At 40.2% G+C, this 72,089-nt stretch overlaps 1 protein-coding gene across 2 annotated transcripts; it reads left to right on the top strand.

Annotated features, from left to right (window-relative positions):
- Positions 1 to 19,564: 19,564 nt before the first annotated feature.
- Positions 19,565 to 51,698, top strand: PAPOLG (poly(A) polymerase gamma). 2 transcript variants are annotated; one of them, XM_043917935.1, is made up of 22 exons: positions 19,565 to 19,811; positions 21,764 to 21,925; positions 23,397 to 23,448; positions 29,312 to 29,393; positions 29,626 to 29,735; positions 31,566 to 31,619; positions 33,441 to 33,552; positions 35,719 to 35,808; positions 36,447 to 36,585; positions 37,120 to 37,192; positions 37,951 to 38,071; positions 38,412 to 38,496; positions 38,889 to 38,942; positions 40,694 to 40,813; positions 41,329 to 41,438; positions 43,556 to 43,677; positions 43,915 to 44,090; positions 44,500 to 44,588; positions 44,669 to 44,886; positions 45,449 to 45,514; positions 45,688 to 45,744; positions 47,382 to 51,698. In XM_043917935.1, the coding sequence occupies exons 1-22, from the start codon at positions 19,795 to 19,797 to the stop codon at positions 47,478 to 47,480; spliced, it is 2,208 nt and encodes a 735-aa protein (XP_043773870.1). In that variant the 5' UTR covers positions 19,565 to 19,794; the 3' UTR covers positions 47,481 to 51,698. The 2 variants fall into 2 exon arrangements, with proteins under 2 accessions (XP_043773870.1, XP_043773869.1); XM_043917934.1 differs by having other exon boundaries at positions 23,397 to 23,463.
- The last annotated feature ends 20,391 nt before the right edge of the window (positions 51,699 to 72,089 follow it).

The following is a 72,089-nucleotide window of genomic DNA, read 5'->3' as shown; positions in this document are numbered from 1 at the left end:
AGCAGGCAAATTTGACCTTAGAGTACAGAATGAAGCAGGTCAAAGGGTAACAGAGTTTTGCCAGGAGAGCACACTGGTCATAGCAAACATCCTCTTCCAACAACACAAGGGAAGACTCTACACATGGACATCACCAGATTGTCAACACCAAAATCAGATTGATTATATTCTTTGCAGCCAAAGATGGAGAAGCTCTATACAATCAGCAAAAACAAGACCAGGAGCTGACTGTGGCTCAGATCATGAACTCCTTATTGCCAAATTCAGACTTAAATTGAAGAAAGTAGGGAAAACTACTAGACCATTCAGGTATAATCTAAATCAAATCCCTTATGATTATACAGTGGAAGTGAGTGCCTGGAGAACTATGGACCGAGGTTCCTGACATTGTACAGGAGGCAGTGATCAAGACCATCCCCAAGAAAAAGAAATGCAAAAAGGCAAAATGGTTGTCTGAGGAGGCCTTACAAATATCTATGAAAAGAAGAGAAGCAAAAGTCAAAGGAGAAAAGGAAAGATATACCCACTTGAATGCAGAGTTCCACAGCATAGCAAGCAGAGATAAGAAGGCCTTCCTCGGTCATCAGTGCAAAGAAATAGAGGGAAACAATAGAATGAGAAAGACTAGAGATCTCTTCAAAAACATCAGAGATACCAAGGGAACTTTTCATGCAAAGATGGGCACTATCTCTATATTAAAGTAAATCTATCCATTTTCCTTACTGTCAAGAACAATGCATACTCAGTGGCACTGTGCTTACAAATCTCCATTACAATGTATCAGGCTGGAGGACGATTTCTTTGATATGAAGCCTCTTTTAAAAGAGCATCTTCCAGGCCTTGCTTGTTTTTACACCCACCCAGAAGCACATTGAAGAAAACCTGCAGTGGAATGGAGTTTGTTTTCCTCAGTTCAGAAGACAGAATTTAGAATTATAATAGCAACTACTTTTCCTTTTTTTTTTTTCCTTTGTCTTGTCACGTGACTTTCAGGCTCTCAGTTCCCCAACCAAGGATTGAACCGTGGCCACAGCAGTGAAAGCCTGGAATCCTAACCCCTAAATCATCAGGGAACTCCCAATCTCCTAAAGAATTTACTCCCAATTCAGAATTTTCACCATCCCAACAGATAAAGACTAATTTGATTCACTATCTATGAAAAATAGGCATAGCAACATCCTTTTTAAAATTCTTGGGTCTGTTAAAAATGCCAGGGATTCATTCAGCAAGAAAATCCTATGAAAATTCATTACAAAGGTTCTTTTTCCCCCTCGCCTTTTGTGGAATCCAGAGTGGCAGCAGCAATTCCTGGTAGGACTGTCTTTTCCTGCACCATAACCCATATTGGACAAGGAAACTGTATATCTGAATGATTCAGGAAATCAAAGTAATAAAACTGCCAGCAACAATGCAGCCAAGTGATTAGAAGAAGGCTGGTTGAAAATTGAAACACCCTTTTACTCATTAATCTCCAACTGCTAAAGACAAACAAAAAGCAAAATTAACATGATTGTAAACTAAGCACTTGCGTCCTGTGGCTACCGTGTTGGCCTGCTGAGAGGGAACGAGCTGATCAAAGCTAGTGCGTCCATGGAGAACTGCAGGATGAATGCTGCTTGGGGGAGCACACAGCTGGGATCCATTACCGGGCCTGTTTCAGGAACAGGTGAATACCGTAATTAATCTTGGCTTCAATTTGGAGGGAAGCGGGGAACCTACCTGCCCTGTCCACTGAGTTTATATGTTAATCCCTCCAGCTCTGGGAAAAAGTTTTTAAATTGGTGTAAAGACTTCTTCTGCCCTTCCGAGAGTATAGAGAGAAGAAACAGTTGGGGTGGGTTGCTGAGATCCCTAACTTCAGATGGTTAAGACACCTTCCAGGAAAGCTGTTGATTGCTACCATCCTTGGTTTGATGCATCTAAGCACACAGAGCCAAGGCTCTTCCAATGAGGCTCGCAGGGTTTTAATGCAAGAAAATACTTGAAGATGCAGGGGGCCTCACCCCACAAACAGAAACCAGGAAATTCAGGTACTTGGAAACGGAGTTGCTCTCAGGGCAAACATCAAACCAATGGGTTCTTGAATTGCCTAAAGCCTGTCCAGGACTTTATATATTATTCTAGATAAAGAAAAATGAATAGGCACCTGCCTTGCCCCTTCTATGCACCAGATTCTTTCTTTTTAATGCAATAAATTGTACAAACAAAATATCTGCATCAACAATAGAAATTTCACAGTAAAAACACAGGGCTTGCACTAAAATTCAGTGCAAAATGAACTGGGTAGCAAAATAAAACCAGTGCGCAGATGCAATCCTTCTTCTTTGAGACAACAAATTAGGATGTAAGCAAAAGATGCTGGACGGTGCCCTCTGACACCCCTAATATGGGGCAGTAGAGACCGCTCTGTCACAGAGAACTGAAGAAAAGCCAGTTGAGAGGCCTGTTAGGAACTGTAATACATGGGTGCCCCTCCTTCAACATGGCCTCTGTGGTAATAGGCTAAGGTCCCACTGAGACACAAACTAGTTCGGCAAGCATAAAAACTTGAAAAGTAGGGTCCTTTTCCCAGAGACACTACATATGTGGATAGAAACGTAGCTTCACTGTGACTGCCTCGCCCATTCCACTCTCTCCTCCCACACAATTCAATAATAAAATATTACTACAATTCTGAAATGTCATTGTTGCCAGCTTTTTTTTCCTTTTTATTTCATCTGGATCTGATGTCCTACTATTAAAATTTTGTTTGGGATCTGCTTGATTCAGGCTGTTATAACAAGATACCATAGACTTGCTGTCTTAAACCAGAGAAATTTTTATCATAGTCCTGAAAGCTGAGAAGTACAAGATCAGGGTGCCAGCAGATTTGGTGTCTGGTGACGTTAGGAGAAACACTGAAACCGCCCACCCTGACCAGTCCCATTTACAAGAGTTATTTTATGACAGGAGGTCCTGGTAAGGAACATGGAACTAACACGCCATCACCAACCAGAATTCCAGAAAGGTCAAAAGGAGACACTAGCCCATATGTCCTACCAACATGCCAGAATCCTACTTGCTGATATCCATCTTGGCTGACTGATGCGTGTGCCACCAGGAAGGACTCTGAATCAGAATGATTAGTAAATGACAACTCAGAAACTAATCCTATTACCGTAAAATCTGCAAGCCACCTGGCAGAGTAGCCCTCCTGGGTTCCCTTCAGTTCAGTTCGGTTCAGTCAGTCATGTCCAACTCTTTGCAACCCCATGGACTGTAGCATGCCAGGCTTCCCTGTCCTTCACCATCTCCCCGAGCCTGCTCAAACTCATGTGCGTTGAGTCGGTGATGCCATCCAATCATCTCATCCTCTGTCATCCCCTTCTCCTCCTGCCTTCAATCTTTCCCAGCATCAAGGTCTTTTCCAATGAGTCAGTTCTTTGCATCTGGTGGCCAAAGTATTGGAGTTTCAGCTTCAGCATCAGTCTTTCCAATGAATATTCAGGACTGATTTCCTTTAGGATGGACTGGTTGGATCTCCTTGCAGTCCAAGGCACTCTCAAGAGTCTTCTCCAACACCACAGTTCAAAATCATCAATTCTTCAGTGCTCAGCTTTCTTTATGGTCCAACTCTCACATCCATACATGACTCTCCTTACATAACATAGCAAAGCTCTAAGATGGTGGAGTAGAAGGACATGTGCTCATCTTCTCCTATAAGAACTCCAAAACTGCAACTCACTGCTAAACAACCATCGACAGGAGAATGTTTGTCCAAGGGCAAAGGAGAAGCCCCAGCAAGACAGTAGAAGGGACAGAATCATGTTTAGAATTAAACCCCACACTTGCCAGAGATGCTAAGTTAAGTGCTAAGTGAAGTCGCTCAGTCATGTTCAACTCTTTGAGACCCCATGGACTGTAGCCTACCAGGCTTCTCCATCCATGGGATTTTCCAGGCAAGAATACTGGAGTGGGTTGCCATTTCCTTCTCCAGGAGATCTTCCCGACCCAGGGATTGAACCCTGGTCTCCCACATTGTAGGCAGGCACTTTACCGTCTGAGCCACCAGGGAAGTCATCACTAGGAGACACTAGAGATGCTAGGAGGGCTCAAACAAAATCTTGTGTGCACCAGGACCCAGAGACCCCTGGGTTCCCTTACCCTCCTGCTTTCTGCCCCACCCTTCCCCAGGGGTGGGGGGGGGGTGTCCTTTCCCCAGTAAAGTCTCTTTGTCAGCACATGTGTCTCCTCTGACAATTCATTTCTGAGTGTTAGCCCACTCTCAAGCCCTAGAAGGGATCCCCTTTCCTACAACAGTGAGAGCCCTCTTACTAGTTTGCAGATGTCAATCTTCTCATTGTATACTCATAAAGCAGAGAGCAAAAAGAGAAGCAAGCTTTTTCCTGTTTCTTCTAAGGGTACTAATCCCATCATGAGGGCTCTACCCACAAGATCTAGTTGCCTCCTAAAGGTTCCATTTTCAGATAGCATTACAATGGGGATTAAAGTTTTAACATACAAATTGAGGAGTGTGTTCAACTCTGCAACCAATGGACTCTAGCCTGCCAGGCTTTTCTGCCCATGGAATTTTCCAGGGAAGAATCCTGGAGTGGGTTGTCATTTCTTACTCCAATGTAAGTAAGAGGCACATGCAATCAGAACCCATATCAATTTCCAACAGCATCCAACACCTATTTTTTCAAAATTAATTGAGCAAGACTGGACATGAATGCATGGATAACAAATTTCACCATATATTTTATTTTTGTTGTTCAAGGTAGGGAGGGAGTCTGTGCATCTTTCACCTATCATGCTACAGGCCTTGAGGTGAATTCCACATGGTCATTCACCTTGAGTTAAGGACCACTCTTTAATGGGGAAACATACACTGAGGGTCAGGAAGAGAAGATGGCATGGCCTCAGGTCTTCCCATTATCCTAGAGAGAGAGATGCTGTGGCTGTGTGCTGTTGCATTCCAGTAGAGGGACATGTACCCTGAGATGATACTTTCTTGGAGTAAAATTGTGAGAAATCAGCCTTGTCCAAATGTGGAAGCAGAGACTGGAGCCAGTGTGTCTGTGTTTAGGTGCCAGCTGCCCAATACCTGGGGATTTCAGGGGTCCTTAGGAAGTTGCAACCCCTTTTGTTAGGGGTAGAAAGTTACCCTGGGAAGCTAAGTTTGGGCACAGCCCATCCTGCTGGCAGAAGGGGAGACTCTTATCCCTCCTGGCATGACACACAAGGCATCAGGGCTAGCTTTCACAGACATTTTAGGATGCTCCTACTTGAGGCACCATACTCATCTATTCATTTTTTAAGAAGTGCTAGTCATAACCTGCTAATGGCCAATGTGAACAATACTGAGCTACAACAATCTGCTAAGTAAAGGAAATGTTTAGAGTTACTAAAGACTCTCAGAGCAGGTTTCAGCGGCATACCTGTATTATATTCGGACACATCAGAATATTAAGTTATAGAAAGAAGGTGATTTTGAAAATGAATAACCAACAAAGACCTATTGTATAGCACATGGAACTCTACTCAATGTTATGTGCCAGCCTGGACGGGAAGGGGATTTGAGGGAGAGTGGATACGTGTGTATTTATGCCTGAGCCTCTGCAATGTTCACCTGAAACAACCACAACATTGTTAATCGGCTAAGTGTCAGTTAGTGTCGGTCACTCAGTGAACAGGGAAAAGGTCAGTAGCTCAGTGAACAGTGAAAACGTCAGTCTTTCAGTCGTGTCTGACTCTTTGCACCCCCATGGACTGTAGCCTGCCAGGTCTTCTACCTATGAAATTCTCCAGGCAAGAATACGGACTGGGTAGCCATTCCCTTCTCCAGGGGATCTTCCCGATCCAGGGATCAAACTGGGTCTCCTGCATTGCAGGCATTCTGCTCAGTCATGTATAACTCTTTGCAACCCCAAGCAGATTCTTGACCATCTGAGCCACCAGGCAAACACTAACCAGCTATACCCTAATACAAAATAAAATCTTTTAAGTTTGAAAAAAAAGAAGGCAAATGGAGATAGTCTATCAATTGGGGCAAAAAGATGAAGACATAATAAGATAAAGGAAGATATGCTAAATAATACTTTGAAGTAAATTAATTCAACAAATATTTATTGAACACCTGTGCTAAGTTCTGAGGATAAGCTGATGAACAATGCAGATATAGTCCTGACTTGTCCTACAGACAAGTAAAGTGAAGTGAAGTGAAGTGAAGTTGCTCAGTCATGTCTGACTCTTTATGACCCCATGGACTGTAGCCTGCCAGGTTCCTCCATCCATGGGATTTTCCAGGCAAGAATATTGGAGTGGGCTGCCATTTCCTTCCCCAGAGGATCTTTCTGACCCAGGGATCGAACCCAAGTCTCCTGCATTACAGGCATACTCTTTTACCATCTGAGCCACCAGGGAATCCCACAGATGAGTAAACAGCCCAGTATATCTTAAAAAGCTAAAATATTAATTTTTAAAGTTTTTTTCCTGAAATACTTGTACTAACACTTAAAACTCTCTCAAGGTGAAATCGTATTTACCTGAATGAACTGAAAAAAACCTGACAGATAAACAGAAGCAATAACAAATTTCAAAGTAAAAGTAAATTTTATGTAATCTTTAAAAATGATTCAGAAAATTTTTGAATGTTTATTTTGTGCTCAACTTGTTTAAGGAAAAGCCTGTCTTGTTGTTGTTCAGTCACTAAGTTGTGTCCAATGCTTTGCAACTCCATGGACTGCAGCACACCAGGCTTTCCCTCACTATCTCCCAGAATTTGCTCAAACTCATGTCCATTGAGTCAGTGATACCATTCAACCATCTTATCCTCTGTCACCATCATCTCCTCCTGCCTTAAATCTTTCCCAATATCAGGGTCTTTTCCAGTGAGTCAGCTCTTCACATCAGGTGGCCAGACTTTTGGAGTTTGAGCTTCAGCATCAGTCCTTCCAATGAATAATCAGGGTTGATTTCCTTTAGGATTGACTGGTTTGATCTCCTTGACAAGGGGACTCTCAAGGGTCTTCTCTAGCACTGTAGTTCAAAAGCATCAGTTCTTGGGGGTCTCAGCCTTCTTGATAGTCCAATTCTCACACCCATACATGACTGCTGGAAAATCCATAGCTTTGACTATATGGACTTCTGTCAGCAAAGTGATGTCTCTACTTTTTAATATGCTGTCTAGGTTGGTCATAGCTTTTCTTCCAAGGAGCAAGCATCTTTTTAATTTCATGGCTGCAGTCACTGTCCACAGTTACAGTGGAGTCCAAGAAAATAAAATCTGCCACTTTTCTCCCTTCTATTTGCCATGAAGTGATGTGACTGGATGTTACTAGTTTTTTGAATGTTGAGTTTTAGATTTTCATACAAAAGACTATTTGGGGAGAATTTTAAGATTTAAAAATGAGAATCTTAAAAAAAAAAAAAAATGAGAATCTTACAAGTATCCAAGACTCTTCAGGTAACAATAAAGCAACATTCACCAAGCTTCCAAGGACATGTTGTTATTTAACAGAAGGGCATTTTTCAAATATGCCAGAATTAATGAAATGTAGCCACTCTATGAATAAGCTATTTCAAGACACATTCTAGAGCAAGAGATGATCAAAAGAAAAAATTCAAACATAAGGAAGTTGCAGTTGGAAGAGACTGGCAATAAGTACTGAAAACATTTCATTTGTAGGGATGAGGCTTGGTAACTGGTGTAAATACACGTATACCAAGAAAAATAGAGACGAAAAATATGAATAAACAAGCCCCAAAGAAATACAAATGGCTGGTAAAATATGAAAGATGATCACCTTCACCACTGATCAGAGAGATGCAAGTTAAAACCATAAAGAAATGCCACTTTCCATGGATAAACAACAATGTCCTAGTGTATAGCACAGAAAATTATATTAACCATATATAAACCATAATGGAAAAAAATATAAAAAGAGAATGCATATATGTATATAACCAAGTCACTTTGCTATACAGCAGAAATTGGCACAACACTGTAAATCAATTATACTTCAATTTTTTTAATTTAATAAAAAGAAATACCACTATCCAACCTATTATATTAACTTAAAAGAACACTTTTTTAATACTAACAGAAAAACCAGCTTGACAGAGGAAACTACAGGCCAAAGTTGGGACAATTTTAGTATCAAAAGAACAATGACTGTAATTAACTGAAAAACACTGACTATGCAAGAAACCTTGAGTTCATGTGATACTCAGGAAAAATAAAGCAAGAGAAATAAAACAAGCAAGCAAGCAAAGCAAATAAATTTTGCAAGTAACAGTTACACCAAGTTCTTTCTCTGAAAGGGACAGGAATATTTTTCCTTTGCAATAGTAATTACATCTCAGTGTACCTAATATTCCTAGTTGATGAGGAAAAGCACTTCTTTCAAGAAAAATGTCAGTTATAAAAGTAGACAGAATTGGAAAATCACAATTTACAATTCCTAAGGACACAATTAAGCCAAGAATTATCAACAGATGCTAAAATCACCAGGTAAAATGTTGGATAGTCACCTGGTGGCAAAATTATCACCTCATAGATCATTAGCTGGTTCCAAGGTGATAGTCACTAAAAACACCCTGTGATCAATCTCAACATCACCAACAATGGAATGACTTCCATTATTCCAATGGAATAACTTCCAGAACTTCATTATGTGACTCCTAGTTACATCATTATGTGATACAGTGTTTAACCTGAATTTAACTAAGCCTTTAGATTCAACTTGCAATAACAGAAAATTATCACGGTTATTGTTAAATGATAATTTTAAAAAATCTAGAAATTAGGGCATTCTAGGGAACAACTGACCTGGTCTTTCCAAGTGGGTGTCATAGAAAAATAAAAAGCTGGAGGGAAGACTTCCTAGTGATCTAGTGGTTAAGAATTCATGTGCTAATGCAGGGGAAGTGGGTTCAATCCCTGGATAGGGAACTAAGATCCCACATGTCTCAGGGAACTAAGATCCCACATGCCTGACACAGTCAAATGAATGTTTCATTGTGTTTTTTTTTAAGTTGGGGGATATGAGAAAGATAAAGAAGGACAGGAAAAGGAGTGTCTGTTCTAGATTAAAGTACACTTCAGAAACCCAACAACCAAATGCAATCAGAGTTCCTGATTGGATTCTAATATGAACAAAGTTGCTGCAAAGACATTTTGGGGCCAAGTGGGGGAAACTTAGGTGCGTGGATATTAACTGTGGTTCTGTAGGGAAGAATTCTTATTTAGATATGCATATAAAAACAGTTAGGAGTGGGGGGTGGGGAGGGAATTGGAGGAAGGCAGTCGAAGGTACAAACTTCCAGTTACAAGATAACTAAGTACTAGAGAAGTAATGTACAACATAATAAATATAATGAACACTGCTACATGTTATATATGAAACTTGTTAAGAAAGTAAATCCTGAGTTCTCACCAAAAGAAAATTTTTTTTCTATTTTTTAAATTTGTTTATATATGAGATGATAGATGGTCAATAAACTTTTTCTAATAATCACTTCATAATATATGTAAATCAAATCATGCTGCACACCTTAAACTTACAGTGCTATTTATCAATTGTATTTCAACAAAACTGGAAGAAAAAATATTAGGAGTAAAATATTTAGGAGCCTATATTTACTTTAAAAAACTATTTAAAAAAGTGAAACATGACAAATGTTAAAATAATTATTAAATCTAAGTGATAAGTTTATGGTATTTGTTACTTATTCCTCTACTTTTCTGCACATTTATAATTTTCTTAATAAGAATAAAAAGTATTTTTAATATCTAGCATTTGTGAGAGTTTAACAAAATAGACCATCCCATACACATTATTTGGAGAAGGCAACGGCAATCCACTCCAATACTCTTGCCTGGAAAATCCCATGGATGGAAGAGCCTAGTAGGCTGCAGTCCATGGGGTCACAAAGAGTCAGATATGACTGAACAACTTCACTTTCACTTTTCACTTTCATGCATTGGAGAAGGAAATAGCAACCCACTCCAGTGTTCTTGCCTGGAGAATCCCAGGGATGGAGGAGCCTGGTGGGCTGCCGTCTATGGGGTCGCACAGAGTCAGACATGACTGAAGCAACTTAGCAGCACCAGTAGCATACACATTATTGGTTAGAGTGTAAATTGGTATAACATTCTTAGAGGACACTTTGGAACACATAAATTTTATTTATTTGTTACTGAAGTATAGATGTTTCACAATGTTGTATTCGTTTCAGGTGTACAACAAAGTGATTCAGTTATACATATATGTATAGATTTGATTATTTTTCTAGACTTTTTTCCTTTATAGGTTATTACAAGATATTGAGTATAGTTTCCTGTGCTATACAATAGGTCATTTTTTGCTATCTATTTTATATATAGTAATTTGTATCTGCTAATCCCAAACTCCTAATGTATCTCTTCCCCCTTTCCCCTTTGGTAACCATAAGTGTGTTTTCTATGTCTGTGAGTCTATTTCTGTTTTGTAAACAAGTTCATTTGTATAATTTTTTTTAGATTCCACATATAAGTGATATCATATTTGTCTTTACCTGATGAATTTTACTTTTTTTTTTTTCATTTATTTTTATTAGTTGGAGGCTAATTACTTCACAACATTGCAGTGGGTTTTGTCGTACATTGACATGAATCAGCCATGGAGTTACATGTATTCCCCATCCCGATCCCCCCTCCCACCTCCCTCTCCACCCGATTCCTCTGGGTCTTCCCAGTGCACCAGGCCCGAGCACTTGTCTCATGCGTCCCACCTGGGCTGGTGATCTGTTTCACTATAGATAATATACATGCTGTTCTCTCGAAACATCCCACCCTCGCCTTCTCCCACAGGGTCCAAAAGTCTGTTCTGTACAGCTGCGTCTCTTTTTCTGTTTTGCATATAGGGTTATCATTACCATCTTTCTAAATTCCATATATATGTGTTAGTATGCTGTAATGTTCTTTATCTTTCTGGCTTACTTCACTCTGTATAATGGGCTCCAGCTTCATCCATCTCATTAGAACTGATTCAAATGAATTCTTTTTAACAGCTGAGTAATATTCCATTGTGTATGTGTACCACAGCTTCCTTATCCATTCGTCTGCTGATGGGCATCTAGGTTGCTTCCATGTCCTGGCTATTATAAACAGTGCTGCAATGAACATTGGGGTGCACGTGTCTCTTTCAGATCTGGTTTCCTCAGTGTGTGTGCCCAGAAGTGGGATTGCTGGGTCATATGGCAGTTCTATTTCCAGTTTTTTAAGAAACCTCCACACTGTTCTCCATAATGGCTGTACTAGTTTGCATTCCCACCAACAGTGTAAGAGGGTTCCCTTTTCTCCACAGCCTCTCCAGCATTTATTGCTTGTAGACTTTTGGATAGCAGCCATCCTGACTGGCGTGTAATGGTACCTCATTGTTGTTTTGATTTGCATTTCTCTGATAATGAGTGATGTTGAGCATCTTTTCATGTGTTTGTTAGGAATTTTACTTTTAAATATACATACCTATTGACATGGTAATCCCATCTTTAAGAATTTACTAATGACTAGTGATACAAATATAGAGGGTATAGGTATAAGGATATTTATTACAAGCATTATTTATAATATAAACAAATTTGCAACAACAGTGAAGTGGTTAAATATATTCTGACAAACATTACATATTATTTATGACAAAGAAAGCCATATTACTGTTAAAAAGAACAAAGTAGGTGCATATTTACTATATTGGTTTACTAGGGCTTCCTTAAAAAAGTAACAGATTAGGTGGGAGGCTTAAAGAATAGAGATTTATTTTCTTGCAGTTCTGGAGGCTGGAAACCTGAGACAACTTGTCAACAAGGCCTCTTTCCTTGGCTTGTAAATGGCTATCTTTTCCTGTGCCTTCATGTGGTCTTTCCTCTGTATGATCTGTGTCCAAATTTTCTCTTCTTATAAGGACATCAGTCATATTGGAGTAGGGACCACACTAACAACCTTATTTAAACTTAACTTTGTCTTTAAACTCTATTTCCTGGACTTTCCTGGTGGTATGGTGGATAAGAATTTGCCTGCCAATGCAGGAAACAAGGGTTCAATCCCTGATCTAGGAAGATTCCACATGCTACGGGCTGACTAAATCCATGTGCCACACCTACTGAGCCTGCTCTTTAGGACCTGTGAGCTGCAACTACTGAGTCCATATGCTGCAACTTCTGAAGCCCATGCAACTAGAGGCTGTGCCCCACAGCCAGAAAAGCCATCGCAATGAGAAGCCCATGCACCACAAGGAAGAGAAGCCCCCACTCGCTGCAACTAGAGAAAAGCCATGCACAACAACAAAGACTCTGCACAACCAAAAATAAAAACAAACAAACAAGTAAAAACACCCTATCTCCCAACATAGTCACATCTTAGGTGCTGGAAACTAGAACTTCAACATATAAAATTTTGGGGACACAATTCAGTCTATAACATTAGTAACATAGATGTTCACGATTTTTTAGGTTAAAAAAATTGTTGAGCAGAACAGCACATGCGGTACAATCCCCCTTTTTTCAAACTTAAACAATAAAAACAAACCTCTGGTATATGCTTATATGCAGTTTGGGGTACATTGCAAACATTCTGGAAGGACAGATACCCAGCTGTTAAAAATGGTCCCTGGGGAATAAAACTTGAGTTAGGAATGGGAGAGAGAGACAGATTTTCACTCTCTTTCTCTCTCTTTTTTTTTTTTTTTTTTTTTTTTTTACAAACATGGGTTACATTTGTAATTGGAAATTTTTAGTTTAAAAAATAGAGATATAGGGTAGACCCCTGATGAAAGGAAAACATATCCTTTCTTGAAAGAAAGTGTCCTTATTGAAAAGAGGGTTGGGAACTGGCATTCAATCCAAGGTAGATTGACAAAGACAGGAAAATGGGAAGAAAAACAACTAAAACTGAAGTATTGTTCTGATATTGACTTTGATAATTACATAAAGGTTTAAAGCTATCTTTGAGGGGCTTCTCTGGTGGCTCAGTGGTAAAGAATCTGCCTGACAATGCAAGACACTCAAGTTCAATCCCTTACCCAGGAAGATCCCACATGCCAGAGAAACTTAGCTGGATTTTTCCACAGCTAAACAAGGCTCACCTGTGACCTGAACACTACACGTCTAGCACTTAGAAAACAGCTTTGAAAAAGTGTCCAGACAAAACTTATCACACAATTATACACAGCAGCTGTACTTGTAACAGCTAAAAATAAATAAATAAATAAAGCTATCTTTGAAACACTGTAGGATTTCATTGAACTAGTAGAATTAAAAGCAGAGTTTTCCTTTCTTCCAAAGTACTGCAGCAGATAAGAGCAAACAAAGCATTCTATAAGAGAAAAAAAAAGGAAAGAAGGAAAATAAGTACTTGAAAATAAAATACATAAACAAAGAGGAAAATTAAGAGATAAGAGTTTTGGTAATCGATGTGAATAAGAGTTAAATTTATTGACTCCTGTGTGCCTGGCTCTGAGCTAAGGACTCTCCCCTGTGAAGATGACAGAATCTGCCTGCAACTCTTTTCTGGCTGTTGTATTTGAAACAAAGCTGAGCCTTGAAGAGAACTCTATGCAGCCAGCAACAAATATCTTGGTTAGAAAACTTGAGGAAAGGAGATTTTCTGTATCCCAGCCTGGCAGGATTCCCTAAACTGTTGGGAAGATGTAGGAAGAGGTAGGAAGAATGAGCTCTGTGGTGCTTCTGGGATGAGACCACCGGCCCGTTGGACGGGCCTGAGACGAGAACTGGAGGCAGGAGAAACCCTTGAGGCACAGGTGCCAAAAGGACAGGAAGGTGTATTTACCACAATCCAGAGTTAGATGTATACAATCTGCCGTAACTCCCTGAATCCTTAAGTCTCAAGAAATGGGAAGAGAGAGACTCAGGATGCCCAAGACTGATTTTACCTGCCAGCTCAGAGGAATGAGGGGCTCAAGGTAAAAAATTCTGTCTTAGAAGATAAAGTGACATTTCTTGCATATCTGAACTTTTGGACAGAGATTCATACTGGCTATACATGCTCTTCTCATTTAATTCTCTTACAATCCTATTAACTTCATTTTACAGATGAGGAAAGGACTTTTTAAGGTTAATTTCTCTCCAGTCACAAAACTAGTAAGTAGCAAAACTAGAATTCAAATTTGGGTTTCCCTCACACTGAAACCAATGCTTGTTATTACTGTATGTTGCTTCAGATAGGTTTTGCCTTCTCTCTCCCACCTGCACCCAATGCCTACTCCCAAATCTTGCTCATTTAATTAAGCACATACTCTATTCCAAGAAGTCACTTTTGAGCATTCCTGCCCTCAAGTTTAGGCAGCCTGCTGTAGGCCTCCCTAAATCCCCTGACCCCATCTTATCACAGACCATACCACATTTGAATGATCTTGTGTAAGTGTCTTCTCCTTCAGGAGACTGTGAACTCTCCAGAGAGGAATGAAATAGTTCCTGTGCCTGACACATAGTTGACTATTTAGTTCTATAACACAAGAATATCACTTATATTTGATTATTTCCTCACTAAACTCTGAAATTCATATAACTAAAGAATACAGCTGGTTTTATGCATGATTAAATCACTGGAGTCTGACACAGAGTTTGGCACAGAGTCAGTTCAGTTCAGTCAATCAGCTCTGTCCAACTCTGCGATCCCATGGACTGCAGCACGCCAGGCTTCCCTGTTCATCACCAACTCCCAGAGCCTGCTCATACTCATGCCCATTGAGTCAGTGATGCCATCCAACCATCTCATCCTCTGTTGTCCCCTTCTCATCCCACCTTCAATCTTTACCAGCAGCAGGGTCTTTTCAAATGAGTCAGTTCTTCGCATTAGGTGGCCAAAGTATTGGAGTTTCAGCATCAGTCTTTCCAATGAATATTCAGGACTGATTTCCTTTAGGATGGACTGGTTGGGTCTTCTTGCTGTCCAAGGGACTCTCAAGAGTCTTCTCCAATACCACAGTTCAAAAGCATTGATTCTTCAGTGTTCAGCTTTCTTTATAGTCCAACACTCACATCCACATGTCACTACTGGAAAAACAATAGCTTTGACTAGACAGACCTTTGTTGGCAAAGTAATGTCTCTGCTTTTTAATATGCTGTGTGGGTTGGCCATAACTTTTCTTCCAAGGAGTACTTACTTTTAATCTCATGTCTTTTAATCTCATGGCGGCAGTCACCATCTGCAGTGATTTTGGAGCCCCCAAAAATAAAGTCTGTCACTGTTTCCACTGTTTCCCTCTATTTGCCATGAAGTGATGGGACCAGATGCCATGATCTTAGTTTTCTGAATGTTGAGCTTTAAGCCAGCATTTTCACTCTCCTCTTTCACTTTCATCAAGAGGCTCTTTAGTTCTTCTTCACTTTCTGCCATAAGTGTGGTGTCATCTGCATATCTGAGATTATTGATATTTCCCCCAGCAGTCTTGATTCCAGCTTGTGCTTCATTCAGTCCAGCATTTCCTTTTTCTTTAAGAGGGAAATAAAGTTGATTAGAGAGGGAGATGCTGTTAGACAAGTGGGCCAGCTCAAGGGAGAACCAACCTCAAATAGGGGTCCTTAGTTCACTGTTATCCTCAGGGTACAAGGAGTGGGATAGGGGTCTTACGGGTCATTTGCTGGTTGGATGAGGCACATATACTGGGTGGAGGGAAGAGTAAAGCAAACAGCTTGTCCCTGTGGGGCAGGAGGGGAGACAGGTTATACTGCTCAGGAAGACCTGAAGTCTGTTAATAGTTACAACATGGGGGAGAGAAGGACAGTAAGAGTCTGGTTTATCTGCTCCTGCATTCCAAGACCCTCCTTGGTTTCATCTGCTCTTTTGTCCTTGGGTCCTCTCTTTATTTTTAGGGCCAATTCTTTGGCCCCTATTGATACCTGCTCATGTCTAAGTATCTACCTATTCACCTTCTCAGACATGTGAGAACCCAGTCTCAAAGAAAAAGGGGCGATGACCACTCTGTCAGTCCAGCATTTCTCATGATGTACTCTGCATATAAGTTAAATAAGCAGGGTGACAAAATACAGCCTTGATGTACTCTTTTCCCGATATGGAACCAGTCTGTTGTTCCATATCCAGTTCTAACTGTTGCCTCTTGACCTGCATACATTTTTTTCAGGAGGCAAGTCAGGTGGTCTGCTATTCCCATCTCTTGAAGAATTTTCCACAGTTTGTGGTGATTGGCAACCCACTCCAGTATTCTTGCCTGGAAAATCCCATGGACGGAGGAGCCTGGTAGGCTACAGTCCATGCGGTTGCAAAGAGTCGGACTCAGCTGAGCGACTTCACTTTCACATGTCAAAGGTTTTGGCGTAGTCAATAAACCAGATGTAGATGTTTTTCTGGAACTCTCTTGCTTTTTCGATGATCCAGCAAATGTTGGCAATTTGATCTCTGGTTTCTCTGCCTTTTCTAAATCCAGCTTGAACATCTGGAGGTTCACAGCTGAGGCCTGGCTTGGAGAATTTTGAGCATTACTTTACTAGTGTGTGAGATGAGTGTATTGTACAGTAGTTTGAACATTCTTTGGCATTGCCTTTCTTTGGGATTGGAATGAGAACTGACCTTTTCCAGTCCTGTGTCCACTGCTGAATTTTCCAAATTTGCTGGCATACTGAGTGAAGCACTTTCATAGCATCATCTTTTAGGATTTGAAATAGCTCAACTGGAATTCCATCACCTCCACTAGCTTTGTTCATAGTGATGCTTCCTAAGGCCCACTTGACTTTGCATTCCAGGATGTCTAGCTTTAGGTGAGTGATCACACCATCGTGGTTATCTGGGTCATGAAGATCTTTTTTGTATAGTTCTTCTGTGTATTCTTGTCACCTCTTCTTAATATCTTCTGCTTCTGTTAGGTCCATACCATTTCTCGCCTTTTTTGTGCCCATCTTTGCATGAAATGTTCCCTTGGTATCTCTAATTTTCTTGAAGAGACCTCTAGTCTTTCCCATTCTATTGTTTTCCTTTATTTCTTTGCATCGATCACTGAGGAAGGCTTTCTTCTCTTTCCTTGCTATTCTTCAGAACTCTGCATTCAAATGGGTATATCTTTCCTTTTCTCCTTTGACTTTTGCTTCTCTTCTCAGCTATTTGTAAGGCCTCCTCAGAGAACCGTTTTGCCTTTTGCATTTCTTTTTCTTGGGGATGGTCTTGATCACTGCCTCCTATACAATGTCACAAAGCTCTGTCCATAGTTCTTCAGGCACTCTGTCTATCAGATCCCTTGAATCTATTTGTCACTTTCACTGTATAATTGTAAGGGATTTGATTTAGGTCATACCCGAATGGTCTAGTGGTTTTCCCTACTTTCTTCAATTTAAGTCTGAATTTGGCAATAAGGAGTTCATTATCTGAGCCACAGTCAGCGCCTGGACTTGTTCTTGCTGATTGTATAGAGCTTTTCCATCTTTGGCTGCAAAGAATATAATCAATCTGATTTTGGTGTTGACCATCTGGTGATATCCATGTGTAGAGTCTTCTCTTGTGTTGTTGGAAGAGGGTGTTTGTTATGACCAGTGTGTTCTCTTGGCAAAACTCTATTAGCCTTTGCCCGGCTTCATTTTGTACTCCAAGGTCAAATTTGCCTGTTACTCCAGGTATTTCTTGACTCCCACTTTTGCATTCCAGTCCCCTATAATGAAAAGGACATCTTTTTTGGGTGTTAGTTTTAGAAAGTCTTATGGGTCTTCATAGAACTGTTCAACTTCAGCTTCTCCAGCATTACTGGTTGGGGGATAGACTTGAATTACTGTGATATTGAATGGTTTGCCTTGGAAACGAACAGAGATCATTCTGTTGTTTTTGAGATTGCATCCAATTAGTGCATTTTGGACTCTTTTGTCGACTATGAGGGCTACTCCATTTCTTCTAAGGGATTCTTGCCCACAGTAGTAGATATAATGGTCATGTGAGTTAAATTCACCCATTCCAGTCCATTTTAGTTCACTGATTCCTAAAATGTTGATGTTTACTCTTGCCATCCCCTGTCTGACCACTTCCAATTTGCCTTGATTCATGGCCCTAACATTCCAGCTTCCTATGCAATATTGCTCTTTACAGCATTGGACTTTGCTTCCATCACCAGTCACATCCACAACTGAGTGATGTTTTTGTTTTGGCTATGTCTCTTCACTCTTTGCAGAGTTATTTCTCCACTGATCTCCAGTAGCATATTAGGCACCTACCAATCTGGGGAGTTCATTTTTCAGAGTCATAGCTTTTTGCCTTTTCATACTGTTCAAGGCAAGAATAGTGAAGTGGTTTGCTATTCCCTTCTCCAGTGGACCACGTTTTGTCAGAACTCTCCACCATGACCCATCTGTCTTGGGGTGGCACAGATTAGGTTTCCAATAAATATTTTTGAATAAATGAGTCTATCTTCTCTATCTATTGTTACATTCCAAGAAAAAGCAGCTTCTTAACATTCTTATTTAGTATTTTAAATTAACTTTTTAAAATTTGTCATCATTTTCCCATTTTCATCCTCATTCACTTGAAACATGATCTCCACTATCTGAACTCATGTGATTTTGATTCAGCCGTGTTTTTATCCCTCAGTGTTTTATCCTGTGTGTTTTAGCCGCTCAGTCGTCTCTCTTCCTGACCTCACGCACTGCAGCCTACCAGACTCCTCTGTTCATGGGATTCTCCAGGCAAGAATACTGGAGCAGGTTGCCATGTCCTCCTCCACAGGATCTTCCCAACCCAAAGACTGAACCCAGGTCTCCCTCGTTGCAGAAGGATTCTTTACCATCTGAGCCACCAGGGAAGCCCTACCTGATTGTTGTTGCCGCTGCTGCTAAGCCGCTTCAGTCGTGTCCGACTCTGTGCGAGCTCATAGACGGCAGCCCACCAGGCTCCTCCTTCCCTGGGATTCTCCAGGCAAGACCACTGGAGTGGGTTGCCATTTCCTTCTCCAACGCATGAAAGTGAAAAGTGAAAGTGAAGTTGTTCAGTCGTGTCAGACTCTTCTCGACCCCATAAACTGCAGCCTACCAGGCTCCTCCGTCCATGGGATTTTCCAGGCAAGAGTACTGGAGTGGGTGGCCATTGTCTTCTCCGACCTGATTGCTAGAAGGTCATAAATCAGGGGGAGGTACTTAGAGGTGAACAGTTAAGTCTCCAATTTACAAGCTCGCTGCACTCCCAGGTAATTATAAAGTCACACGTTCCTAGGTGTGCCCTCACGACATAATCGCCTCAAGGAATAGATTGATTAAATTACATATAACTGATTAAAATAACGGTGTTGTATAACGGAAGAGTTAAAGTAATATTTGCTAGGCAAGGTTGTGTAGTTTCTTTAAATATATGACATAGGCTTTCACAAGAAAACAAGGAATACATGTTCCAAGTTACCTTCCAAGCAGTTAGCCTGGAGAGACAGTCTCACGGACAATGGAGGGAACGAAGCACTCCTCCAGACCGGCGTTTGCAGCCCAAACCTGCGCCTCTGTGGGCGGGGCCACTGAGCCTACCGAGACCTAAAGCGAGAGGGGGCGGGGTCGAGGGCGGGCCCAGGCCCCCAGGGGCGGGGCCGCAGCGGCCGAGGGGCAGGCTGGGAAGCGGCGCCATATTGGCGTCGGCCGCGCTGTATTGTCATAAATAGAGCCGGTTTTGTGGTGTTTTCACTACTCGGTTGGATGCCTCGGCTGTAGTAAGTGAGAGAGTGAGCGTGCAAGCGAGATACAAGCAAGCGGAGGAAAGTGGACAGGAGGAGAAGGGAAGAGCAAAAACAGGACTCCAGAGCGAAAGACAACTCGCCGGTGAGGGAGACGCAGGAAGCGATGAAAGAGATGTCTGCGTAAGTGGTGGGGGGCGGCGGTTAGGGGTGAGGCAGAACTGGGTGGGCTGGGGTGGCCAGCCCGGACCCCGTTTCCGTTCCCTGCCTCTCGCGTCCTGTCCAGAGCTCTCGTGTAGTCTCCTTCCCCCCGACCGGTCGGCAAGGGCACCTCCCCTACACCCGGCGGCTCACCTGGCCAGACTCGGGGACTCTCGGAGTCACCATCGGTTCCCTGGCTGCCCTATCTCCGAGGACGCCCCCAGACTAGGTTGCGGCGGGAGAAAGGCCCGTGTGTCTGTGGGGAAAAATTGTCGGTCACTCTCCTGCCCCCAGCGCTGTCTGAGCCGGTCTCTGCTCCTGTCTGCATTGGCGCAAATACCATCCCCCTACTTCCCCCTCCTCCCTTCCTGACCGGCTGTCTTCAGGTCTTCTGGAGTGCATTCACTCCTATCCCAGCCCATGGGTTTCTCTTTTTAGTCAAGCTATGGTTTTCTTCACCCTTCCCTCATTTCCCCACCTATCCACAGTACATCTGCCAGTCTATACCTCCTGGTCATACTTTGATAAGTCAGGAACAGTGTCGGTGCTTGGCAAGATTTTGTTGTAACTTCTTACGTTTTGGTTTATTAGGAAATAATTTAAACATACAGAAAAATGCCAAGAATAACATAACAGCATCATTTACGTAGCCATCATCCATCTCCCAAAGCATAACGTTCCGTGTGTGTGTGTGTGTTTACACACATATCTTTAGTTAAAAGAAACCGAACATAATACATCTGAAGGAATTCTGTTACCTCCTCCTCTAGGCCCATTCACCTCCCTCCCTGGAGTTCCCCACAGTTCTGAATTTGATGCTTATGCGGCATATTTTTTTTAATGCTATTACTGCATACGTATATGTCCATAATCAGCATTGTTTTACTTGTTTTTAAACTTTATATGACTAGTACCCCACTTGTCATTCAACAGCTTCTTTAGTGCAACATATGTCTTTGAGATTTGTCCATGATAGTGTTTTTCAGCTCTAATTAATTCACACTAATACTGTATTGTGTTCCTTTGTAGGGATACATTCTGATTTAGTCCATTTCCTGTTAGTGATTATTTTAGGTTTTTTTCTAAGTTTTTTTTTTTTTTTTTTAATGTCACAGTGTGGTAGTGAACATTTTTGTACATGTCTCCTTGTGCACTTATCCTAGAATTTCTCCAGTGTGTTTACTTCTCCAGGGATTATGTCACTTGCTTTTGTTTTCCTGTCCAGATGAGAGAGGTTCAGAACCATGGATTTGGAATTTTAGTGCTAGTAGGGACCTTGATAGCCAGCATTTTCAGCACAGAGATAAGAAAGTGGGACTCAAGATCATAGTTGGTATCATAGACTTCATTTAGACAGTGAAGAGAACAATTAACTAGAGTCACAGAATGTTAGGACTATAAAATCTGATGGAAGCAACGGATGTTAATAGGTTTCTCAGGGACACACCTAGTGATTTCTTTTTAAAAGCTAGAGTATTTCATAAGGACCTTCTAATGAAATAATTTTGCTTTTTTCCTGGGGTTGGGGGTCATTGTTTTTTACTTAGAGCTTTCTTTGAAGTGGCTGACTGCTTTTCAAAGGTGGTACTTGACTTAAGTCTGCAGGGTATAGTCAAGGTGGCCCTGGCCCAGCTCCCATTCAGGCTCTTTGCATTTGAGCTGAGTGGTGTTGGCACAGTTGTCCTGATGCCAACACAGGCTGCTTTTGACTTGAAAAGACATCCTAACCATGAAAGCTTGAAGCAGAATGAATAGTCCTTCATCTCCATAAGCACAAAATATCCTTTTTTCCTTAAAAGGGGGGGGGGGGAGGACCAACCCAGTAGTACTGTGTAAACTGTTAAGGTAGCTAAATTAATGAGTGGATTGAAAGATTTAATGTATCAGTAAGTGAAACTTTAAATTTTTTCTGCTGTTTCATTTCTCTTGAACAGAAACACCGTGCTGGACAGCCAGCGTCAACAAAAGCATTATGGAATCACCTCTCCAATTAGCTTGGCATGTCCTAAAGAGATTGATCATATTTACACACAGAAATTAATTGATGCCATGAAACCATTTGGAGTGTTTGAAGATGAGGAAGAATTGAACCATAGGTATGTCGTTTAAAAATGCAAAGTATTTTACGGTACATTCTTTAATCATTACTTCTATAAACATATATTCATGTACCAGTGATGTCCCTGTGTAGGGATATAAAAATGACAAAATGAAGAGAAAACTTGGCCGTCCAAGAGCTTAGAGGAGGAAACTAACAATTAGCCAAGTAAGTAAAATAAACACAGTGTTACATATGACAATTGCCGGCTGAGAAAAATGAAGCCGTGAGTGAGGTTGTCAAGGAAGTCATCATTGACATTTGAGGGAAATTTTGAAAGTGAGGAAAGAGCTATGTGCATTTGATGGAAGAGCAGTCTAGGCAGAGGCTTGAGATAGGACCGTACCTGGTATATTTTAAAAATAATAGATAGCCAGGTAACCTAGGTATATGACACAGAGTGAACAAGAAGGGGAATGTGGGCTTAAAAAAAATGAGGTGGGAAGGAGCTTGGAGGGAAAGGTCATTTAGCACCTTGAAAGCCATTATAAAATAGGTTTTGGCTTTTACTCTGAGATGGGAAGCTGTTAGGGTTTTGAGTAGCAGATTGATATGATTGATTCATGTTTAACACAGTCATTCTGGCTGCTTTACTGAGGTAGTCTGTAGAGGGGTCAAAGTCAGAAGCAAGGAAACTAGTTAGGAGACTGTTCTAATAACACAAGGAAGAAATGGTGACTGGAACTAGGGGGATGGCAGTGGAGGTGATAAGAGATAGTAGAATTCTGGATGTCTTTTAAAGGTACATCTTCTGGATGTCTTGTTTAATAACTGGAATGGGGGGTGGGAGGGGCATCAAGGATGATGCCAAGATTTTTGGTCTCAGCATCTGGAAGGATAGGATTCCATTACCTGAGAAAAGCTGAGGGAGAAGCAAGTTTGGAGAGATCAGGAATTCAGTTTCTCATGTGTTAGCTTTGAGATGCCTGAACTTTTTTTTAATCTGGATTTGGATATGCCATCGGTTGCAAGTTTGTTTTAATATCAAATTGCTTTTATTAAGTTAAATTTTATAAAAAATTAGCCAGTAAATAATTTGCCTGTTTTTATTATCCAAAAACTTGTAACTGTCAATGAGAGTGCTGACTTCTACTATTACCACACTGAATTGATTTTATTCCATAGTAAGGCCAAGAAAGTTGACAGTTCAGTTGGCCTCTGCAGCCTTATTGAAGGTAATTTTGATTTTTTTTTAACTAGGCTTTTTGAATTTTGAAAAAATAGCTCAAAAACCAAAATACTATCATCACATTTATCGTCTCTTTGGAACTCTTAGGAACCTAAGAATGCCAAAGAGATGTGCCTTGTGTCAACAGATGTGATAGCATTAGCACGTGTATAATATGCTTTTACTCTAGCACCAACATAAAGGTACTGCCTATATGTTTAATTACTTTTTAAAATACTGTTTGTTTTTGGTGGGGGTTTTTTGTTTGTTTTCATCTGAAGCATGTTATTTTTTATTATAGGCTGGTTGTTCTTGGTAAACTGAACAATCTAGTAAAAGAATGGATTTCTGAGGTCAGTGAGAGTAAGGTAAGACTCTAAATTGAATTCATAGTTTCATTGTGTCCTGGTAACAAAATGCAGAGTTGAGAATAATCAAAAATAGATTAAACGTTTTTAGTACACTTAGAAATGAATTGTTCTAGACAGTTGAAGTGAAGAGAAAGTCACTTAGTCGTGTCCAGCCCCTTTCCACCCCAAGGAATTCTCCAGCCCAGAATACTGGAGTGGGTAGCCGTTCCCTTCTCCAGGGGATCTTCCCAACCCAGGGATCGAACCCAGGTCTCCTGCATTACAGGTGGATTCTTTACCGGCTGAGCCACCAGGGAAGCCCTCTAGATAGTTGAGTCCTAAATAAATGAGGATTTACCCCAGAGGTAGCCAGTGTCTGACTACATTTCCACATAAATGTCTTCCTTGACTCACATGTAGTAAACCAAACTTTAAATACTGAAATTTTAAAAGCCAGATTTCAGAATTCTTGTGAAATGCTAGGTATGGCAGCACTGGGCCTTTCTTTGGGCAAGGCCAGAAGAGGCTTGAATGGAATTGGGCTACTCCCGTCTGGTGCCTCATGGTCCCCATTACTCCCTGCTCTCTCAGACATAGCAACTGTCAGTTATCAGTTTCTGTTTCTTATGTGTATACTTGCCTCATTTGCGTACCTGCCTGGCCTATGAGACTTTGGAGTTTGCAAACCCTAATTTATGATTACACTGCTTTTTTCCCCTCCAGTAGCATAGCTTTTTTTCCTTCTAAAATCAATTACATATCTCTTGCTTTCTTAGAATCTTTTGAATATAATTGAATTCATTTGTTTGGGAATCTTCATTGGCTGTAGTAAAATGAGATAGGCCATGTTCAATTGGATAATACTGTTTGTCCCTTTACTAAATGGCTCAGACTATTGTGTTTTAAATTTTTAGTTTTTTTTTTTAATAGTTTTCCCATCTCTTTAACAGCTATCAGCTGAAAGTTAATGGCTCACAGCAGTAGTGTCTCTGTAAAATCCCTTTCTGCCCATTAATTTGCATCAGTTTAGAAATTACACACCTGTTAGAATTCTTTTACAACTTTTATTATTTCCTTTTGTAACCTTTGATATTTGTATAAAATTGGTTCTTTCAAGCAGTGGGCTCTGAATAAGGTTATGAGGGACTGTGCTAAGTCTGCAGTTATTGAGTTTAAATAAATGGTCTTTACACTATTGACTTTTGCTGCCAGATGACTATCTGGCTCATTTTTGAGCTCACAGCAGGGTTATCAATAGTTGAAATTTTCTGTTAGGTTGAATTCTGAGCAGGTGAAATGCTAGTCATGAGTAATTAAAAAAAAAAAATCATGCTTGTTTCTCTGCTACTAGCTGATCAACTCATTAATAAACTTATCTTATTTACTTGCACAACCTCAGGACAGAGCTCAGGCATTGAATGAATGTTGGGGAGCCTGTTGTCTCTGTCTATAATCAGCCCATAATTGCTGTGGGTATGCAAACCAGATACACAAATTGCTAGAATTGATTTAAAATCAGAGTAACAAGCTTTTTTACTTCTTGTGTTGTCTTTATGTCATCTAATGTGGTTATACAGAGGTCTTTGCTCTCATACATATTCTAGGATACATCAAGGGAAGTCAAGTGTTAACTATTCACAAAAAAGGGCTAGATACTTTATTGAGAGATGCACCTAACTAATTTTCTTACTGGGTGGTTTTTTTGCACCTAAAAGAAAAATTAGTAGAACCTGTTCCAAGGTCAAAGGTTTTTTAAATTTTTAAAAATTGCTTTTCCCTCATTTTATTCACATCAGTACTTTAATTTACAAATTTCACTAGCTGGTTTCCATTTAATTTCTAGGCATAAAACCACTGTTAAAAATTTGAGGCATTACCACTATTTGATTTTTTTTTTTAACAAAATACAATTATTTTTTTTTAATTTAATTGGTTTTAGCATCTTCCTTTGCATAGACACAGTGATTGGTCATTTTCAATACCATAATCCTCTGTCATTTATACCTATTTTATGTGGAAAATATCAAAAGGATTTGAGTTAGGTCAAATATCATTTTAATATTCTGTGCATAGTTAGAATATTTAAACAATCTAGAACTCCAAATCATTTTAGTTAAATACTGTGGTTTGTGGTGAAAATCTTTTACTGTTTATCACTTTCTCATAAATCATAAAAGAATCATGCTTTTCAAAGTGGGAAGTTAAACTCAACAGGGCTTCTCTATCCTTTTGTTTCATGTTCGTCATTAATAATTTTATTAACTCCTTTCTAGCTATAAAATTATTTGTGGTACTCTTGAAACATACCCATTAAACAGAAAGTGACAAACATAATATCCTGTTATACATATATTTTTAATCCAACTAATTAGCAGATACAACTCTTTGGAACTTGGACTAGGCATTTTGGGGAAATGCCTAGAAGTAATAGACATAGGTCTCACCTTCAAGGAATATAAATATAGTTGAAGTGATGGAATTAACATACAGGGAAGAAAAAAGAAATGTAGTATGAAAGAGCACATGGAGGGGAAAAGAGCTTCTTATAAGGAGGTGCGTAATCAAAGAAAGCTTCATGAGGAAGGTGGAACTTGAAGTGAACTTTGAAAAATAGATGGAATTGAGATAGCAGAAAGGACAGCAAGCCTTTGAGGCAAAAGTGAAAATATTAGTCACTCAATCATGTCTGACTCTTTGTGACCCCATGAACTGTATGTAACCCGCCCGATTCCTCTGTCCATGGAATTTTCCAGGCAAGAATACTGGAGTGGGTTGCCATTCCCTTCTCCAGGGGATCTTCCCAACCCAGGTCTCCTGCATTACAGGCAAATTCTTTACCAGCTGAGCCACCAAACCGTTGGCCCATTTGAGGCAAGGAAGATGGCAAATGCAATGGAAAGGAGACTAGGTTATGTAACACGTTGGTAGTTGGAGCTTCAGAAGGGAATATCAAGAGACAAGGCAAGAAAGATCCTTAAGAGCATACCATGGAAGTCCTTAGGATCCAAGGGTCAGTATCCAGAAAAGAATGCATTGGCAAGTTTCGAGCAAAAGAGTTATGTGATAGAGTTAAAAATATCAGCCAGTGAATTTTTTACAAAATGGGATTTAGGAATAAAGACTAATGGCAAGAGAGTAATTTATGATACTATTAAATAGCACAGAATGGAGGTGGGTGGGGAGGAAGTGATGTGTAAGGGATATAATTTAAGAATTAGTAATCCAGGAAGAACAATAATGGTTTATAGGTATGGGCAGTAAGGAAAATGAGGAACAGAAAAAGAGAACTCAGAAGGAGGGATACCTGGCTTATCATAGGATTTTTTTTTGTTAGGTTTCAGTCATGGTTTACTGAAGTGAATCAGAAAGTGTGAGTGAAAATATCTGATGGGCAGTTAGAATTGGCTCTAGAGAGAGGTGAAAAGTAGCATTGTAATTCTGATACAGCCCAAAATATGTAAAGTTGTTAGATTACCTCTCATGAGGAGATCATTTTAAGAATGACCCCACTTGCAGAAATATTATGGAGCTAGAATCAAGAAATTAAGCATATCTATCACAAGAACTAAAGGGGAGATGGAATTAGTCAACTGTGACAACTACAGAGCTGAAAGTGCATTAATTTAGTAGTTGAGGGTTCTACTGTTGAGAGTCACCAAGGAGTCAGAGACAGGCAGTTGAAGGGGACAAGTAAGGTCAAATGACAGAAAATATTTTTCTTAAGATAGGGATATATGCATCTGTCTGTGTGTGTGAGTGATGTATGCATCTGTGTGTCTGCTCAGTCGTGTCTGACTGTGACTGTATGGACTAGTGTGTCAGACTCCTCTGTACATGGGGTTTACCCAGCAAGAATACTGCAATGGATTACCACTTCCTCCTCCAGGGGATCTTCTTGACCCAGGGATCTTGTGTCTCCTGCACTGGCAGGCAGATTCTTTACCACTGTGCCACCAAAGAAGCCCATGTATGCATGTATACTGGACACAAATTTGTTTTGTCTGTCCTCTGAGAATACCTTCATTACTTCAGGCTACAATCAAATAAATTCTATAAATCTCAGCTCACTAAATTTGACAAATGTAGTATGTATCAGTAGCATTTAGGCAGTTTTTTTTTAAATTGAGGTATAGTTTATTTACAATATATAAATGTTAGGTGTACAACATAGTGGTTTGCAATTTTTAAAGGTATGCACCACTTAAAATTATTTTAAAATATGGCTGTGTTCCCTGTGCTGTACAGTATGTCCTTGTACTTTATTTTATACATAGTAGTTTGTACCTCTTAATCCTCTACCCCGTTGTGCCCCTCTCCCCACTGGTAACCACTATTAGTTCTCTGTATCTACAAGTCTGTTTCTTGCTGTTATATTCACTTGTTTTTTACATTCACATGTAAGTAATAACATACAACATTTGTGTTTCTCTGTCTGACTTACATAAGCATAATACCCTTGAAATCCATCCATGTTGTTGCAAATGGCAAAATTTTATTTTTTTATGACTGAGTACTATTACATTATACACACACATACACACACTACATCTTTATCCATTCTTCTGTTGATGGACATTTAGGTTGCTTCCATGTCTTGGCTACTATAAATAATGCTGCTAAGATCACGAGGGTAGTAGTTCAGTCTCTCAGTCTTGTTCGACTCTGCGACCCCATGGGCTGCAGCACGCCAGGCTTCCCTGTCCATCACCAGCTCCTGGAGCTTGCTCAAACTCATGACCATCGAGTCAGTGATGCTATCTAACCATCTCATCCCCTGCTGTCCCCTTCTCCTCCTGCCTTCAGTCTTTACCAGCATCAGGGTCTTTTCCAGTGAGTCAGTTCTTCGCTTCAGGTGGCCAAAGGATTGGAGCTTCAGCTTCAGCATCAGTATCAGTCCTTCCAATGAATAATCAGGACTGATTTCCTTTAGGATTGACTGCTTGGATTTCCTTGCAGTCCGAGGGAGTCTCAAGAGTCTTCTCCATCACCACAGTTCAAAAGCATCAATTCTTTGGTGCTCAGCTTTCTTTATGTCCCACTCTCACATCCATACATGACCATTGGAAAAACCACAGCCTTGACTAAACAGACCTTTGTCAACAAAGTGACGTCTCTACTTTTTAATATGCTGTCTAGGTTTGTCATAGTTTTTCTTCCAAGGAGCAAGACTCTTTTAATCATGGCTGCAGTCACCATCTGCAGTGATTTTGGAGCCCAAGAAAATACAGTCTATCACTGTTTCCATTGTTTCCCCATCTATTTGCCATGAAGTGATGGGACCAGATGCCATAATCTTCATTTTTTGAATGTTGAGTTTTAAGCCAGCGTTTTCACACTCCTCTTTCACTTTCAAGAGGCTCTTTAGTTCCTTTTCGTTTTCGGCCATTAGGGTGGTGTCATCTGCATATCTGAGGTTGTTGATATTTCTCACAGCAATCTTGATTCCGGCTTGTGATTCATCCAGCCCTGCACTTATAATATATTCTGCATAGGAGCTAAATAAGCAGGTGACAATATACAACCTTGACATACTCCTTTCCCAATTTATATATGTTACAATTTAGATATGTACCCAACATGAAGGTACATATCTTTTTGAATTAATGTTTTTATTTTCTTCCGATATATTCCCAGGAGTGTGATCCAGTAATTGCTGGATCATATGGCAGTTCTATTTTTAGTTTTTTTAAGGAAGCTTCCAATTGTTTTCTACAGTTATTGCACCAATATATTGATACATTCCCATAAATAGTCTGTAAGGATTACCTTTTCTTCACATCCTCGCCAGTGTTTATTAGAGCACTTAGGCAGTTTTAATGTGAGATAATTTGAATAATTAAATGCCTTTTATATTTTTTTATTTTAGAATCTTCCACCTTCTGTTGTGGCTACTGTTGGTGGAAAAATTTTTACTTTTGGCTCCTATAGACTTGGAGTACACACCAAAGGTAATTCCTTTTCTGTGTTTTACTGGTAAGAACTTTGAATAACACACTTATTTATTGTTTATAATTAGAAAATACAGGGGAAAAAAATTCCCATTATCTCATCACTCAGAGTTAATCAGTGTTAACATTTTCCTATACTCATTTTATATAGTTTCTTCTGTACATATGTTTTTGTTTACAAAAATGTAATACATACTCAATATATTGTTCTTAATAATACTTTGATTTGCAGGAGCTGACATTGATGCACTTTGTGTAGCCCCAAGACATGTGGAAAGATCTGATTTTTTTCAGTCTTTTTTTGAAAAGTTGAAACATCAAGATGGCATTAGAAACTTAAGAGTAAGTATCCTCTGTTATTTAATATTTTGTATTTGTTAACGAATAACAGCAAAAGCTAGGGCTTGTGATGATTGATATATTTAAGAAGTTGCTATCTCTTAAACTAATGGATGGTGATTTAAAACATGGGCTTTTTTAAAAATTGGAGGGTAATTGCTTAAAATGTTGTATTGGTTTCTGTCGTACAACTACGTGAATCCGCCGTAAGTATAGATATGTGTCCTCTCCCTCTTCAGCCTCCCTCCCTATCCCCTCCCATCCCTCTGGGTTGTCACAGCACCAGACTGAACTCCCTGTGTTATATAGCAGCTTGCCACACTAGCTGCTGTTTTACTCATGGTGGTGTATGTGTCAGTGTGACTGTCTCAGTTTGTTCCCCACCTCTTCCCCACTCTGTGTCCACCACAAGTCTGTTCTCTGTGTCTGCCCTGCAGATTGGCTCACCAGTACCATTTTTCTAGGTTCCATATTTGAGTTAACATAGGGTATTTGTTTCTGTTTTTCTGACTGACTTCACTCTGTATCAACAGGCTCTAGGTTATTCCACCTTAGTTCAGCTGACTCAGATTTGTTCCTTTTTAAGATTGAGTAATATTCCATTGTATATAAAAACATGAGCTTTTTAGTTATACAGACCTTGATTGAGTCTAAAATCTACCACATATTAAATAGTGGATTTTGGTCAAGTTACCTATTCTCTCTGAGTCTCAGTTTCCTTAGCTATAAAATGACAATCTAGTGATAACTTTCTTATAAAGTTTTTTGGAGGATTGATGAGATAATTTACATAAATCAGTTACTGTAATATCTGGTAAATGGTTGATGCCTATCAAATTGTGGCTGCTATTATGTGTAAGGTTCTATTAGTAACTCTTTATGTGTGTATATCTAGCTATTCATTCAGCAAATTAAATTTCAGCACCAGTGATTCATCCAATATGGCCTTAGTCCCCCAAATATAAGAGTGAACAAAACATAGTTTATGGGATGGAGGGATTGGGGGAACTAAACAAACGGTTTATTTATTTATCTGTTTATTATTTTTGCTGTGCTGGGTTTTCATTGCTGTTCATGGGCTTTCTCAGTTGTGGTGAGTTGGGGGGCTACTCGTCATTGCAGCCCTTGGCTTCTCACTGCAGTGGCTTATCTTGTTGCAGAGCACAGGCTCTAGGCACCTGGGCCCAGTAGTTGTGGGGCACAGGCTTTGTTGCTCCAAAGCATGTGGAATCTTCTCCAGCCAGGGGTCGAATATGTGTCCCCTGCATTGACAGGCAGATTCTTAACCACTGGACCACCAGGCAGGTCCAACAAACGGTTTTAATGTAATTTCAAGTGCTTAGATAAGGTGAAGCTCAGAGGATCTTGTTATTTGGGTTTTTGGGAATGGAGGAGGAGGTTAAGAATTCATTGGGTGGAAGGATTAGGAGGGCTCGAGAGAAACATTCCTACTAAATCCAAACTGTATAGGTTTTTTTGCTAAATTAGTCATGAGATCTGACACTTCAGTGCTCTTGGTAAATAATCAGTTTTCAATTTAAGTTCCAACAAATAGTAAATACCCAGATGATAGCATTTTTCCCTGCCAGTTTCTGATGAGTATTTTTAGGAGGATAATAACTTAGATAACTACTCTGATGGATATTTTGCATATCTTAGATAACACAGTCACAGAGTAGAAGTACTTGGTTATCTAGAATGAGAAACCAAGAAAATTTTCATATTTTCTACTGAGTTAGAAATTGGGAGAAAAAGAAATCACATTATTGGCATTTGAGAAGGACAGAGAAAAGATTACACCTTATTTGTTGTAATTGTTTTCTTCTTTTGCAGGCTGTAGAAGATGCCTTTGTGCCTGTTATAAAATTTGAATTTGACGGAATTGAAGTAAGTGTTATCTATTTTTCTGACTTTACAGTTGAACTATTTAACCTGTATGGGGTGTTTTTTTGGTACTGTTCTGTATTTTTTAAAAATCAGATTTACAAAGGCCTGTATTTTAAGGAATCAAATAGTCTAGTCATGGTGAATCCTTCCTCACTGTGGAAGATGAACCAACCTCCATCCCTGCCCCCATTATTTTTATACACATCTGTCTCATTCCTATAATTTCCTAAAATAATATTATTATAGTTTTAGTTAGAGCAGTATTCATTGTTTTTGTTATTATGATCTTATAAATACTGTTCAAAACTAAGCACAAAACGTACTAGGTTACCATTCTTTGCTATGTGACTTTTGTTTTCTCGAAGTTAATGTTTTGTGTCTTGTTTCCTTGATTTTTATACTTTTACTAATTCAAACTCAGTCTCTCCTGATTGTCTAAATCTCCATTAAATAAATTTGGATTTCTCAGGTGTTCTGTCACTAATATCTTGGAAAAATATCTCACTGATTCTTCTCATCTATTCAAATCTACTCTGATTGGCCTCCATGAGTGATACACAGCTGTTTTTCTGACTTCTCTCTTCACTGATCCTGGGATTTCCTTTTGCCTCTCTAGTTTTCTTTTCTCTTGACTTGCTCTCTTTTTAGAGGCACTCATCTACCAGTTTCCCTAAAAAGAGCACATATTTTTGAGATCTTGCATGTTTAAAAATGTCTTTATTCTGTTCTCACACCAAATTGATATGTTGGCTAAGTATAGTGGGAAATAATTTTTTTCTTAGGATTTTGAAGGCCTTGTTTGCTTCATTGTCATCTCGTTCCCATACTCTCTTGAGGAATGTGAAACCCATTTGATTCCTCATCCTTTGTATGTGACCTGTTTTGTCTTTTTGGCCACTGTGTGGTTTTCTTTTTTCCCCCTGGTCTTCATCATTGTAAAATTCATGGTAATACACTTTGTTTTCCTATGTATCTTTTCAAACAGATGTGCTAAGGCACTCTGTCCCTTCAATTTGGAAATACCTGTCCTTCAGCTCTTGGAAATTGTATTGAATTCTGTTGTGTTTCCTGCCTTTGTTTTCTGTCCTCCCGGAACTCCTCTAACATTTTTGAACCCCCAGGACTGCCTTTTTTTTTTTTTTCACTTTTTCCTTCCTACTTATAACTTCTTCATATTTTGTTCTGCTTTTTGGACTTGTCTCATCTTTTAAACTTTTCTCTTGTTTTTCATTTCTGCCATCATACTTTATTTTCTAAGAATACTTCTTTATTCTCTAAATGTTCTTTTTTATTTATTAATTTATTTACAGCTTCTTGTCCTTATTTCCTAGATACATTTTATCTGTGCTTTCTTAGATCTGCTCAGTCTGTTACATTTGTCCATCTGTTTTCCAGCTTTCATAGTTTTTGCTGTTCTCTTCTGCTGTGTTCTTTGATGTAGTGGGTTATGCCTTTAAAAACAATAACACTAGAACACAACAAAACAAAATTTTGCCAGTATTTTAGTGGGCTTTCAAGAGGAAATGAATGTAAATGTGTTGAATCTGCCATCTTTATCTAGAAATTTCACTCATATGGTTTTGATTTTTTTTTTTTTAAATGCTTGGCAAAATTAAAATGCTTTCCCTTCATTTGAAAACTGTTCTCCCAAAACTTTGCAGTGATTTTCCAATGTGGTGTTGCCTGCATAGGCCTTTGGAAATTTTGGTAGAACCACCAAACTAGTAATTAGAACTTTTTACATTTTTGAGATGGGAAAGACAGGGAGAATGGACTAGGAGAAAAAGTAATATTTCTCTCTTGCTTTTCTTTTTTCCAAAGATTGATTTAGTCTTTGCAAGATTGGCAATACAGACCATATCAGAAAATTTAGATCTAAGAGATGACTCTCGACTGAGAAGCCTTGATATCAGGTGTATTCGCAGCCTAAATGGTAAGCTTCTAAAAAGAAATTTCAGAAACCTGCTTGAAAACAGTTAGACAAATAGAGATCTTTTTGCAAAACTTTTATAAGAATTAGCCTAACTTAGTTTAAAATGATGTAATTTTTTTCATACAAGTAATCTGATCACATTTAACCATCATAAAACACAAATTTGAAATGTTTATAGAGGTGGTTCTCAGGTTTTTTGGTGTCAGGACCCCTTTACACTCTATAAACATTTTTTGAGGACCCCCCCCCCAAAATCTTCCATTTATGTGAATTATATTTATCAATATTTCATATTAGAAATAAAAAGTGAGAAATTTTTAAGATATTTACTTAGTCCATTTAAAAATAGCTATAATAAACCCATTTATAAGTGAATATAGATATATTTTTGTGTGAGAATGGCAGGTTTTTTGGCATTTTTGTGACTAATATTTTCTCATACCTGCTTTTAACTGTCAGCATCATAAAATTTTATTTTGATTGAAGCATAGGGAGAAAATCTGACTTCTTAAAGATATGTAATTGGAAAAGGGAGTATTTTAATAGCCTTTCACATAATTGTGGATATTTAATACTGCACCAAAACTTGACCAGTGACAGTTTGTTTTCTTTTTAACAGCTTTATTCAGGTATAATTATATACTATAAAATCCATCGTTTTTAAGTGTATAATTTAGCAGTCTTAGTATATTCACAGTTTTACACTACAGTAGAATTTTAGAACATTTTTTATCATTCTCGAATGATCCCTCATACCCATTTGCAGTTATTCCCCTTTTCAACCTCCAGTCACCAGCAACCATTTCTATCTCTGTAGATTTGCCTTTTCTGGATATTTCATATGAATGGGATCGTATAATATGTGGTCTTTTGTGTCTGGCTTCTTTCACTTTCCGTAATGTTTTTGAGGTTTATCCATGTTTGTAGCATACGTCAGTAATTTGTTCCCTTTTCTGATGAATTAAAAGTGATCTGTTGTTTTTTTTTTTTAAGTGATCTGTTTTACATATTGATTAGAATATAGAACCTGAAACTGTTATCAGTTAACTTTTGTACACTGTTACATTAAAATCTATTGGTGTGTCTGATTCTTTGAATGGATCTTTTAACCATGCATGAGTCTGTATTATCATGCCTTAGGTATGTGGAAAATACTGGCTCACAAAGTTATTTGGAGCTTCTAAATATTAACACACATTTTACTATAAAATAAATTTTAAAAAGCACATTCATCACTGTCACCACCAATCTCGTCAGAGAAGCCTAGGTCTTGGAAAGCTGTCAAGCTCATAGTAGCAAATGCTAGTTGTCCAAACTTCTGATTTTTACTTGAAAGCTCAAGTTTTATTGCAATAAATTTCATCATTTGGTTTTCTAAAAGTGAGGGGCTCATTTTGTTCATTTTTTATGAAATGTCTGCTAAATACCCAAAAATGAATAACCACTGTTGTCTGTCAATCATTCTTCCTACTAAAACTGATGTTCCCTGAAAAAAAGAACATAGCTTACCTTGAACACGTTCAGACATCACACAAGTTCCTCTCCTGTTTTCTAACTGCAAACTTGTGGTGAAGATAATATCGTCTACTAGTACACTTTGTTGGCACAGCTTTGATTCAGTGCTTAGATCCCAGCAGTTTTATCCAACACTGGTTTCACACCTTGAGTGCAAATTTAACATGGTGAAACAAGGAACGAATTAATGTTACAAAAATAGATTTGATCTAATAAGAGTCCCCAGGGCCCACACCTCGAGAACTACTGGTTTAGAGTATCTTCTTTAACTTAATCATTGTATTTTGCTATATTTCCAGAGAGCAGCAATAGATTGCAGTATTTGTGGATAAGGTTTGCATTAAAGCAGTAGTAGTTTTCTAACTTAGAGGCGTTTGACTAACAGTAAAGACAGATGTGGAAAAAAATAAAAATATATTTCAGATTCATCTCTTATTTTAATATTAGATTGTATTACCCATGTGCTATTTAATTCTTTATAAGCAAAGTGATTTCTGTTATATAAGGGCTAAATTTAAAGTACATGAAGAAATTAAACTTCATACTTTATTATCTTTGATATTTTTAGAATTTGAGAGTTGAAGTTAAAAGGCTGTTTGAATTAACTGGAACTTGTTGCATAATGAAAAATGAATGCTTTATGTTTTTCAGGATGTAGAGTTACTGATGAAATTTTGCATTTAGTGCCAAATAAAGAAACTTTCAGACTCACCCTAAGAGCAGTTAAACTGTGGGCAAAGCGTAAGTATTCAAGGTCTTTAATTTTACCTTGAGTTATAAAATTACAATTTTCAGTTGCTCATGGTAGACAGACACAGGAAACTACTGTGGGGGGACTGAGGTACAGTAGGTTTTGCAGGGGCTGTTTCTTTTTCAGATGTGATGCTTCTGGTGCTCTGATGAGTGACTCTTTTTTTCTTCCATAGGTAAAAACTAAAAGCCCCTGACTCTACATCTTAGGTTTCAGCCAGGGAGTTAGAATGAGTTAGAACTTGAAGAGTAAAATCCTTACTCATCTTCGAGTTCTCCTGGGCGGAACCATCTTAATCATCTTTATCTCCATCGTCAGCCGTCTAGTATATGATAGGTGTGCAGTAAATTTTTTAAAGGAAGAACCTACAGTGATAGTTTTAACATTTTCTTTTTACCTTACAGCACTCTGTATTGGAGGGCAAAGTAGGAGATAAGATGAGTGACTTAGAGTTACTAACAAGAGTGAGCCTGTCATGAAGGTCTGCTTGTTGATTTTAATGTTTCTATAATGGAAAAGAGTTCCAAGCAAATCTTAGGAGAGCAGTTAAACTTTAAGCTATTCCTTATACGTGAATGTCATGGATAGTAGGTCCTAACAATAATTAACAACTATATTAATTTTCTAGGACGTGGTATTTATTCCAACATGCTGGGATTCCTTGGTGGTGTCTCCTGGGCAATGCTGGTTGCAAGAACTTGCCAATTATATCCAAATGCAGCAGCTTCTACTTTAGTTCATAAGTTCTTCTTAGTTTTTTCCAAATGGTAAGTAGTCATATACGTATTTTTCTCTGCTTACTAACTTCTGCCTATGTGTATACTTATCTGGAAATTAAGAGTTATGCTTACAGTTTTTCTGTTGTCTTACATTCCTTTTTAAAAGTTATATTTTAAACATCAAATTTGAGGAAATGATGGGACATCAGATGGTGCTTTCTTCTAGGGGGTCTGTAAATGTGGGCCTTTAGCTAGTAAGAGTGGTCTTTGCTCTGCCAGTTACTAGCTCTATATAGGTTAAGATCTCGTCTGTAAAAGAGATAATAACCATAGCTGCTGCATGTATTTATTAGGAGTATTCTCAGTAAATGTTAGCTGTTGATGTTACTAAATTATCAGAGTTAAGTCTATGAAAGCAAATGAGAAGGAAAGAAAAAATTCAGGTTTAAATTGGTTAAAGTTAATGGGCAAAGCAGTATTCGCCCTTTCAGAGATCACTGCTTTAAAATCAGCAGCTTTTAACATTTCATGTAGTTCCTGAAGTGACATCTTACATGAGTTTTTTTTCCTATTTCATGTTAGGGAATGGCCAAATCCTGTGCTGCTGAAGCAACCAGAAGAAAGCAATTTGAATTTGCCAGTTTGGGATCCTCGGGTATGTAACTTATTAAAGCTTTCTAGGAAAAGGACACTTCTGTAAAGTGAAATCTAGTTAAGGATAATTCCTCTTGTTCCTGTTCATCTTCCTTCTGTGTAACTGTAGTCCTTTCCCTCCCTCTACGGTGTTTTTTGGTGCAGATGATTTGTGTCTCCAGTGCTGATCCAAATGTTAGGGCATTAAAAATCACCCGTATAAGATTTGATGAGTGGTTGTATCAACCAGGATGTCATAATCTATTGTTTAAAGCTGTCTTACAAGTAATTAGTTATTAATAATAAAATATTGACATATATAAAACATGCACTTCGCTGTGCAGTTTAAAGCAGATTCGTGGTCCCATGATAGCAGAACTCTCACCTTGCATTTTAGTTTGCTTTTAGAGTACTGATTCCTGAGTAACCAAGGGGAAGGTGTGGAAAGAGGAAAGAGGACAGAGGACCTTGGGACCAGATAATCCTCTTTGCACTTACTATTATATTTCCTTGGTTCTAAAAGACCATTGTTTATAAAGTGTACCATCAATTTAAAAGCTTTTCGAGGGAAAAATAAAATTTTGCAGAGTTTTTTTTTTAAGTTTGACTACCATACACATCTGACTTCAGAAATAAATGTAGTTGGGGAGGGGAAATGTTCTTAGAATTGAGGAAATGTAGTATTAAAATATATTTCATATTCTTCAGACTTTTGGGGAAATGAAGTGAGGACAACTGAAATAGGAGAATAGATCAATTATTCTGCTTCTAATTTCACAGGTAAATCCATCAGATAGGTATCATCTCATGCCCATAATCACCCCTGCCTACCCACAACAGAATTCTACGTATAATGTGTCCACATCAACTCGAACAGTAATGGTAGAAGAATTTAAACAAGGTAAACCTGTTAGCCCTGTTGCCCTATACATATTCCCACAAGTTTTGGTTGACAACAATTTTATTCTATTGCAGTTACGCCTATTATTTCTAAAAATTCTTTAAAATATGTATTTTTTCAGTAATTGGTTTTGCAAAGTATGTGATAATATTAAAAGGCCAAAAATGAAGCCACTCCAGTCTGGTTGAAATTGACTTTTGTGTTCTAAGAAAGAACATAATAAATTTATACTTTTTTTTTTTTTTTAACTTAGGGATTTGGTGGAGTTAGAGCTTTGAGGGAAGGGTAACAGGAGCTATGATGCTGAGTTTTCAGAATCTGTGTTTCTTTCTCTCTTTAGGTCTTGCAGTCACAGATGAAATTCTTCAGGGGAAATCAGACTGGTCCAAACTACTTGAGCCACCAAATTTTTTCCAAAAGTATAGGTATTTGAAATTTTGGATTGTGTGTGTGTGTGTATCAGGAAGAGGAATATTAAACTTACAAAGTTAATACATAATAGGTGACATTTGTCATTTGAATAGTTCAAGTGAGGTAGAGAATAGGTTAGCAGAAACCCTAGGTGATAAGAAAGTCTGTACTCTAGTAGTATCAACCCAGTATTTGTGGGGTTTTGGTTTTAGTGAATTGTTTTTAATTAGAGGGTCTAGAATTAATTTTGTGAAAATCAGAGCATGTTTCAATTTTCATAAATGTGTGCCTGTGTTAGCTTTTTTGTTCATTGGGAGGGAGAAAGAAAAAGTAATGATGGAAAGTCAGACTCTAACAATAATTTCTGGCTTTTTCCCCCCTGACTGTTGCTGAAAATTCTTCACAGACATTATATAGTATTGACTGCCAGTGCATCAACAGAAGAAAATCATCTAGAGTGGTAAGGCTACTCTCTGCCTACTATATAATGATAACATATTTATATGATGCTTTATCATTTCTAAAACACTTTCTTACTTTTCAATTATTAAATATTATAGTGACTGTTGTACTTGACCATGGAGTATCAGTGTTTCAGAAATGCCATCAAATTAATGTTTCAGAATTGAAACTGACATGAGATAAGGATATATGCACAGACTTTTGCTTTTTGTCACTTCTCAGAGTCAGATTTAAGCAAAATTGTGAGGCATTTGAATGATTCTCATACCTAGTATATAACCATAATGTGTATAGAGACACATATATATACACACATGCTCCAGTTATGACTGTTTTATGGCCCTAAAAGGCAGTATCTTAGATCAAGAGTGCATTAAACAGATGGGTCCTTCTTGAAAAAGAAAAGAGAGGAAACAATTCACTAAGTAACTTTTCATTTACTTAAATGGTATCCTAACAGGGTCTCTTAATACATTGGCCTGAATTTTTTTAATGAACACATAAAGCTAGATTTAGAAAATGCAGAGAAACCAGTGATCCAATTGCCAAATCATTTGGATCATAGAAAAAGCAAGGGAAGTCCACAAGAACGTCTACTTCTGCTTCATTGACCACGATAAAGCCTTTGACTGTTGTGTGGATCACACAAACTGGAAAATTCTGAAAGAGATGGGAATACCAGACCACCTTACCTGCCTCCTGAGAAACCTGTGTGCAGGTCAGGAAGCAACAGTTAGTACTGGACATGGAACAACAGACTGGTACAAAATTGGGAAAGAGAGTACATCAAGGCTGTATATTGTCATCTTGCTGATTTAATTTATATGCAGAATACATCGTAAGTGCTTGCCTGGATGAATCACAAGCCGGAATCAAGATTGCTGTGAGAAATATCAACAACCTCAGCTATGCAGATGATACCACCCTAACGGCAGAAAGCGAAGAGAAACTAAAGAGCCTCTTGATGAAAGTGAAAGAGGAGAGTGAAAAAGCTGGCCGAAAACTCACCGTTCAGAAAATGAAGATCATGGCATCTGGTCCTATCACTTCATGGCAAATAGATGGGGAAACAGTGGAAACAGTACAGTGATAGACTGTATTTTCTTGGGCTCCAAAATCACTGCAGCTGGTGACTGCAGCCATGATTAAAAGAGTCTTGCTCCTTGGAAGAAAAACTATGACAAACTTAGCATATTAAAAAGTAGAAAGGTCACTTTGCTGACAAAGGCTGTGGTTTTTCCAGTGGCTGTGTACGGATGTAAGAGTTGGACCATAAAGAAGGCTGAGCACCAAAGAATTGATGCTTTCAAAACTGTGGTGCTGGAGATGACTCTTGAGAATCCCTTGGATAGCAGGGAGATCCAAGCAGTCAATCCTAAAGGAAATCAGTCCTGAATATTTGCTGGAAGGACTGAAGCTGAAACTCCAATACTTTGGCCACCTGATGCAAAGAGCCGACTCATTGGAAAAGACCCAGATGCTGGAAAAGATTGAAGGCAGGAGGAAAAGGGGACAGCAGAGGATAAGGTGATTAGATGGCATACGGACTCAATGGATATGAGTTTGCTCAAACTCTGGTAGATAGTGAAGGACAGGGAAGCCTCGTGTGCTGCAGTCCATGGAGTCACAGAGTCAGACACGACTTAGCGACTGAACAACAAAATCATCATAGCTTATATGCTATTTGGTTTACTTGGATATAGCTTCCACATTTAACATTGAAAATTCTTGTCTGTGTTTTTATTTTAGGGTTGGGTTAGTAGAATCTAAAATACGTGTACTTGTGGGAAATTTGGAACGGAATGAATTTATTACTCTTGCCCATGTAAATCCCCAATCATTCCCAGGAAATAAGGAACATCATAAAGAGTAAGTTAATTATTTTTTAATGTTTTATTTCTTAAATAATGTTACCTGACATATGTATATTTAAGATCAGTTATAAGATTGCCATGTTACATAGCAGTTATTGCTGGAGGATGGAGAATGATAAATCGTGTACTTGAGCATAAGTGATCATGCATTAAAACTAAGTACATGTTGGGAATTCCGTGGTGGCTCAGTGGTTAGGACTCTGACTCTCACTGCCCAGGGCCCAGGTTCAATCCCTGGTCGGGGAACTGAAATCTCACAAGCCACATGACGAGGCCAAAAAAAAACAACCAAGTACATGCTATGTTGGTAGCCCACAGACCTCAGCAAAAAGGTCCATCACAGCCAATCTGCTTTATAATAACACAGGATAACTTAACAGTGTTTTTTAAGAATTTGGCCAAACCATTGAAATTTGTGTTTGTGCTTCCATAGAGACCAAGTTTTAATTACCAAATAGCATCTGTAAAATTATTAAAAATTAATGGAAATTCTTACATTTTATTTTATAGCAACAATTATGTATCAATGTGGTTCCTTGGAATAATTTTTCGGAGAGTAGAAAATGCAGAAAGTGTTAATATAGACTTGACATACGATATACAGTCGTTTACTGATACAGGTAAGACTTTGTCATCATAGAGCTGTGGCACTCAGCCTTGGCTGTAGTGCAGTATCCTCTGTCTAGGCTGGCTGTATTTTTATAAAGTTGCACAATTGGTTAAATGAACATGAAACATCTATATTATGAAACTATACGCTGCCCTTAAAAAAGTAAAGGCATGATGAAATAACTTACAAGATCTTGAGGGAGGAGGGAGGTGCAGACCAGTAGGTATAGTATAGTATCATTTATATAAATCAGTAAAGAAATGCATGCATTTTTGGTTAAAAATCATAGACTATCTCTGGAAGGATGTGTCAGTTCAGTTCATTTGCTTAGTCGTGTCCGACTCTTTGCGACCCCATGAATCACAGCACGCCAGGCCTCCCTGTCCATCACCAACTCCTGGAGTTTACTCAAACTCACGCCCATCAAGTCGGTGATGCCATCCAGCCATCTCATCCTCTGTCGTCCCCTTCTCCTTCTGCCCCCAACCACTCCCAGCATCAGGGTCTTTTCCAACGAGTCAACTGTTCACATGAGGTGGCCAAAGTACTGGAATTTCAGCTTCAGCATCAGTCCTTCCAATGAACACCCAGGACTGATCTCCTTTAGGATGGGCTGGTTGGATCTCCTGGCAGTCCAAGGGACTCTCAAGAGTCTTCTCCAACACCACAGTTCAAAAGCATCAATTTTTCGGCGCTCAGCTTTCTTCACAGTCCAACTCTCACATCCATACGTGACCACTGGAAAAACCATAGCCTTAGTTTTTTAATAAAAGAAACTGGCAGAAATGCTTTTAGTTCAAGGAACTAACTGGGTGTGTCTTACAGAGGCGGCCACTTCACTGTATACATATGAATCCTTTGAGTTTTGTACCATGTAAATATATTAACTTTTAAAACAAAAAGAAGACTAAAGAAACTCTGTAGGTGATTTTTAGTTTGTGCAGCCAGTGTTTATAACCAAAATTATAAAGATTACTTGTTTTTCGACTTTTATTTTACATGAAATAAATATCAGTCAATACAGGCTTGCTGAATATGTTTCAGAATCAGTGAAAAGAATCTTTCACATCTTCTAAGACCATCTCTGTGGAATATCTTAATATATTTGTTATAAATGTGGGGTTGTCTTAATGTGAAAACTACGTTTATACTATTAATATTCTTGGTTAGCTCATCTGAGTTTTTCTTTTGAACTAGCACTCATATTTATCATGAAAATGCAGGTTTCTCTGCATCACCTTACAACTACTGAATCATAGGCTCTGGGAGTGGAGCCAGAAGTCTGCACATTGAACATGCACTCCTGAGGGTTCTTTTATAAGCAATGTGGAATGAAAACATAGATATAAAATTTTCAATTCTAATTTGGACTCATTTTTTCCAAAAGGAAGGGGTTGGGAAGCTCTGTTTATTACAGGTTTATAAAATGTTCTCCATGTAGAGATATTGAGGCCCCAAGAGATTATATAATTTACATTTCCCAGTAGATACTGTGCAGAAGAAACCTCCCACCCCTCTCCAGTTAGCTTATCATATGAGTACTCACAGTTAACACACACTAAATAATTTATATAGTAGTTAATAAAACTGACTTTCTTACAAGGAGTGGGAATCTGGGGCTATGTGTATTTCAGTACTGGCAGGGCATTCAAGGCTGTTGAGTCTTGTTTACCTACCTGCATGATAAGGATGTACTTCTTGATGGTTTCTCATGTCTAACAGTCTATGACTCGTGTAGTAAAAGAAGCTTCATGGAGGAGGAGAGCTTGAATTGCATCTTGTATATATGGTATTAGGATTAGCTCAGATTTGGGCTGGTAGTTATGAGAAGAGATTGCCCTTAGGGAAAATAGCAGAAAAACAGATTTAGGAAAACTTTTTTCCATACATTAATTTTGTTAGTGAGATTTGATTATGGGAAAGTCTTAGAAGTTGGACATGAGGAAACTAGTCAGTACTTGAAAAGGATTGTGATGTGAAAGTGTTTTGGAAGTATTTGTTCTGTAAGAAGAATATGTTTTTGTGTAGTGATGTGGAGATACTGAAGGTACATATTTTAGAAAAAGAAAATAGCATCCTTTCTTTAGAAAGAAGTTTCCCATTTAAACATACTGACTTTTGTTACAGTGTACAGACAGGCAAACAATATAAACATGCTAAAGGAAGGAATGAAAATTGAAGCAACTCATGTTAAAAAAAAACAACTTCATCACTACCTTCCTGCAGAAATTCTTCAGAAGAAGAAAAAGGTGAGTTTGTACTCACCTTTCCAGTCTGAACCCAGACACATGATCCTAGGCCCAAATCTGCATTTTTACAGCACCCAAACCTATTGAGAAGGTTTGGGAAAGTACAGGCAATTCAATCTAGGACTAAAATCTTAACCTTCATTAATCACAAAATATCTTGTTTTATATGTACTTCAGAATTGAAACCATTTTTCGCATATACTTTTTGAAATCCTAAAAGCTTTTCCCCTGTTTCAGCAAAGTCTATCTGATGTCACTCGAAGTTCAAGTGGACCTCAATCCAAAAGATCCTCTCTGGATAGCAATTGTTTGGACAGCTCCAGAGACACTGATAATGAAACACCTTTTAATTCCCCAGTGTCTGCAAACAAGCCTTCCAAGCCTGATATTCCTCCTTCAGGGGAGACAGAGAGGTCTGCATTTCAAAATTTTCCTTTCAGTCTTCAGTGTATTTGAGGATAATGTAAACTTCTGTACTTTCACTAAATATCTTTTAATTGTTAAAAAAAAATTATTTTGTGAGTTACTAGTCAGTTTCTTATTTAGAATTACTTGACAGTTTGTGGTAATCCTGTGGGATGTGGTCTAGGTTTATGAATATATGGGAATATTAATAGGTAAGTAAACAGAAATGTCCAGGTTTTCTCTTTAATTTTTCCTGTTAATTCTTACTGGGTCCTCTTCCTTTCCCCACTGTTTTTTCTTCCTTTGGTGAAATGTTAAAGTAGGAGTACTTGAAAAAAGTAATTTAAATATTTAGTTAAGGTTTTAAATACATACTATTTAAATAATTTAATAATGATAATTTAACACTTTTTATAGGAATAACGCTGAGCCTGCTGCTGTAATTGTGGAAAAGTCACTGAGTGTCCCGCCAGCTCAAGGGCTATCTATTCCTGTCATTGGTGCAAGTAGGTATCTGTACTTTTCTTGGTTATGAGTCTATTACATCTGTATTTAATTACTAAAACCTTTCTTTTTTCCTTTTCAGAAGTCGACTCTGCATTAAAAGCTGTATCACCCCCAGCTGTGTGTACCATTCCTACGGTAGTAGGACGAAATGTCATTCCTAGGGTCACACCTCACAACCCTGTCCAGGGGCAGCCACATCTAAATGGGATGTCAAATGTAACTAAGAATGTTACGCCTAAAAGACCCCACTCCCCATCTGTAGATGGGTCCTCTAAGAGGTTGAAAGACATAGAAAAGGTATGATTACAGAGTCAGTGGTTATTCTGTAGTCGATTTTTTTTTTTCAAAGTAAACTTAAAATAGTGCTAAAGAAGCTCGCAGTTCTTCATAGTTACCTTAGTATTCCATTAGAATTTGACCAATTAAAAAGAATATTTCCCTAAACCCTAATAGGATAATACTAATTGTTCATTCTGAATTCAAATCAATAATGTGTCTAAAAATTTGAATGATTAGTCTGAGTTTCTCCTGGGCTTACGTAAAAGTCATTATTGGTAACTAAATATTGAGTTATAATGGTGATCTCCTCTGCCTCCAGTAGGTGGTGGTATAAGTATTCTATTATCATCTCAGTAGATCAAACTATAGAAATTAAGGGTGTCAGTTAAATTCAATCTGATTTAAATTCTCTTTGCTCACCAAACCTGTTTGTAATAGTTTTGACATTAGCCTGGTCACTAATTAGTTTCTCATTTTATGTAGACTTATATGGTTTTATAGGTAATAAATAGCACCTATAAATAAATAGTACCTGTTTAATAGGTAATAATAGCACCTCATTTTAATGTTTATATTTTAGTTTATTCGACTTGAATCAACATTTAAGGAATCACATGCTGCTGAAGACAGAAAAAGAAAATCAGTGGTAAGTATATTAACAGTGTGCTTAAAAATACTTAAAGAGCCATGTATCAGGAAAAGTACTATATTCAAAAGTAGATCAGATTTATCTCTTAACTTTTAGTTATGACTTATATCATGTAGAAATAAATATTTGCATATAGGAAAGTTTTCACTTGTATGTAACTCTGTTTTTAGGATGCCATTGGAGGAGAATGTATGCCTATTCCAACTATTGATACATCACGCAAAAAGGTAACAGTCTAATTTGTAGGTAAAATACACAGGTACGAGTGCATAGGTAATCTACAGGTACAAAAAGCTCATTAAGAAGAGTCTATAGCACTAGGGGAAGGAAAGGGCTAATAAGATTTTGTCCGTGTCCTCCATATCAGCAGTGTAGTTGCAAGTTGGGGATGGAAATAGAATATATGAGCCTAAATGTATGTATCTCAAAAGTCTAGAAAGGAGGGGGTTGTTCAAGATTTCATGATTTATTCAAGGTATGTTCAACTTTTGTTTTTATTTTTAAAGAAGCAGTTTAGTGCTCAGCACAGTAATTCCTACCAACACCGGATAGTCTTTTGTTGTACCCCATTGCTTACTGATGAAAATCAGGCTTGATAGTTGGGGACCACACTTACTAATATTTTGGAGGAACCAAATATACTGGTGTATAGAGTAAATATCTTTGAAACATGAGCCAAAGAGCCCCTAAATCTTAATTTAAATATTTTCAAGGGGTTAACATTTTAGTTAAGGTAGGTGCTCGTGTTTCTCATTGTAGTCAACTGTCACCCTGCCAGATTCCCCAGCATGTATTGGCAATTCTGAAGCAAATTAGAAAATATCCTCATACTTTGTGTTGTAGAATTTGTACAGTTTAACATAAGAGCGAGTTACAAAAAATACAGGTGTATAATTATATAATGTATGGTATTGGAAGAAAAAGTGTGAGGTGGATATTAAAGTGTGAAATGAAATGTCTGAGTTTTACTTTAAAAGATTTCAAGTATAAAGGGCAAGGGGTATAACACAAACAACTATGGCAAAATTTTAATAATGTCTGAGTCTTCATTGTGGCATCTTCATCGTCCTTTCTATTCTTTTATGCATGTCTGAAGTTTTTCGTGTTTTTTTTAATGGATGCCTGTATGATATAATTGTTTAGCCAAGGTAACGTGAAAGGAGAATTACTTCTTGCAGTCTTCTCTTAATGACTTGAAGCTAACATACTGTTTCCATCACACAACTATCTGTATTTTAGGTTTCTATCTTTGTTTCTCAGTTTCATAGACTTGCCTTCATTATGTAATAATCTTTAGTGTCTTCAAAAGCCTTCATAGAGATGTTGCTGAATTGTACCATCACTAAAGTTACCTACCCTAACTGCAAAGTCAGTTTTCCTAAAAACTTATCTTACAAGTTGGGTTATTCTCCATGAATGTTGTACAGAAACTAATTGAGAGCTATAACTCGATATCAAGTTTCCCTCTGAATCACACACTCATTTCTCACCTTGCACCCTGAGAATTTCGTGTTTGGTGACCGTAGTCTTCCTGTTTCTCTTTACCATTGCCTGACTCTGAGGAGGACTTTGTTCTTTGTGCATTCTCAGTGTAGAAGTGTCAATTGATTTTACACAGCCCTCTTTTTTATTCATACAGCCCTTCCACCTCTGCCCTTTCCCTGTCCCTTTGCTTTTCACCTGTTTTTAAGTCCCCCAAACAAGAAGTACCTATGAACATTGGGAGAAAGTATTCAGCACATACTTGAGTGTATAGGAACTTAGAGCTCTTGGCAAAAACTCAGACTTTTGTTACTGTTTTACTCACTGGACCTTTATAATATGTATTTGTTTTTCCTTCTTTGTTTCTATTTCTTTCTAACAGAGACTGCCCAGCAAAGAACTACCAGATTCATCATCTCCAGTTCCAGCAAATAACATCCGTGTCATCAAAAATTCCATTCGGCTGACCCTAAATCGGTAAAAGCAGTGCCTCCTTACTAAAGTGAATATGCAATCATTTAGTGGCATAGATGCATCCACTCTTAAAAATAGAGTGAGCTGTCACACATAAGATAAGGTGAAAGTTACAGTCATCCGCCTAACGACCTTGAAGTGTTTTTTGAACTCTCACACTTTGACCTGCAGATGCTGTAGCATTCTCTCATTGATTGCTACATACACTTCTCTGAGGATCACCTGCTATCAAATTGTCGTCTGCAATATTATGACTTTGCGTTGGAGGTTTTACTGCCTTAACTTTCGATGCTTATTTCTCTGTTATGGGAACCAGTTCTTGGCTCTTTGGACACTTGTAAAACAAGTCCTGAAATATCCACGACCCCCCCACCCACCCTTTTTTTAAAGTCTTATGTTGTAATCATTGTATAGAACTGAAAAAATTGGAAAAAAAAACAAAAAAAAGCCTTGTAATTTTCCAAATGTTAACATATTTACTTTAGCATTGAAGCCACTTTGTGAAACCTGAGATAAATGAATGTGAGGTATCTTTTCTGCTTTCCTCATTTGTGTAGATGTACTTTTTGTCTGTTCTGTTGATTTAAATTATTTTTTCTCAGATTGGCACATGAAATATTTAAATTTTATTTTTTTGTGCCTTTCTGTCCAAATGTTGCATAGTTACCAGGGAGGATTAGTCCAGTGATTACATAAGAGTTGGGCACCATAAATTCTCTATATTTTGCCTCCTGTGGAGGCCTTTGAAATGCATCTTTATTAAGAATCAAAATATAACCAGAATACTGAAAGTCAGTATATGAACGGTGAAATTGTTACATAACCTATCTCATGCCATTCTTGTTAGTTGACTGGTATTTTTTACTGAGGAGCAACTCAATCTGGCATCACCAATAAAGATACTTTAAGTATGGCAAACTTGTATTTTTGACGTGTACAATTTAACTTGGCATGATAATTCCTGACCATTACGTACCCCCACAACTTCAGTTTCTTCACGGACTAGGCATGCAGAAATAAGCAGTGGATTTTATTGAGACCTAAAGGCATTTTTGAAGACATTGTTACCAACCATTAATTGGCTCAGGACCTTTGTAATTTTTATTTAAATATGAGTTGTCTTTTTTTACACTGCTTTTTTCAGTCCTTTTCTTAATATTTTTTAAGTTTCATGAATGCATGCTCCATTTATTGAAATCCATAACCATGTAATTCTTGTAATATGTTGATTCAGTGTTTTGTAAATGAAGTCGTATGTATTTTCAGAGTATTTTTGTATGTACTGTAAGATAACCATCTTTTCAAAGAGAAAACTTTAAAACCTTTACTGTCTCTCTTTAGTCTAATTTTTTAAATATGGATTATGCTTGAATTAAAATGAAAATGTATAGATTACACAGCCAGGAATGCTGGTATATATTACCTTCTTCATCTTGCACTCACCATTTAGCAGGTCTAGTAGGAAAAACAAAATGGTATATTTGAATAGTGCAGGGAGAAGCCCTTAGTTGTATAGTTTACGGGACACACGGGATGCCATTTAGCCATTGGAGTCATAGTCCATTTTTTCTTGCAAGCCCTTTACCATTGAGCTGAAATAACTTGAATTCTAATTGTCAGAGAGCAGTATCCTTCTCCCCTCCTGTTCCTGACCCCTGCCTACATCTCTGAAATGGAAATTCTAGTGTTTACCTCTGAAGTTTTCCTTTGTGAAAGTTCAAGAATAGCAAGGAGAAAACAATAGTTGTTCCTTTTTTACTTTTTACATAGGAAAAGACAAGAATGAAGTCCCATGACCAAATGGTAGCTTCCTTGGCAAAGCTGTTTTTTTAGCTGACCCTTTTCCTTTATTCAGGTATTTTGAGCTTTGTTTTATAAATATTCTATTTGAGCAGAAGTGCATGATTATGAAAGGACTGAATAATTGTCATGTGACTCAAAACATTAAAAACTTCTTTAAGGGCTTTAAGAATTCTTTATACATACATCCAAGTTTCACCTACTATGTAAACCAATTCTTTGGAGTAACTAGTGGAGTTTCTCTTTAATAAGAAAGCAACAGGCCTAACCTTTGTACTATAGTATAGTCATATCTCTTGTTTTAATTGTCCATTCGACATGGGGTTAAAGACATAGCCAAGTGTTTAACTCCTCAGAGACAGCATTCTTCAACCTGTTTGCTGACTGGTTCGGGGAATCGATGAGATGCTTTTGAGATGGTGGGTTTGGTCAGAAATGAAGTGTTTTCTATCCCAAACAGTAGGTAGAACAATCAGTACAGTTGACCCTTGAACAACACAGATTTGAACTACACAGGTCCTATATGTCACCTATACATATTTTTTCAGTAAATATAGTACTTGTATTTTTATCTTACAGATCTTTAAGTAGGGGAGATCACAATATGTAGAATCAAAAGAATTAGGGTTTGAGTCCTGATTCTATCCAAACTGTTTCAGCTTCCTGCCCTTGGGTGAGTCATGTATCAATTGGTAAGTTTTTGAGACAGAGTTAGCAGTACAAGTGTTTTCAACTGGGATGAGGGGTTCAGCACTCTGCCTCCTGCATTGTGCAAGGGTCAGCTGTATATTTTGTTACTATGGTAGGAGATGGGGTTCCAAGTAAGTTAAGAGGGAGAAGGAATGGTCTGTGATTATGTGCTATGTTCAGAGGCACTAGGTGAATGTGTTTGATTCTAAGATGTGTTTTATTTCAAGTATAACTAGAAATATATTTTATAAAGTCAAATAACCTGTATGTAGACAACACATTCATTTTCATGACGGTATTAAATTTTAATCTTACTTTTCAATGACTGGCTCTAAAGAATAATATATGTCAAAGAAACGATTATCTGCTAGTTTAAACCTTAGGGATTTAACTAATTTGAGAGACAGGATACATGGCTTAAAACCTTGTAAAATTAGCCGAATAGGATTTTACAAGACTGTGTTTACAATAAGAATTTTTGTCTTAAGACAGCAATTTGGTAACATTAAAATGTTTACTGTCCTATATAGGCACAGAGAGGTGAAGACGAACAGTGTCAAAATGGGCTAAACTTATTTTCCATGGTGTCCACCACTTCAAAATAGGAACTCCCAACTTGCAAGATCATGGACTGTAGGGAATCCCTTGCAAATATATATAAGAAGTTTTTGTTCATATGCATATTTCTGAGGGGAAGTTCATACTTTCATCAGTTCTAAAAAAATGGTTCATGACACTAAGAAAAAAAAAAGTTAGGGACCACAGCTTTACAGGATTGAATAATCCCAAACTTTGGAATTTTCTTAAGATTTTTCTGTGGTATATTTCTGAAAATGTACTGTGGCTCTTAACTAGTAAAGTGGGCTAATGAAAGACTCTGGAATACTGAATTTCTCTTTTCAAGTTTCTTTATGTATCTCAGATGAAACTTTGTCAGTATTTAGAAAAAGGCTTATGATTGGATTTATAAATGTCTTCATGTTAACTTCAATTCATTAGCAGGATCAAACCAACAAATTTCAACGTAGGAATGATCAGAGTAGAATAGCTTAGAATAATCATTAGAAATGGTAAAAAGCAGAATTAATAATTAAAGATCCTAAAAAAATAATAAAGATTCTAATCCTTTGATTTGGTAGCCTTAAATTTCTTATTCCTCCATGTTTGTGGTTCAGACTGAACAGACCAATAAATAGAACTTTAGTGTAAAAAAATTTTTTTAATAAAATTATACGAGTGCGTAAATAACTACCTATTAAACCTTCCAAAGCTTGGAATTTAAGTCATGATAATAGTGATGAATATAGTGCAAGCAATAGAAGAAAGCCAGTCTAAAAAATGGTAACTATTTCCTTAGGATTTTTTAAAAGAATTGTACAAGGTCAGAGCCTTCCCAGATTTCCTATTTTTTTCTGGAATTTTATATTTGAAGTTAGTTGAACATAAGATTATCATCAGGCTTGCTCTAATTTTTTAATGTATTGCTGCATTTTTAGCAAGGACCCAAGTAATTACCTTAAAAAGTACTTAGGATATATTTGAGGTAAATGGTGCTACATCACTTCACAGTGTTAATGTAAAATGAACGCAGCTGCTGCTCCTTTCTAGTTAGCTGTTTGTGTAATTCATATTAATTTTTCCTGCCTTTTATTTGGATTGTCTTAATTTCTTAGTTGTACACACGAGCCTCATTGTCTGGAATAAGTAATATAATAAACTTGCTTTGATAAATAGGTATTGGTGATTGACTGATATTATTTGGGAGTAACTTAAAAGTACCAGATGTCTTTACTTATTTTTCGGACTGACAACCAGTTGGTCATTTACCTCAGACTCTGGCAGATAATGGGATTCACTATCTGCTTAATACAAAAGCAAAGCTCATACTCAGTTTGCCTTACACAGAATATCTGATTAAACATTAGCAAGCAGTAGCATCTGCCTCAAACATTGGGGGCAAATTCTATCACCCTTTTGGTCAGCATCAGGCAAGCAGACTTCTCTGCTAATGGCTGAATAGCAGTGCATTTAGCAGTCAGATCTTGGGTACTGTCCACAGAAGTACAAGCTACAGATATTTGTCACCTTCTTGTTAATGAACTGTGACTTGTTTGTAGTCAGCACACCTATCTTGAATCTAGTACTGAATTCACAAATAAGAACCTGTGTCTGCATCAAGATATTAGCAAGCCACTCATGGCCCCAGTGGAAACACACTTGACATTTATTAAGCTAACTAGCAAAGCCTTTTGTATGGATTGAGCCATGGATAACAGAAGGACTTCTAATAGTCACTTGTAAAGTACACTGATTGGAGTGCCAACTAACCATACCCAGAGCGGGGGTTTCTGATGAGGGCAGCTCATTGCTCCTAGGATCTAACTAACACAGTTATCATACTATGCTTCATGAGTTAGATTAGCATCATAACAGGTTCTTTGTGGATCTGACTGCATGCATTAAGCTATTATGGGCAAGATAGAATCTGATGCTTTTAAAAGCACATGTCCTAAAAACTATCTTTCAAACCATATGAGCCAGCCAAACTTTATTACTTACTAGTCCTTAAAAACCCTTCTTGCCAACCTCTGATTACTAACATTTTGAGCCTAATGACCACATAAAACTTTTCCATGATAACCTGACCACAATCTATCATCCTACCTCTGTATCGTGTTACTTTTCAACATTTCAGTTATTTAACTTGCATAATTTTTCTGTTTACCTACTTGCTTTCCCCTGAGAGGTTGCAAGTTGAGAGTAGGGGCCTCTATCCAAGAGTCTTTGTGTAGTGGGTGCCCAGAAAATTCCTGAAGAAGAAAATGAGTTAGTCCTGTTTAGTTGGTTGGTTTTTGATAATTTTCTTTTTAAATTTAAGAGGCTTATCTAGAATAGAGAGGCCTGATGAAGGAACTAAGAAACAAAACAGTGAAAATCATTAAAGTATGTTTCTCAACTTTTTTTTTTACTGTGAAGACCATTAAGATACATTTTTCAAGCTCTTTCAACTATAATGCTTGGTTTAAAACATTTTATATTGTAAACCAGCACATGTATACGTATATGAATATGTATGTGTAATTTATATATATACACACATACATAATTGAAGCAAGTTTCACAAAATGCTTTCCTTACTGTGGCAAGATGCAGGTTGCCATTTTAAGTGCTAGCTATGATTTCACTAAGGTGATTTCACTACGTCTCCTGAGTTGTGACCTGTTAATACAATTTGAAATATGCTACATTGGAAGTTTTCTTCCCAAAAGTTCATGTCAAATTTGAATCATCTTTCTTTATACAGTCTGTTCTAGAATGCAAACTTTAAGCAAGTAGTACCAGAAAGACCCAATAGTATAAACCATAAAGGAGAAGTAGGTGAAATATAGCTATGCCTTTCTCCTAAGGAAAAAGGTTACCCCAAAACATCTCTGCATCAACTGATAGCAAGAGGGGGAAAAAATGTGAAAGCCAAAAAATCATTTAAGGGCAAAAATTGGAACATTTGAATGATCTTTATTTTAGTATTGGTCAGTTTACATTAGCTGGCCAAGGGATGTCATCGAACCCTGGATGGTGGACTAGGGGATAGACTAAAGAATGACAGGTATATCTTGTTAACCAAAAGTCACTCCAGTGAGATGTATCAATTACTCATTTGGAAAATTCTATCGTACACAGCTTTCATATAATATTCCAACATAGTCCAGGAATTCATGGATAGCAGAAAATTGGCATCCAATAGTGAAAGTATCAACATTCCCATCTCCTGCGAAATTCTAGAGCATAATTTTAGATGTTTAACATTTCCTAAGCACTTGGGATGTGCCTTTTAAAACATTATGCACTTAATCTTTACAGTGATCCTAATGAGGTAGCACTGTTGTCCTTATTTTACAAATGAGGAAATTGAGGCTTAGAGGGTTTATGTGATCAGCTCCAAATTGCGTAGCTATTAACTGGCAGACTAGCACTCAGTTGTATCTCCCATTTATGAGAGAACTTAGATGAAGGTGTGGATCAAATTCCTGCCACACAGCATTCTCCTGTGGAGTCTGGAACTTTTGAGGGAAACCTGGTCGGCAGCAGTCATTTGTGCCAGGCTGCAGGGGACACTGTGGCTTCCTCCAGGGAGCCTGGAGCTAAGACCCAGGAAAACCCATCTCTGCCCAGGCTCAGCCACTTATATCTGTGTACCTTCCACAGACACTCAGCCCCCCTCTGCTTCCTTTTCTCCCACTTGAAACACTTGCCTTTCAAACCTCATGGGGAAACTGTGATATGAAACTATTCCCAAAGATTGGCAGGTTCTACAAATAGGATGGACACACAGACCATTAATCTCTCAGAATAAGAGCTGTGTAGGATTCCTTAGCCATCAGTCTAAGAGCAGGAAGAAAAGGGATCCAGGAGGAATATAGCCAAGAAAAGTGAAAATGAAGTTTTGCTTGATATGTTTTATCATAGAGGATATTAACACTTCTCTCAGGTTTTGAGAACAAATAATTTTTTTAATGACATAATTTCAGGGCAATCAAACAGGAAATGTACCTACAATCTATCACATGGATGAGCTATAAATAATCACATAGTCGTAATAAGTAGAGAACATTGAAGAAACCCCAAGTTGTAACTATACTGAGAAGGGGTGGAGGAGGGAGAAGGGAGGATAAGGGTGTAAGAGAGTGAAATCTTCAGTGATAGTAAGTAGAAAATATCTAAAACCAAAAAGTCCAGAATAGGGTAAGCATGTTATTTAGAAAAAATAGAAACATAAATAGTAACTAGGAATAAATAATAGGAGAAAAGTCTTAAAGGTGAAAATAAATGGCTCTAGGGAGCAGAAATCAAGCCTGAGGCATAGGAAAGGAAGTGATGTTTTGTTGTTTTTTAAGAAGACTTGTAGAATGTGTTGCCTTTTAAACTAGTGTATCCACTACCTGAAGAGTATGCAGTCAGAGAATGTGCTAGACTTTGGGACAGAGAACTGTGGGCTCCACCTCTACTACCTGTGGGACCTTGGGTTCCAGGTCCTAATGTGTACAGTGAGACTGTCAATACCTATGTCACCAGAGCAGCATCAAAAAATAACTTACAGCAGCAATCCCCAACCTTTTATGCATGAGGGACCAGTTTCATGGAAGACCATTTTTCCACAGCGCAGGTGAGGGGTGGTGGTCCAGGTGGTAATGCAAGTGATAGGGAACGATGGGGAGCCTCAGGTGAAGCTTCACTCACCCAGCACTCACCTCTTGCTGTGCGGCCCAGGTCCTAACAGGCAGCAGACCTAGGGGTCGGGGCCACTGGTTTAGGGACTCTGCAGTCGGACTGCCGAGACTCAGACTGCAGTTCCACCTAACTAATAGAAGTTGTGGAAATTATTTCCCTGTGCCTCAGTTTTCTCTTCTGAAAGTGATGGTTATGATAACAGAACCTACCTCAAAGAGCTGCTCAGAGGATTAAAAGAGAGATTCAGAAGCTCCTGGGACATAGCAAAGTTCAATTAGTAACTGAGGCATGAGAAGGTTACACACAACAGCACATCATGCACTACGCATGGTGCTTCCCCCTGAATGGGCATCTGCTTCTCCTAAACCACATCCGAAGAATCAGGGAAGAAGCCACCTCTGTCTCCCCAGCAAGACCGAAGGAGTAGGTTGCTACCTCCCCTGAAGTGACGGAGAGATAAGTGGTCCTTGCCCTGCCACCAAGCCCCTCGAAACATACTTTCTGGGAGAGTTATTTGGAGAAAGTAACTGTTTGGGGCGTCCCTGGTGGCTCAGATGGTATAAAGAATCTGCCTGCAATGTGAAAGACCCAGATTGAATCCCTGGGTCCGGAGGATCCCCTGGAGAAGGGAATGGGACCCCACTCCAGTATTCTTGCCTGAAGAATCCCCATGGATGGAGGAGTCTGGTGGGCTAGAGTTCATGGGGCTGTGAAGAGTTGGACACAACTGAGCGACTGACACTTTTGTGTGAGGCTAATTCTTACAGCATTTCACTGGCTTGTTCTTCAGTCTGCTTAGAGGTTACAAAGGTTAGGTAAGAGGAGAATGCCTATTGAGGCAGTCTCTGCCCTCCAGGACTCATGGAGCACCTAGCAGGACAGCTACACCACCAATGTGCAGTAGACATGCTCCAGCTTAAACAAGCATCCTCTGATTTCAGGTGAGACTACGCCTGGGAAACCTGCCACGCATGGGGAGGGGGCAACGGGAGTGATCCAAGGCCACAGCCACCCCCCAGACATACCTCTTTATACCTGCCTCTCCCAGGACTGAGACAAGACTGTCTAACCCAGATCCCAAATCACTTCCTGCCTGGGCTTCAGAGCAATTCAAAGAACTGCTTGGTGCAGGTTCTTTCCAAATAGATTGGTTTCTTGAAACTCACAAGAAGTCAAACACCAGAAAGGAGGGGATTTCTGAAAGCCACCCACTAGGATGGCAACTGGTGTTCGGTAGTTTCAAATATTAAGAAAAGAAAACATCGGCGTCGATTAGGCAGTATCTAATCTCCCTGAGCACAGGAAGTGAAGGCGATGAGCCTGATCCGCGGGAGGCCCTGAGGATGTACAAAGCAGCCACTCCTCTAGCAGGGCCCACTCACCGCCTGCAGGCACGCCGGCTTTTCCTGCCTCCAGCTGAGAACCCCAGAGGGAAAGCACCATTAAATTCCCTGTGTGCTGGAGCCCATTAGCAGCGCCAAGGTCACCAGGTGAAGGGGTGGGGAAGGAGGGAAGAAAGGATGAGGTCAGCTTGTCAAGCTAAGTTGATGGTCTCAGTGGGAGACAAGAGCCATGAAGACATTCATTCCTTGAAAGTTTTTGGAGCCCCCAGCAACCCCCCACCCCCATCCCGGCACTGACTTAGGCACCCGGGTCACAAACAAAGGTGAAACGTGTCTGCACAGAAGGACCCCTCAGACTGGCAGGAGGTTGTCTGACATCTTGGTTCTGCTGCAGTGTGGGAACACAACACAGGGACCCCTTCCTTCTTCTGCCTTGGTTAGGGATGGTGCTGGGAAGAGTAACCTTAGGGTTAAAGGTGTAGGACAAGTTGAAGCTTTCCAGGCAAACAGCTGGCGGAGTTGGGAGGGTGAAAGCAAGGCAGAGGAAGAAACCACACGTGTGAAGGATGGAGGCTCTGGAAATTAAATGGTGGAGTAGGGCTATGTGGAAGGAGTGCTACAGGCATTTGGGGAAAGGTGTGAGAAAAGGTTAGAAAGGTTGGCAGTCCACTACCTGTGGATGAGAGCGGGGTGGCGGGGTGGGCAGGCAGATGGCGAGGTTCTTGCTGTTGGTCTAGCTAAGAGATGGGGAGAGCAGGAACCAAAGCCACAGAGAGGGGACAGGTTTCAAGAGGGTTCTGGGGTAGAATGGATGGGCTCTGCTGACAAACCAGATCAGGGACAGAGCAGAGGATAGTTTCCACTTCCCCTTGGGTTGGAAGATATTGTTCTGTCATTAATCAATTCTGAGAACACAGGGGCGGTGTTGGGGTGAGAGGGTCATGAATTCAGACCTGGCAGTGTTGAATCTGCACTGTCTCAAGCCCGTCCCCATGGAGATGTGCAATAGACAGTGGGAAATACAGACATAGCTCATTTTATCATACTTTGCAGATATTGTAAAAAAAAAAAAAAAAATGAAAAAAACAAATTGAAGGTTTGTGGCAACACTGCTTTGAGCAAGTTCATCAGCACCATTTTTCCAGCAGCATTTGCTCACATCCTGTCTCTGTTATATTTTGGTCATTTTCACAATATTTCAAACCCTCCACCAGCACAAAGATTACAACTCACTGAAGGCATAGATGATGGTCAGCAGTTTTTAGCAATAAAGTATTTTTTAATCAAAGTCTGTCCTTTTTTTTAAGACATAATACTATTGCACACTTAACAGGCTAGAGTATACACCTGCCTTTTACATGCATGGGGAAATTAAAAAAAAACTTGTTTGGACTCACTTTATTGCAGTGGTCTGGAACAGAATCCTCCCAATCTCCCAGGTGTTCCTGTACTGGTCTGGAGCCCAGGAGAGAGGCCTTGGCTGCAGGTTCGGACAGCACAGCTGGTAGGGTTAACTCTACAGACATTTTGTTAGTAGGGAACTAGCCTCAGGGATTCTAGTAGGGACACAGGGAGAGGACAACTTCTCCGATTGGTCAGTTGGGAAAGGAACAAAGCCAGTGCAGCCCTGGGGGCTCCGCACTGTAGATCTACCCCACGTGTGCTGAGTGGTTCTCTGGGGACTGCAGTGGGGTGGTTTGTAGAGCAGGCCATTTGGGGCAGACCCAGAGCAATGGTCTCCATCAGCGTTATCAGTAATAGGTGAATGTCTTTGATCTCCATCTCTCTCCTACAAACTCATGAGGGAAAGGGTCTTATTTACTGAAACCACTTCCAAACTTTCAACACGACTAGTGTATGTTCTGTTTGTTGTACTTTTCTCTCCTCTTCATTTCAAGCAGGTGGTCAGACCTATTAGGGATTCCTTTCCTGAGATGTTTTTGCAGGGTAAGAGAGCTATCATTGGTAGCCTGTGCATACCAATGCCCAGAAGGACCCCTCAGACTGCGGCCTGGACTTGAAGAGCTATAAGGGAAGAGAGAAGAGATTCGACACTGGACTGACATCATTGACTCGATGGACATGAGTTTGAGCAAGCTGTGGGAGTTGGCGATGGACAGGGAAGCCTGGCGTGCTGCAGTCCATGGGGTCGCAAAGAGTCGGACATGACTGAGCGACTGAACTGACTGACTGGGAAGAGAGGGAAATGTCAGCAGGTCCGGAGGACTGGGGTCTGGATGCTGCTCTGAGTCAACTTGCCAGAGAGGTGACAAGGTCTCAGTGAAGGCAGTTAATCAGTGTAGTTGAAAAGGCTGGACCCCAGGCCCAGCAGCACTCATGAACTTTACCAAGGACTCCTTTGCTCCAAGCAGCTAGCTCACTGGCTTTGAGGAACCACAGGCCCAGACAAGGGAACATCTCAACAATTATCAGCCAGAACCAAAGACCAATGAATGGCTTTGCCTAGAGGGGCCTTCCAGGAGGAGCCAACATTGGCATACTCCTGGATGGAAGGGGGGACATTGACAGAAACTTAATTTCCTGCCAACACAGTAGAATGGGGACTCTCTGTGAGACTGAAGTTGATTTAAACAAAATCAAGAAGTGTGTTAATTACTTCACCTCAGTGTTAGAAGACTACGATTCACAGGTCTGACCACAGCTATCAGAGCACAGAGGTGCTGGGAGTACTGAATACGGGTTTCAGAGGGAGTAAAACCAAGGAGTGTGGGCAAGAACCTGGACAATCTCAGAGCTTGGAGTAAGGGAAGAAAGAGGGGCTGCCCAGGTGGCATGGTAGTAAAGAATCTGCCTGCCAATGGAGGAGACGCAAGAGATGTGGGTTCGATCCCTGGGTCGGGAAGATCCCCTGGAGAAGGAAATGGCAACCCGTTCCAGTATTCCTGTCTGGAAAATCACATGGACAGAGGAGCCTGGAGGGCTACAGTCCATGGGGTTGCAGAGAGTCATGACTGAGCACCCACAAAGAAAGGAGGAGTTGAAAAAGTGAAATCAGCAAGGCAAGATATGCTAAAGAGAGCAGAGCTAATAGCATTAAATCCTGCACAAGTCCACCAAGACAGGGACTGAAGTGTAGCCACATGATCTGGCATTTAGGATGACCTTAGTAGAGCAGTGCTGTGGAGGTGGACCTGAATGCAAGGAATAAATGTCACATTCTCAAGAATAGCAACAGAGGCAGGAGGGAGAAATCAGGGGTCATACATAGATGTATGCATGTGGAGGGAAGGTTTATTTTTAATTTAAGAGACTTCTGGAACTTCCCTGGTGGTCCAGAGGTGAAGAATCTTCCAGAGGTGAAGAATCCACCTGTCAATTCAGGGGACACGGGTTCAATCCCTGGTCCAAGAAGATCCCACATGCCTCGGAACAACTCAGCACATGCACCATGACTACTGAACCTGTGAGCCTAGGGTCTATGCTCTGCAACAGGAGAGGCCACCGGAATGAGAAGCCCTCGCCCCACAACAAAGAGTGTTTGCAGTGTCTCACTGCAACTAAAGAGAGCCCACGTGCAGCCAAAAATAAATATAAATAAAAGAAGAGGGATTCCTGAAAGTGCCTCAAGTTAGAGGAGATGGAGTCGATGGGACAACCATGGAAACTTGATACAGCTGGATCCAGAGGTCAGGAACATCTGCACGTGTTGAAGAACTAGTCCAGATAGGGAGTAGGAATATGGAAAGGAGGGCAGAAGGGAGTAGGTGGCTTCTAAGATGGTGCCTGGGGATCTCTGCCTCCTGGTACTCATGCCCTTGTGTAATCCCCTCCCTTTAAGAGGGGGCCAGACTTACTGGCTCAATTCTAACAGAAGGCAGTAGAAGTGATGGTAAGCCGCTTATGATGTTCAGTTATGAAAAGAATATGGCTTCTATCTTGGACACTCTTAAACTGCTGTCTTTTGGATTGCTCCCCCTTAGCGGGTATCAGCTGCCATGTGTAGGCAGCCCTGTGTAAAGGCCCATGTCAGTGACCCCAGAGGAGGGTCCTTCAGCACCAGCCAATAGTGTGATTGCCCTTTTCTGGGAGACCCTGAAGGAGAGGCACCCAACTAAACCACAGCCAGAGTGCACAAACTGTATGATAATAAATGTTTGTTATTATTTAAGCCACTAAGTTTTGAATGCAGTAGTGAATATCAAGAAGTAGGTATGTTTGCATACAAGGAAGGCAAACATTTGAGAGAGCACATGCCCGAAACCCTCACATTTTCTGTGCTGAGAGCAAGTTGAAAAAAAGAACAAAATTTTGGTGTGGGTACCCTGGAAGATGGGAAATTTAGCTGCCTAAGCACGCATGAAAGAGTGTACCCGTATTCTTAAGAGCCCAACCGAGATGGGTGATTTAAAAAAAAAAAAATTTGAAGCTACTGCAAAATGCAGTTAAGGAATTATTGTCCAGAATAATTGGATTTACATTTGACCTATAATAGGACATACATTTACTATGTCCCTGACACCCTGAAATAGAAGAGAAAGAGGTTGTTGAAATGACCAGGATTGGGAGTTTATAAGATGATGGAGTAGAAAGCCAAAGAAGCCATCAGTTGAAGATGCCAGCAAGAGATGGGCTATAGTGATGGACCAGAGGAGGAAAACAAGTAGTGGTCAGAAGGTCACAACTAGCTGGGGAGAAAATGGAAGGTAGCCTCAATGAAGCTGATGAGCTGGTTAATGGGTTTAATAGTGAGAAGAGTCAAAGGCTCTAGGTCTATGCTCAGAGGGGAGCAGTTCTGGGTAACCAGATGACTCAAGGTGTGCCCTTGGGTGCAGGGTTATTAAATGAACGCCTTCTGCCAACACCTCCAGTTTGACTCAAGCCAGACTGAGCTTCCTCCATCCCATCACCATAAGCGCAGTACTTCAGCCACAAAAGACTCCTGTGGGGACGTCCCTGGTGGTCCAGTGGTTAAGAATCTGCCTTGCCATGCAGAGGACGTGGATTCCATCCCTGGTCTGGGAACTAAGATCCCACATGCCATGGAACAACTAAGCCCATGCACAGCAGCTCCTGAGACTTTGGAACCCACAGGCCACAACTAGACAGTCCATGTAGAAAGAATCTACACGACACAACAAAGATCCTGTGTGCTGCAATTAAGACTGATGCAGCAAACACATTGTTCTGCTTTGTTTTGTTTAAAAAGACTCCTGTGGTTCTGTTCTTGTCACGTCAACCTGGGTTGCCCTCCCTTCTACCCCCATCTTTCCCCAACAGATTCCTTTTTAACTTTTAAGCTCCAGCTCATGTTCTGCGTCCTTAGTGAGACCCTCACAAATGTGTCCCATCTGAATTAATGCCTCCCACCTCCAGCCTAAAGGAAAACAGTCCTGAATATTCATTGGAAAGACTGATAATGAAGCTGAAACCTCAATACTTTGGCCACCTGATGCAAAGAACTGACTGATTGGAAAAGACCCTGATGCTGGGAAAGATTGAAAGCAGGAGGAGAAGGGGATAACAGAGGATGAGATGATAGAATGGCATCACCGACTCGATGGACATGTGTTTGAGCAAGCTCCGGGAGTTGGTGGTGGACACGGAAGCCATCCATCCACCGCAGGGAAGCTGCGGTCCACAGAGTCGCAGAGAGTCGGACACGACTAAGTGACTGAACTGAAGCTCCAGCCTGGCTGCACATCTGTTAGGGCTTTGAGTTTGCCATACATTATCATGTTGATGGGGTTTTCTGTTTTCTCCACTGGAAAGTACAACCTTGGAGGGTAGGCAGTGCAAGCCAGGATCTTTAGGTAGCCAGTGTTCCCAGCAGGGAGGCTGAGTCAGCCCTCAGGACTAAGTAATAAGGTAAGGCTGAAGACCCTGAGCAGACGGTTGGTGTGCTTGAGGAGCTCCGAGATGGAAGAGGTGGCGGGAGAGAGCACTGTACTCATTGTGCCCCTGCTGACAGTCACAACAGCTGTGCCAGGGAGATCTTCCAAGTTTGGAAAACTAAAGCTTGAAGGTTCAGTCTTGGCCATCACTTGTGTTTTTACTCCTCCCTAGGGTCTCAACCAGTCTCAAGACTCACATCCGTCAGCATGCTGCTAACTCCCAGAATCCCTCTCCAGCCCAGAGTGCACCCGTGCTGGACTCTAGACACGACTCGGACCACCTCTAGCATCTCTCACAGGTCTCTCAAACTCACATAGTCACAGGCTCGTGATTCCACCCAAAATGTGTTTTTCCCACAGCCGCCTTCATTCTAGTAAATGGCCACTCCATTCTACCAGTTGGGACTAAAAAAAGTGACTCTGCTCTTTCACAACCTTCCCCCAGTAGTTCTATGGGCACCACCTGTAGGTGTCTAAATTCGACCACCCACTCCCCTGCCACGCCACTTCTGGTACCTGCCACCTGGATTATTGCCTCTCCTAGCCACCTCTCAGTTTCCCTCCCTGCCCCCTTCAGCCTGTTCTCAGCGCAGCAGCAGAGCAGAGAGGTTCTCTCCAAATGTAAACCCTATTATTCTGCCCTCCCACCTAAAGCCTTCCAGGGGCGCCCCATCTCAGACCCTCAGATGGCACATCAGGTCATACCTGATCCACTGCTTCTATTTTTAAAATAGCTTTTTCAGATATAATTCACATACCATGCAGTTTGCCTACTTACAGTGCTCAATGGTGTGGCTTTTAGCACATTCTCAGAGTTGTGCAGTTACCATCTCAATGCATATCAAACCATTTCCATCGTTTCATAAAGAAACTGCATGCTCCTAGGCATCACTCCACAGTCTCCCCCCTCTTCCAGCCCCAGGCAACCTGCTTTCTGTCTCCATACATTTCCCTTTTGTGGATATTGCCTAGAAACCTTTCTGAGTTTCTCTCCTCCAGAAACCCCTTCCTCCCCACCTCTTCCATTTTCCTCTCCTACTCCACCCAACACCTTGGCCTCTTGGTGCTCCCTGATCCTCCCTTCAAAGGGCCTTTGCACAGCTGTTCCCTTCACCTGAACTCCTCACTCCCTGGAGCTCCTCTCTGCACAGCCACACCTCCTATCTCAGCTCCAATGTCACCTCCTCAGGGAAGGAAGCCTTCCTGACTTCTGCACAAACCAAGCCTCCCACATTCCCTCATCCCCACACCCTTCTCACATTCTCCATGTCACTGATCATTATATATAATGCATAGAATTTATACAATATATATCAAATATATATTTGATATTAAGTGTACGTGTGTGTATTCCTTTTTTAAATTGCCTGTGTCTCCCTGCCACACATGGAATATAAGCTCCAGAGAGAAGGGGTTACTACTTTTGAACCCATAGTGCATTGAACAGCACCTGAAATATACACTATAAATAGTGCCAAATGAACAGTAGAAACAGGACTTGAACTTGAGTCCACTAGAAGCCTATACCTTCAGTCATTGTACTCTGTAGGTCTTAGAAAATGGGAAGGATTTGGACAGCAGCAAGAGGTAGGCTTCTCTGGTGGTTCAGATGGTAAAGAATCTGCCTGCAATGCAGGAGACCCGGGTTCAATCCCTGGGTAAGGAAGATCACCTGGAGAAAGAAATGTCAACCCACTCCAGTATTCTGGCCTGGAGAATTCATGGACTGCGTAGTCTATGGGATCGCAAAGAGTTGGACACAGCTGAGCAACTAACACACACACAAGAGGTAGAAAGGTCTACCACCCATGGTTAGTGTGCTGGACACTGAGGTGCATTGCCCAGGTCTCCCCCCCGGGCTGAGGGGTTCCCTAACCCAGCTCCGGGAAGTGTTGGTAGGATCCTTAGAGCTGGCCCTGGTCTATAGAGAGCCGCCTCCCCCAAGGCCTCTCTGTGCCTTTCCAGAGAAGCCTGTATCCAGCGGTCAGTGTAGGGGTATAAAGCCTACCCTGGGTTCCAACTGTAAAGGGCCATCCTAGCTCCAGAGCTCCTCATGACATCAGCTGAAGCCTCTGTTGGGAGAACATCAAAGTTCAACTTTTCCTTCCATCCATCCTGCTCCTTCACCTCTCCCTACAGGTGTTGGTTCACTCCCCAGGAAAATTTGTGCAGGCAAAACTCTGTTGCAGAGCTTGCTTCCTGGGGAGCTCAGCCTGTGATACTCAGAATAAATCATTGAATAACCTTCCAGAAAAGTCAGAGGATCTTTGGAAACTGGACACAGAACAAAGAAGCTGGGCCTCTGAAAGCTATGCCAACAACCAGATGAACCCACCCAACCTGCATTTACACCAGCCAGGCTCATCATTCCGTGTGATGAGCGTGGAAAGGAAGAGGACGTGGTGCACAGGGCCCACGACCACCACCTCGGCTGGGAGCAGCCCTCACGTGAAAGCAACTCTATTTCTTAGCCCAGCAGACCTTGGCTTGAGTCCCTGTCTGTGCCGTGACCTCACCCGGGTGGGCCAAATCCACAGCAAGTCGTGAGTCATCTGGCTCCATCATAATTTCCTCTTAGCTACGTACCCCGCCCCCACCCCACGGACAGTGGTTATCTCCACCTCCTCTTCTGGAGCCTGGCTGTTGAGTGGGAGAAAAGAGGGGAGGGAAAAAAGAGCCGATCAAGAAATGACAGCCCCAAGGGGGCAGCAATACCCCTGCCTGAAGTCTAGAGAGGAGCTGGCAAAATTATTAAAATAACACTTGCCTGTCAGTCTTGCAGTTGAATAAGAAATTAGAAGGTGGTCTCCTCCCTAGTGTGGATGCAGCTTGAGGACAGGCATCTGTTATCATAAGTAAGAGTGCAGCCATTCATAGGACTGCGAGTTAGCCTCAGGCCACTGCTCATAGAGGAAACTGTGCCAAGCTCTATTCTGAGCTCCTGACACATGTTCACTAGTCTCACCCTCATAACGATGAGGGAGGGGCCAGCATTACCACCCTCATCTTGCAGACAACGAGACTGAGGCCCAGAGAGCTTAAGAAAAGGAAGGAAACTCACTAAGGCTGCACAGGTGACAAGTGGGTTTGGCCACTGTACCAACCACACTGCCATTGTGTGTAATTCAGGGCTGAAGTCAGAGTTGGGGTTTAGTGGGGTTGGATTAGGAGTTACACTGCCCCAGGGGTACTCCTCACAACTACCCACACACCCCTCAGAAGCAAGTAGGGGTGAGCAACACCCCCCGCCCCGAGAAACCTGGGTTAAAGAAAACATGGATTAAGGAGAATACAGGGGCTTCCTTCCCTCCAAGCCCCCCTTCTTCCTGCCTACTGTAGGGGCTGTGAACATCGCAGCTTGATGCATGGTGTCTTTCTCTCTGATGCATTCATTCTTTCCAGATTTTTTATTTTCTTTCCATTTGCTCACCAGGGAATGCCTGCTGGGGCGGAAACATCACGCATGAGCAAAAGAACAATGGGCGCTGGCGGCCGAGGAAGCCTCGACTGTGGTGGCTGTATTGTGGTTCCAGAGCTTCCTCCAGGCAAGATCTGATCTTACAAGACACCCAGCGGGCTGGTGGAGACATTCATCACTTCCTCCCTCAGCAGAGGTGCTAATAAAATAAACTTTTCCTCTCATGGGCCAATTGGCTGCTGCGTTGATTACAGCAAGATCTTCATGGACTCTGGTTCTTCACTTGTCCTTTCAGAGTGTTATATTCCTTGTACCTACAAGTCCCAGTCCCTCCCAACACACAGAGAAAAGAATTTAGCTGTGTTATTCCGTGAACATCTCTGGGTACTGTTACTTATTCCCAAGTTCCCCTCCTGGACCAAAAAGAGTGATAATTCCCTTAGAGTCCAGATGTTGGAGCCAGGAGAATGTATTCATTCAGCTAGACTAGTGTTTCCCAAGCTGTTTTCATTATTACCCCTTAAAGAACCCTGTCAGGCAAATTTTTTCCTAATTGCCCTTCTTCCCATAATATAACTGTATATCAACATATCTCAGGGCATGAACCATTGTAACATATAAGATTTTTTTCACATACCTTTGCCCCTCACCCACCTCCACCTAAGAAAACACTTTGGAAGCAGTATTGCCTATTAAAAATTCATGAACTGCAGGGGACTTCCCTGGCAGTCCAGTGGTTAAGAATCCGCCTTCCAATGCAGGGGGTACAAGTTCAAGCCCTGGTTGGGGAGCTAAGATCCCACAGGCCTCATGGTCAAGAAACCAAAACATAAAACAGAAGCAATACATTGTAACAAATTCCATAAATACTTTGTAAAAAGTGGTCCACAATAAAAAAAAAAATCTTAAAAAAGGAAAAAATATGAGCTAGAATCAGCAACCGAGATCCCAGCCTGGCACTCTGTTCCTTTTCGATGGTGACTGCCGACATCCTGTCAAGTGCTGCACTTATTGCTCCTAGTTATAAATCAACTCCCATCTGCCTCTCACAGTCAAACCTTAAGCCTGAAGTAATTTCACTCCTATGCAATTACCTAAAAAGAGAAATAAGTGACTGTATTCATCAAAAGACTAAGTACAAGAATGCTCCTAATCCTTCTACACTGTTGGTAGGAGTGCAAATTGGTACAACCATTCCAGAGGACAGTATGGAGGTTCCTTAAAAAACTAAAATAGAGCTACCACATGACTCTGCAATCCCACTCCTGGGCATATATCCAAAGAAAAATATGATCTGAAAAGATACATGCACCCCAATGTTCACTGTAGAACTTTTTAAAATAGCCAAGACATGGAAGCAACCTAATTGTCCTCAGCAGAGGATGGGTATAAAGAAGATGTGGTACAAATATACAATGGAATATTACTCAGCCATTAAAAAGAATGAAATAATGCTATTTGTAGCAACATGGATAGACTCAGAGATTGTCATCCTGAGTGAAGTAAGTCAGACAGAAGGAGAAATATCATATATCCCTTATATGTGGAATCCAAAAAGAAATGATACAAACGAACTTACAAAACAGAAAGAGACTCATAGACTTAGAGAACGAACCGATGTTTGGCAGGGGGATTGAGGTGAAGGATGAGGGGAAGGGATAACTAGGGAGTTTGGGATGGACACATATACACTGCTATATTTAAAATGGATAACCAACAAGGACCTACTGCATAGCACATGGAACTCTGCTCAATGTTATGTGGCAGCCTGGATGGGAAGGGAGTTTGGGGGGGAATGAATACATGTATATGCATGGCTGAGTCCCGTCATTGTTCACCTGAAACTATCACAACACTGTTTGTTAATTGACTATACCCTGATATAAAATAAAAAGTTAAAAAAATGAAACACCTAAAAAAAAAAAAAAGAATGTTCCTAGCAACGTTAATCATAACAGCCCTAAACTGGAAACAATCTAAGTGATCTTTAATATGAGAAAAGATAAATAAATTAGGACATACTCATACAATGGAATATTACCAACAATAAAAAGAAACAAACTACTGGCACATATAGCAACATGGATAAATTGCAAAAACAATGTAAGTGAAAGAAAACAGACACAACAGCATAACAGTATTATTCCACATCTGTGAGGTTCAAAAACAGGCAAAACTAGTCCATGGTAATATTCAGAACAGCAGTTACCTCTGGGATGACGTAGAGGGAAACTTCCTCCTCTATCTTGATCTGACTGATTGCTACAAAGGTTTACTCAGGTTAAAATGTACGTACTTTATAATAATTCTAGCTCTACACTTGAGATTTGTGGGCTTATCTCTGCCAATTAAAGCTCCTAAAAAAAATTAACCAGAGGTGCCTGGTTAACAGAGACCTACTCTATGAAGCAGAGTTGAGAAACTGACCCTTATCCAACCCCCAGGTATTTCTGCTGCAGGTTGTCCTGGCATTACACTCTAAGACACGCTGGTCATGAGTTTTAGCAGAAGGAATTTACTGGCTCCAATAGCATCTTGTTATATGTTCCTTCTCCATAAACCTAAAGGACTTGGAGTGAATGGAATAAATGTAGCAAGAGGTTCCCTGAAAAAACTGTGAGAAATGCAACAGGAATAGATCTTTTGTCCCATAAGCTTAAATTAAATCAATCTGTAGGCAAACTGGCCCTTAGGAATGAAGGCCCTGATGTTGGAGACTAGGAAAAAAGGCAAAGAAAGGGACACTTTAGACTAAACAGTTTTTCATTGCTGCAGTTGAGTACTCTGGTTCCATCCCACCATAAACCACTGTGTGTGAAAGGCAGAGAATCATATCTGTACCTGAGTACTAGCTCCTGTTGAGTTGTGAGACTTTGGGTAAATTACTTAATACCTCTGATCTTCAGTTCCTTCTCTGTAAAATGGGAATAACAGAATTTACTTCATGGGGTTGTTGTAAGGATTAAAAGAGAGAAAGAATATAAGGAATATATGATATTGTGTGTATTAGTCACTCAGTCGTGTCCGACTCTTTGTGACCCCATTGACTGTAGCCCACCAGGCTTCTCTGTCCATGGGATTCCACAGGCAAGAATCCTGGAGTGGGTTGCTATTCCCTTCTTCAGGGGATCTTCCAGACGCAGGGATCGAACCTGGGTCGGGAAGATCTCCAGCATTACAGGCAGATTCTTTACTGTCTGAGCAACCAGGGAAGTGTATGATATTAGGGAAGGAAAAAAATGTTTTTCCCTCTACACTCTTAGGTTCTCTACCTGGAGCCTGTAAATTAGGCTGACAAAAGACAGATTAATAAGAAAGAAACAAACAGTTTACTAATATGTGCAGTGCACATATACAAGGGAGTCCCAGTGATGGGTAACTCAAAGGGATGATTACAGCTGGGCTCTGTGACATCTTAACAAAAGAACAACACTTTTAGAAGTGAAAAGAAAATTAAATTTCTATGGCAGCAAATTGTGGGAGGGCAAATACAGAGCAGGAACCAATGAAAGACAAAGTCTTGTTAGTAAAGTTTGTTAGGTAGATTCCTCTGGTGCCATCTCTGAGCTGGTAAGGATCTAGAGGTATTTCCAGTGATAAACTTCAGTTCCTTCTGGTAGAGAGGGGGAAAGGGACACCTTTCTGAACTTCTGTCCTACTTTTAGGTAATTATGGAGCAAACGAGAGCTTTTCTTATATCCACTTCTCAACTGTCTGCAGTTCAAAATAATCCTTATGCCACAGTGGCATATTTTGGGGTAGCATATTCTGCTGCCCTTCATATACTTGGCATGCAGAATGAACCTGTAAAGTGCAGCATTCTCCCATCTTTCCTGAAATTTAAGTTGTTTGCAACAGCTTCAGCCCCTCATATTTATTGGGCACCGATTTTGTGCCTAACTTTGGGCTTTCCTGATAGCTCAGTTGGTAAAGAATCTGCCCACAATGCAGGAGACCTGTGTTTGATCCCTGGGTTGGGAAGATCTCCTGGAGAAGGGAAAGGCTACCCACTCCAGAATTCTGGCCTGGAGGATTCCATGAACTGTAAATAGTCCATGGGGTCATAAGAGTCAGACACGACTGAGTGACTTTCACTTTCACTTGTGCCTAACACTATGCCGGGGCCATGAGATGCAGACACTCACAGTAGAGGGGGGCGTGATGGAACAACCTAGGAGGACAGGAACTGGGGAAAGTGCTGCATGGTGCAGGCAGCCCACCAGTGTTGGAGGATGAGGGACAGTGTCTCAGAGTTCCCCCAAACTGAGTTCAGCAGGCTAATGGGGAGTTGCCAGAAAGGCAAGCATAAGGACCAATGAAGGCCTAGGGTGAACAGGGGATCTAGCTGTGTAGACTTTCTGGGTTCTCTTTCATGGGGACATTGATTCAAAAGCCAGCATCTAGGGAAAGACTGATGAGTAGCAGGCACGGGGTCAGAAGTGTGAAGAACACAAGGCTGACTAAGTCAGTCCCTGCTCTCAGGAGACTTGTGATCTGAATCAAGCCCTCCCCACACCACTGCAGGGACAGAAAGCAGGGGGTTGAATTACACACATAATTTGTGTCTGACCTATGTCATGAACAACCTGCTAGTCCAAAGAGGGGAGGACAGAGGTCTGGGGCGCTTTAACTGTTTGGCTATTGGACCTGGTAACAGTCTCTGACCCTGGAAGGAGTCAACAAGCATGTGACTGTCCCAATCTGACCACCTCCATCACCCTCAGGTAACAGAACTTCTGAGGTTCTGTTTCTTGAAAGCCAGTTGCCAGGAAACCTTCATGAGTGGCAGAAATCATACCTCTGATGGGTCGGCAGTGTCTCTCCCCAGCTCTCTCCGGCAGAATCCAAAGGCCACCATGTCACATTGTCATAAATTCAAGCTTTTCAAGAAAACTTATGCTGCTCTGTGAATTGGGTAACCTCTCCAGGACTGTGAGAAGTGCTTCATGCTCAGTACCCTACTAGTAACTGTTTAACATGGGCTCTGCAAGGAAAAAAAAAGCCTGAATTTATTCACCAATTTCTCTGGTGTAAATACTCCCACCATGACCAATTTCAAGCTACTAAGGCTATGCCACTGAATGTGAAATTGGGAAGAGATGTGTACAGTCAGCTCTGGCGAGCGGAAGGGAGCTGCTCCAGCACACCACTGAGTCACACTCTTGATGGTCCCTGAGAGATGACTTACCAGAATGATCTGTAAATGGGACTTCAGTGATGAATAATGTCATATTCTTAAAATCCCAGAAGCATTGTTTGAAACATCTTTGGGCACTAGTGTGACCTGCTTTCCAAGCTGGGCCCATGGTTCTTGTCTCCTCTGGACCAGGTTACCTTCCATATCAGGTCTCATCCTTTGTCTGCCCAGTCACCTCCTACCCATCCATCCTTCCATTTGGAGCTTGAATCACTTCCTCAAGGAAGTCTTCCCAACATCCCAGCCTCCACCTAGTTCCCCCTACCATGAGCTCTCAAAGTCCCACCGTTATCTCCTTCCTGGGCTTTTAATAGTAAATGTTGTTGATATGGGGCTTGCCTGGCAGTCAAGTTTTTAAGAACCCACCTACTGGTGTAGGTGACATGGATTCAATCCCTGGTCTGGGAAGATTCCACATGCCTTGGGACAACTAAGCCCCAAAACTACTGAGCACATGCTCTGGAGCCCTTGAGCTGCAACTACTGAGCCCACATACCCTAGAGCCTGAGCTCCACAACAAGAGAAGCCACAACAGGCCTGCACATTTCGCTGAAGGGTAGACCCCACTTGCCACACATAGAGAAAGACTGCATGCAGCAATGAAGACCCAGTGAAGTCAAAAATAAAAATAAACAAATAAATTTTTAAAAAATTATCCTTTAAAAAATGTTGTCAGTGTGATTATCTGATTTGTATCTCTTTCCCTTTAAATTCCCAAAGAGCAGAGCCTGGTCACCATGGATCCCTCCTCCTGCCACAGGATGAGAGCTCAGAATATACTTGTGAGACAAAAACATATAAGATGTAAAAAAAAAACAAAACAAAACATACAAGATGTGAAGAAGAGTCTAAACCAAGAGCATCAACACAAGGCAGAGCAGAGCTAGAACTCCCTTTCAGGATCATGCCACAGAGCTCTCTCCACCTCCAGTCACTTGCAAGATTTTCAGCTTCAGTGTTAATTCAGCCCTGGAGTCACCTTTATCCAGTAGAGGAGAAGAATTTCCAGCTCTGATGAGGTAGTGCTGGGCTACCACCAGCTTTATTTGCTTGTTCAGTCACTCAGTCGTGTCTGGCTCTTTGCGAC

Source organism: Cervus elaphus, chromosome 11 (assembly GCF_910594005.1).
Source record: "Cervus elaphus chromosome 11, mCerEla1.1, whole genome shotgun sequence".
NCBI lineage: Eukaryota > Metazoa > Chordata > Mammalia > Artiodactyla > Cervidae > Cervus > Cervus elaphus.
Note: the sequence above shows the minus strand (reverse complement) of the source record. Positions and strands in the feature narration are given on the sequence as shown.

Coding starts and splice junctions, on each gene's coding strand:
- PAPOLG (XM_043917934.1), top strand. Junction 38,943..40,693: donor GAAGAAAATCATCTAGAGTG/GTAAGGCTACTC, acceptor TTTTTATTTTAG/GGTTGGGTTAGTAGAATCTA. Junction 43,678..43,914: donor TTCTTCAGAAGAAGAAAAAG/GTGAGTTTGTAC, acceptor CCCCTGTTTCAG/CAAAGTCTATCTGATGTCAC.